We start from the raw sequence: 72,089 nt of genomic DNA on the forward strand, positions 1-72,089 counted from the left end.
TTATCTCAATCAGATTCTCAAATTGGCTTGCAAATTTGGTTCTGGTTAGAAAGAAGAGTGGAAAAATCCGAATTTGTATTGATTTCAGAAATTTGAATAAGGCTTCACTAAAGGAAAACTATCCTCTTCCCAAGATGGATTCAATTATGCAAAATATTGTTGGTTCACAAAGAATGTCTATGCTTGATGGCTTCTCAGGTTACAATCAGATTCTTGTGCATCTGGATGATCAGGAGAAAACATCCTTCACAACACCATTGGGCACATTCATGTATGCCAAGATGTGTTTTGGTCTCATGAATGCGGGAGCTACTTTTCAAAGAGCAATGGACATTGCTTTTTTTGAAGAAAAGGACAAGACGGTGGTTGTTTATCTTGATGACATAATAGTCTTTTCAAAGAAAGAAGAAGATCACCTGAAACACCTAGAAAAAATTTACTGAAATTTGAAAGTTTGGTATCTCTCTTAATCCTACTAAAAGCATCTTTTCTTTAACTACAGGCAAATTACTTGGTCATATTATTTCTAAAGATGGAATTAGGATTGATCCTAGCAGAGTTAATGCCATTAAAAAGGTATATTTGCTAAGAAGTAGGAAAGAAATTCAATCTTTTCTTGGGAAAGTGAACTTTGTTAGGTGCTTCATTCCTAACTTTGCTGAGATTGTCAAAGATATAACAAGAATTTTAAAGTAAGGAGTTGATATTAAATGGACAGCTGAGGCAAAAAATTCTTTTGAGCAAATTAAGAAGGCACTCACACAAGCACCGGTACTCATCAGTCCAGATTTCTGAACAACCTATCTCTTTCTTTAGTAGAACATTAGATAATGCCGAGATGAAGTATAATATACTAGAAAAATAGGCCTATGCTTTGGTGAAAGCTATTAAAGATTTCAAAATTTACATTCTGCATTCTCACATTGTGGCATATGTTCCAAGTACTGTAGTAAAAGACATTCTAACTCAGGCAGATCCTGATGGTAAGAGGGGAAAATGGATTGCAAAATTGTTGGAATATGATATAGACATCAAACCAACCAAATTAGTGAAAGGACAAGGATTGGCAAAGTTAATGACTCAGTCAAACCTGGATTGTCTTGACATAAATCTGAATGCAGAAATATCAGAAATTTCTGATGATGAAGAAGAATTGGTCCCAATTGATGAGAAATATCTTGTTTCAGATTGGTATAAGGATGTGGTATTTGTGTTACAACATCACAAAGCTCCCGCTGATCTAACAAAATCCAAAGCAAGGTTTGTTAAGCTGAAATCTTTGAGATATTTTATATTTGACAGAAATCTGTTTTGGAAAGATACAGGAGGAATTTTGCTGAATTGTTTACTTGAAGAAGAGGCTGAAAAGGTCATGGAAGAATTCCATAAAGGTGATTGCGAAGGACACCATTATTGGAAGGTTACAGCAAATAAGATTCTAAGAGTGGGATATTTTTGGCCAACAATGATTAAAGACATTTACAAAATAGTTTTTGCATGTCATGAATGCAAAATTTTTGAAGGAAGTACAAAACTTGTACCTCTACCTTTGGTTCCTATCTATGTGGAAGCACCCTTCCAGCAGTCGGGGTTAGAATTTATTGGAGAAATACATCCATCATCATCAGAACAACATCGCTGGATTCTCACAGGAACAAATTTCTTCACCAAATGGATAGAGGCGATCCCAACAAGGCAAGCTAATGATTCTGTAATTATTTCTTTTCTAGAGAATAATATATTGTCTTGATTTGGCTGCCCCATGAAGATTATAACAGATAATGTTCAAGCTCTCAAGTCTAAGAAAATGATTAATTTCTGTCATCAATGTCACATCACTCTTGGACACTCTACAATATACTATCCACAAGGGAATGGTTTCGCTGAATCATCAAATAAGAGTATTGTAAGAATCATCAAAAAGGTATTGCAAGAGAACAAGAAAGTTTGGCACTTAAAGCTGAAGTACACCTTATGGGCTGATAGGATATGTACAGAGAGATCAATTGGAATTCACCGTATGAATTAGTTTATGGCACTGAAGCTATTTTTCTGACATCACTGGGGGTACCAGTCATGAAACTAATTCAAGGACTTGAAGAAGAACCAAATGGCATACAAAGGAGGATAAACTAGTTGATAGCTTTGCAGGAAAAGAGGAATGAACTCTATGACAACCATCAGCATGCTCAAAACAGAATTAAAAATACATTTGATAGGAAGATTAAAGAAGATATTTTCCAAATACAGGACAAAGTGCTGAAATGGGAGGTGAAAATTGAGGAAAAGGGCAAGCATGGTAAGTTTGAGAATTTATGGAAGGATCATTTTTTAAGATTGTTGGTTTTCATGGGAACAACGCTTATATATTGCAGGAAATTGATGGAGGATCATATGCTGGAGGGCCTGTCAATGGTAGGTTCCTAAAGCATTATACTTGCTAAAGTTTCATCAACCACTCATGACATTGTATATATTCCATTTTTGTCAGTTTTTATTGCTAATAATGATAAGCTGAAACAAAGAGCTTAAGCTCGGGTTGTAGGCCCAACAGTTTGAAGAAGATGCTTGTCAAATAAAATAAAAGTATTTTTGTTTTATTTAAAAAAATTGGATAGCATTGGATCTACGAGTTCTTAGTGTGCCATAGGGGTACACTATCCCAAGTGGAGCCACTGTTATCACCAAATAGGGGTTTACATTGTTCCTAGTCATGGTCTTAGATAAGTGTCAAGTCACCCTATGTTTTAATGGGTTGGTGATAGGTTAGGAGTCTCAAAGGTTTCATTTTTCATATCCAAATAAAGTCTATCCTCCTTTTTCCATGTTTCATGAGTCTTACATTCTTTTTAGAAACTCTTAGCTTAAGCCATTTTGAAAATTTTTGGAATTAACCCTAAAAACACGTTTTTGTAGTGCAGATAGTGTAAAATGTCTATTTTTCACTACAAAAATGCTACTCTTTTTGTAGCGCTTTTCCTTGTGTGCTTCGAAATCCCGGATTCATAGAACAGTCTTTTCAAACATCAATCCGTTAATATTCCATTAAAATTTTCATTATTAAGTGTTATCTAGGAGTCAGTCCTTAAGCATGCCACCATCCAAACTCATCATTTCGAATTTAGGGCTCATTATGAAAGATAATTTCAAATTCAAAAAGGTTGGCTAAGTATCATCATTTTAGTTTGCATGCAAATCCTCAAACAAATTGTTTTTGAACAGTAAGATTTGGTAATTTTTCACCAAGGTTTTCCTCATCCAAAATTCAGGCGAGGCCGACCATCATTGGCAAGCGAGGCTGATCAACTGAATTTCGAGAAAGGCCGGTTTTGTTACAAGAATTCAGAAGGAAAGATGACAAAGGAGAAGAAACATCACAAGTCTGGTCATTGTTTAAGAACAAAGCCTAAAAGCACTGAGGTCCTAGTCAGAGATAAATCAGTTGTAGAAGCTTTCAAGAAAGTAGGATGTTGGAAGTTTTGTAAGAAATTGCAGGGAGGACATACTCATGTGAAAAAGGAGTTTGCACTACATTTCACTGGCTCAAGCACAAAGGTCGGAATGCTGAACTTGCAAATTTCTCTAGAGGTCATAGCTTTGGTGACAGAGATTCCTAGGGAGCAAGATACATGGTTCAAAAACTTTAGATTCGACATGGAACCATGTAAGGTGTTTCTAAAGCCAGAGTTTGTAGAAACAGACTTAACCAAGGCAGTTCCCAGAGACTACATCAAGGACAACTATGCCAACTTGCTCTTCAACATTCAACATTATTTTACCTATGAAGGCAGATATCAAAAGGTTTATTCATATCATTTTAAACTCCTGTTACATTTTACTGGTATGATTTCTTTAGATTTGCCTTACTTCTTATATCGAAGTATAGCTATGATGAAAGACAAAGTACAGTTGAAATCTCAAGGATGTGAAACTTCCTTGTTTCATCATGGTCTAATTAAATTGATAGTTCTACATGAACTCAAAAGGATCAATAAATATTGGTCTTCGTTTTTGTTTTTATGTGACTTTGGAGCAAAAAATCAAGGTGTAGACATTAACCCTCGGGTTAAGGGAACTCCATTAGTAGAAACCAGCAAGTTTGTAATGTCCAGGGCAAAAACGTTATGTTAAGTTGAAACCTAGGAAACAGGTGAAAGACTAAGTAAGCAAAACACCAATAGTCATTCTTGAAACTCCTAAATCTACAAAAGAAAAGATATCTAAGGTTAAAGGAATGACACAAGAACAATCAACCAACAAACCAATTCAAAAGAGATTGACTAGAAGTCAAATTGTAAAGGAGAAAGGTAAAATAGTGATCTCGAGAGAAGGTTCAAGCTTCAAGGGTGATTTAAATGATATTTTAAAAGCCATTGATATTGCAGAATCCCCTTTGGTATAGGAAGATGTGATAAAATTTGATCAAGGAAAGTCGAAGAAAATGAAACCCTCCAAGAAATTGGAATTTGAGGATGATGTTACAACATTTGTTTTCAAACCTAGAAAACCCTTAACCAGGCAATCCAAGAAGATGCAAGAGTCCAATATTGAGTTGGGAAGAACAGAAGAAGCCTCCACTGTTCAAGAAGAGTTGATAGACTTTCCATCTCCAAGACCTGAAGGTGAAAAAAACACAGTTCCTGCCACTCAAACAGAAAAAGCCAGTTACGAGGTAATGGAAGAAAGGTTAAAAGTTGCTAACAATGAAATTGCTAGACTAAGAGTGAGAGCAAGAGGGCATGCTGTTGAAAGGACAAATTTCAAAAGGATGAAGGATCTCTGGGAAGCTGAAAAAGTTTCCAAACTAGAAATAATCAATAGTGAAACTCATTATTTTACTTGGACTGTTCCTGCAATCAAAGAAGCTAGATTTGTAAGGAGGATTAATGCTCAGCTGAGAGCTACTAATAAGAGATTGAAGAAACAAATTGAAGACCTAGAAATATAGTTAACCAAATCTGAAAAAGGGTCTACAACAATAATGAAACAAGGTGATGGAAAAGGGTAGTGAAGGATATATCTTAAAATAGTTTTAGCACATATAAAGAGTTTTGGCATATAAAAGGAAGGACAACTGTGAAGAAGAAAATCTTGTAAGGGTAAGTGGTTTTGATTTTTGGTTGATCATATCAGTCTTCATGGAATTTTGAGAAAACTCCCAAACTATAGATTTTTGAAGGCTGTGTTGAAAAAAAGCATACACAACAGTTTCGTAGTGCGCTACGAAACTGCTGAAGATGATCATTTAGCACTTATGGATGCTTTCCGGAGGTAAGGTCTGATTAGTTCCAAATTTTGAAGTTTTTGGTAGACATGGTATCATATATGAAGTTTCAGATGGCAGTGGTGTAGAAATCAAACTTCCAAGAATTATTTCATAAGTAATGTAAAGGCTGTGCTACAAAAACAGAGTATTTTTGCAGCATAGTCATGTTTCATCCTTTCCTCCATATTTTCTAGTTTCATTTTCGCACAGGTGGAAAATGAAGTTTTTATGGATTATTAATGCATGCCACATGTACACCAACAAAACTGTTTGAAGATAAGCATTAAGGATTAAGGGCCTTAAAAGGAGGAACTCTGTCTCCTAGGTTTTAGAACAGTTAGGTCATGACTCATCAAGTTTTGTAACAACACTGTGGACATCATCAAGCTCAAAGACATGGGTTGGAAGCTGAGTAAAGACTGTATTGAAGTCATAGGTAAGGTTGTTGAAAGCATGTTTTAGGAGTTTCATTCCTATTTGTATTAGGACTCTTAAAGACAACTAGCTGTCAAGTTGTAATTAAGTAGATTGTTTTATGAATAGATAGGTGTCAAAGTTAGGAATTTGAATTCCCCTAAAGATGGATCATAGTATCCAAGAGTGTAAAACTCTATATAAAGCTTGAGAATCAAATTCCTTAGGGTTGGTAATTTCATTAGCAAAAAAAAAGTTGTGTTATTGTAAGAAACTGTGGTTTTTCAAACCTAATATAGAGATCAGTTTGACTACTCAAGATTCACAAGGAGTTTATGTGTTTGATGTTATTATGGCCTTTTTCAATTACTTATTTGTAGTGGTATGAGCTTGTGATACTTAGAATTCATTGGAAAATGCTCTAACTTCCTTCACATGCTTGTAAATTGTGCTGATTCACTGTGTTACTGTTTTATTTATAAACCTAAACTCTAAGTGGCTTGACTTCCATGTTTTGCTGATCATGTTGTTTTGTTGAAGACTATCTTGACTCCATAGCCCAATAGATGTTTGCTAATCCTTGATTCACCCAATGAACTAGTTATACATTTGTCCATTTTGTTCTTAGAGTTAGCCATCTAATCATTAATAAAAAATCTTACACCTTAGCCATCTAATCATTAATAAAAAATCTTACACCTTAGCCATCTAATCATTAATAAAAAATCTTACACCTATTGAGAGAGCCCTCTCAGGTTGAGGAGGCTAAGCCTCAACCAAAAGATTGGTTTGAAAGAGTTACTTAGAGTCTACTTGATCAACAGCCTATCACGGTCAAGTTTTGTGATAACACCCTTGATATTCTCAAAGAAAGCCATCGATTTGTGGCTTATGAAGATGTCTCTGAGAGGAGGATGTTGGTGGTTTTTTTTGAGTATGTGGACTCCCTTCTATTGAAACCCCCTCCCATGTTTTCTACTTTTTCTTCTTCAAGTTTTTCCAAAAATATTTCTATCAATTGTTGATTTTTTAGTATCCTAGGGTTTCAAGATAGAGGTGAGAGGGATGGTCTTCTTCTTCTGACCAGAGGGAGGAATATTACATGCCAAATTGAAAGAAAATTAATTCTGCTACTACCTTGCTTTCCTCACATGGAAAAATTATGTTTTTGGGAAAAGACTCAATTTTAAGGGTTTGCTACAAGATGTCTGTATAGACATAAATTGACCAAATTATCTAACTCTTTGTACATGGGAGGTGAGGAACATGCACTAATTATACCCCCCATAGGAGAATCCTTCATGGATTTGGGGGTTTGAAGGGAAATTTGCATGAAAGAAAACCCTTTTCCACCTCTCAAACCAATCCTATAGCAATTTTATGCAATATTGTAGCAACTCTTTTTCATCCAATAGCAACTATTTTGGATCTTGTAACACTTGATATTTGACCCTGTATCTCCTGTTTAGTAGCCTAGGGGATCCCTGGTAGTATCTATCTCAACTCTCGATGTCATAATGTGCCTCTCTTACCGTTTTAATAATGAACGTCTTGTTACAAATGAGATTGAGGCCCATCTTTTTATTCCTCTTACGATAGTGGACTTAGTGCACTCGGCTAGCTAGCCCCAACCTACCACCTACAAATTATCCTTATAGGTGCATTAGCCCACTCCTCATAATTATCACCCCCCCTTTTTTTCATTTTCCTCATTTTCTTCAATGAGGGAGTTAGTTGAATGAGCAATCGATTTTTTGATTGACAACAAAACGACTCTGTGTGGTTCTGCAACTCGACACTAGGGTTTCAGAATTCACCTGCGACGGCAGGTCCTCCGGTCAGAGCTTGCCAGGAACAGTACGCGGTAGTATAGCAGGTCACAACCCACTAGTTTTGGCCGGCGGGAACAATGAGCCCCCCTCAGGGGGAAGGAGGGGCACCTCCTCCAATAAACGACAACCAGCAAGGGAATATCGAGGGATTAGACAGGGAAAAGGAGTACAATGATGAAAGCGCAGGCAAAAGTCAGCAGACGCAAACTGAACAAGCACAGAAGGACAAGCCGAAGGTCAACTCTTCCACATGCAAACCAGTAGCTACGCATAGGCCAAAAGTAGAGCTACCAAGCCATCGCATCAATGCCAGGATTCAGTATATGAGAGATCATGCTCTCATCGGAAAATTTATTGGAATATGGCCAAACGAGAAAGCGTTGAGAGCATGGATAAATGTTAAATGGCATCCAAAAGGACACATAACCTTGCATCTAGGGCCTAAGGGGTTTTTCACTGCGGTCTTCAACTGTTTGGAAGACAGAAACAGAGTTTTAGATGGAGGGCCTTATTTCTTTAACTCCGCTGGGCTATTTCTCAAAGAATGGATCGAAAGATTCAACCTTGATAAAGAAGACCTAAGTTGTGCACCGGTGTGGATCAGGCTGTATTCTCTGCCACTGCCGTACTAGGAAGAGGAGTCTCTCAAAGCGATCAGCAATGTTCTGGTCGACTTCGTCAAGATAGCAGAAGAAACAAAGACGCATAGATACACCTCATATGCACGGATCTGCGTCTACATGGACCTTAAACAAGCTTTGCCTGATACGGTAAGTCTTTTTCATGAAGATGTGGAATGGATACAGTTAATTGATTATGAGCATGTACCCTTTAGATGCAGAAAATGTCATGACCTAGGACACCTCTACAGAGATTGCCCATTAAACAACAAACCCTCAGTTCAAACTACCTAGGAAAACCCAACGCCGGATGGCTTCACTAAGGTGCTAAATCGCCGAAGAGGAAATAAAAAATCAGTAATCTCTACAAAGACTCCTCCAGTAGATCAATCAAAACCCTCTACTAGCAATAGCTTTGAAGCCCTAGCCAATGAAGACATGCAGGATCCAGACAATAGGCCCCTCAATCAAAAAGGATCTAGCCAGGAGAAGATTGAAGGATCCGAAACGAAAACAGGGGAACAAAATGTAGAACAAAGGGGCAATAAGCTTAAAACTGCATCAAACACCTGGAGCTTCCCTGAAATGGATATAGATGGTACAGATCCCAATACAGAAAACGAGAAGGAAAGCGATGGATACCATCAAGAACCTCAAATCATGGAGGAGGACACGGAATCAATAGATATTGGTGAGCTAGATATCTTGGGCCTAGAACAAGCTTGTAAAACAGGAAACTTCGACAAAATACCTGATAGACAAGTGGACAACCTCGTGGCAGTCCTTAATAAAGCTAAAAAAAAATACTCATTAGGGGTCCAAATTGGTAGCCAATGGGATGGGAAGTTTATCACCAAAGATAGCAAAAAACGAGGAAGGAAAACTACTCTGGAGAGAACCATCAAGATTGGAGAAGTATTAGTAGAATCAGGCAGATATGCTAAGCTAACCAAGTATTTCAATACCAACCCCAAGCCTTCCCAATGAAGTTGATCTCATGGAATATTAGAGGGCTCAATAGCCCAAGGAAAGGAAGATTATTAAAAAACATGTTAATGGAGGAAAAACCCACAATTCTCTTTTTGCAAGAAACAAAGTGTAATTCGACAGTCTTGGAAAAAATAGCAGCAAAGGCCTGGCCAGGAGGGTTAGTTACAGCTGTTGATGCTCAGGGAGCGTCAGGAGGACTTGCAGTGCTCTGGGATGCAAGAATAATTCAATTAGTTAACATACATGCAAACAAAAATTTCATTCAAGCCATCTTTCATATCATTGGTACCAATATCTATGGTCATATAACAAATGTGTATTTTCCTCAAGAAACCCAGCACAAGATTGAAATTTTGGATGCTTTGAAGCAGCTTAATACAGAGAGGAAATACCCGTTATGGATCTCTGGAGGAGACTACAACATGATCGCAACAATGGAGGAAAAAAAGGGAGGGTGTTGCAGAATAAACAGGGATGGCTCTATATTAAAAGACTTCATTCAGAATAATTGGCTGGTAGATATTCCTTCAAATAATGGCCTCTATACTTGGAACAATAAAAGGCCAGAACCAATGCAAATAGCTTCGCGTCTTGATCGATTTCTGATCTCTGATAATGCAGTTCATCTAGGGGGAGAATTCACAGCATCTGTCCTTCCTTTTTCAAGCTCTGATCACTGGCCAATCGCTCTCCACTGGAATCGGCCTGGTAGCAATATAAGGCGACCTTTTCGGTTTGAGGCTTTTTGGCTAACTCATCCGGACTTCTATGAATTTGTCAGAACAACTTGGCTAAAATTCAATCCAACGGATGGAACAAAAATGTCCATATTCCAAAGGAAGCTGAAGTACCTCAAAGGGGAAATGAAACGCTGGAATCAATCCATCTTCGACAACATTTTCAAAGCTAAGGAAATCCTCCATCAAGAAATGAAAGATATTCAGCAAAGAATGATCTCTGAAGGACACTCTGAAGAGCTGGCCCAAAAAGAGCAGTCTATAGAAAATAAAATCCTCAAAAGAGACCTACAGGAGGAAACTCTCTGGAGGCAAAAATCAAGAGTTAGATGGATGAAGGAGGGTGAAAAGAATACGAAATTCTTTCACAAAACCACAGTGCAAAAAAGAATGATTAATCAAATCTCTTATGTCAACAATGAGCAAGGAACCAAAATTGAAACCCACGAAGGAATCGAACAGGAGTTCCTCAATTACTTCAAGAAGATGAATCAAGAACCTAACATAAACAGAACAGAGGCTATTGATAAAATTATCAGACATATACCCAGATTAATTACTGAAGATCACAATATTCTTCTTCTCAAGCCCATAAGTCTTCAGGAGGTTGAGACTGCGGTGAATCAACTAAAAGCAGGGAAAGCGCCAGGACCAGACGGATTTACTTCAAACTTTTTTCAGCATTTCTGGGATCTGGTCAAATGGGAAGTTTGGCAGGTCGTGGAAGAATCACGCACTCTAAGATGGATGTATCCAGGTCTGAACGCAACATTCATTGCATTAATCCCCAAAGCAGAGGAATCCAACACTCCGGACAAATACAGACCAATTGCTTTGTGCAACATTATATACAAGATTGTCTCCAAGGTTATAGCTTCCAGACTGAAGCCCATGCTTCCCCTTATCATATCTCCAGAACAATCTGGTTATGTAGAAGGAAGGCAGATCACAGATGGGATCATTTTAACCCATGAAATAATCCACTCTCTCAAGCATTCAAAAAAACCAGGTATGATGCTCAAAATTGATTTGTTTAAGGCTTTTGATAGTATCAGTTGGGAATACATGCAAAAAATCCTCAAAGCCTTTGGTTTCGCCCCCTCCTGAATCCCGTCGCCCACCTTCCGTCCTTCTAGGGGGATCAGACAAGGGGATCCTCTCTCGCCCTTTCTGTTTGTCATCTTAGCTGAAGGTTTAGGCCGTAGCATTAAATCGGCTATCCATTCTCACAACCTTAAGGGTCTAGCTTTCCACCAGGCCCCTGCCTTTTCGCACCAGCAATTCGTAGATGATAACATGTTATTTGGTCATCCCTCTGTTCAAGAAGCTCGATCTTTTAAATCAATTCTTGAAAACTTCTCGGATGCCTCAGGAGCTCTCATCAACAAAGTCAAATCTCAGATATTCTTTTTCAATACGCCTCCCACCACCCAAAGAGCTATAGCCCGTATCCTAGGCTTCACCATCGCTTCCCTTCCTTCTAAATATTTGGGAGCTCCTTTAATTGCCTCGGCTCTCAAGCATTCCTCTTGGAATAGCCTTTTAGAAAAACTGGAAGCCAGATTGTTCCTTTGGACTCATAGAGCTCTTAATATGGCTAGTAGGATAGTGCTAATTAAAGCTGTTCTACAGTCAATGCCTCTTTACCTCTTCTCTATATTGGCGGCACCTAAGTGGGTGCTCAAAGCTATCAAACAGCTTCAGCGTAATTTCTTATGGGGAAGTTCGGGGCCAAATCGAAAGTGGGCACTTGTCAAATGGGAGAAAGCTTGTCTACCTAAAAAAGCAGGAGGCATTGGGCTAAGAGACCCAGAACATAGCAACATGGTAATGGGGGCAAAAATCTGGTGGAAATGGCTCTCAAATCCCAGCACACCTTGGGCTTCCCTATGGACAGCGAAATATGCAAGAAACTCACCCTTAGAGGAGAGAATTAGAATGTTAGAAGTCAGTAAAGGTTCGGTTATTTGGAACTCAGCCATTCAACATCGAGATATAATTCAAAAGCACAGTTTTTGGGATGTGAAGGATGGCCACACAACAAGGTTTTGGGAAGACTCATGGCAGCAGCTTCCAAACCTCAGAGATATCATTCAGGGAATCTCAGATCAAGATATAAATCAGTATGATAAGGTGAGTCACTTTTGGAACTCACACACTGACCAAGAACATAGAGAGTGGAAAGAAGCTAGTCATATATTACCTCACAGCCCGGAGCAAACTCAACTTTCTCTCTCCTCAGAACTTCAAAAACGAAAAATTCTAAAGTCGGCAGGCATGGATATTCTCAGATGGGGATATGAGGAAAAGGGTACCTTCACAACCAAAGAAGCCTACAAAATCATAATAAAAAACAGAGTAATCAGAGACAATTTATGGGATAAGATATGGAGCCCCTCCATATGGCCGAAGGTTTCTACTTTTCTGTGGCTTCTATCACACAATAGAATTCTCACATGGGACAACCTCAGGAAAAGGAACTTCTCTGGGCCATCCATTTGTCTCAACTGCAAACAGGAAGAGGAATCAGCATTACATCTTATGCAAACCTGTCCGCTTGGAAGGAAATTGTGGGAAAAGGTTACATTCCGCTGTCAGAAGGATGGCAGAGTGACTGGGGACATTAAAGGCACCCTTCGCACCTGGAGCCAAGAGCCATATCAGAGCAAACTTTTAAACACACTATGGCAACTCATACCAGGATTACTGATGTGGAATATCTGGAAGGAGAGAAATAGAAGGATTTTTAAAGATCAATCACTGACGATTGAGCAGATATGGACCGGGTTGCACCATAACATCAAAGAAACTTTATCTATCAAAGGCTGGTCCAAAGAGGATTTCCCATCACTACCGCAGGAACAAGCTATATGGGACAACTGGCAGATACAATTATAGAATCCAAATTCTTCTAACGACAACTACTCAAGGTATCAAGAGTCCAGAGCAAGCTGGACTCCACCGCCAATCAATGTGTTTCAACTCAACTTTGATGGTGCGTCGAAAGGGAATCCTGGGAGAATGGGATTTGGTGGAGCCATTAGAAATTACCAGGGTAATCCCCTTATCACTTTTTTTGGCTCAATTGGCTAGAATACTAATAATGCAGCGGAATTGGAAGGATTATGGAGAGGGCTTAATCTGGCACAAGAACGAGGGCTCCTTCCTCTTATAGTGGAAGGGGACTCCCAAATCATCATCAATATGGCCTCAAAACTTTTGCAGGGATCCCCGGTTCACAAGGTCAGTAGCAGCTGGAGAATGGCTACTCGACTTGAGCTACTACAACAATGGCTTATTCATAATCAAGATATTTCCTTTAAACATATCAGAAGGGAAGGGAACAAATTGGCATACTTTCTTGCTAATTTAGGAGTGGACAGTGGAAGGGAATTCTATGAAGGCTCTATATCTTGCATAGCTTCTGAGAACCAACTTTCTACCTTCCATACTATAGTAACAAGTGATATGCAGTCGAAGGAAGACTCACACCCAGATGCGGGTGTCTTTAATAGGTGTTAATGCTGGAGCATGTGGAGCCGGCAACTGGCAAGCAATTAAGCAGGGTAAGGCGGTTCGAGGCAGGTAATTAATCAGCATTAATGAAGGCCCGAGCTCGAGGTACGCAGATGGAAGTTATCAGGATGGCGCGCACTCTCCATGGTTCATTTGTTCTGGTCTTTTCAGGCATCAATGTAGTGTTTCCGGTTTCTTCTAGCAGAGGTCTCCTCTGGTGGTCATGGTCTCAGAGTCTTAGTGCAACCCAGAGAATTTGGAAGCCTCCTTGGTCTCATAACTTCTCCCATTTGGTCAGCTTCAGGTATATAGTTCTGCCTCTTTCCGAAGGCGTTGGGTGCACTAAGTTAGTTTTCTCCATTTGCGTCTGGTGTCTTAAGTCAGTCTTCTGGTTCATCTCTGTAAGGGATTTGGTTTTTGTCCTTGTTGAAGGTGTCTGGGTTGGGTATTGGGCTTATTCAGTCGCTGTTGGGTATTTTCTTGACGCCGAGTCTATCTTATGTGTGCTCGGCTACTGGGTCTTACATTCAAAGGTCTGGTTTTCAATTTGGTTACACTTAGTCTGCGAGTTGCTTCTCCCTCACCCTCAGTCCTTTAGCATCTTCATTCCGTTGTTATATTCTGTTATGGCCCGTCGTCGTGGTATTCCCAGGCGTGGGAGCAACTCGGGGTCCCGTGGAGGGTCTGGGGGGCGTGGTAGCTCTGCGCCTCGTCTTATATCCCCGTTAGCTACTGCTTCGCCTTCCTCTCCGCCCTCAGACTATTCTGGATCCTCCCTAAATAGTTCCCTTCATACATCCAGGTTTAAGTTCAAAAGCAGGCTTAACAGACCGCTCATCTCAGCTATAATTACTTTTATCTTCTCAGAGGAAGAAGATGAGCTCACAAGCTCAGATGAAACTTTCAAGGAATAGTCGCTCTCTCAGAATTCCAATGATTCTCAGAGCAGCTTGGCTGGTGCTGTCCTCAATGTTTCTGCTGCAGTGCACGAAGAGGGTCAATAGGAAGCTTCTCGCCCTCAGCTAGACTCTCCTCAAGAGCAAATCATAGTTTGTGAGCCGGCGTGCCTCTCTGGCAGTGTACTGCACCTTGTGCCTCCTACAGAAGGCAACTTGATGGAAGTTGAAGATGAGCTGATGGTAACCTGGGCAAGTTCCCCCAACCAGGTTAATGAAAATGCTACGGATGCGCCACTGCAGGTTTAATTACCTTTGGCTTCAGCTACAGGATAGCAAGTCAGTTTTTGTTTTTTGGATCTCGTGTGTTATTTTCAGTGTGCATGGCTTCTGATACCATCAGCATGAAATTGTTCATTCTCCAGGATATAATTTTGGCTTTCCTTTTTTGTAATTGTGGTAAAGGACAGTTTTTTGTAATAGGGTAGCTCACTCTGCAGTGTTTAGCTCTGTTTAGTCTTGGGTCCATATAGTTCTGTTCAGTTTTGAGGCTATGATTATCATTTTTGTAAACAGAAGGAAAAAAGATGCCTGCAACGGTTCTTTGACAGAGGGCAGGCTACGGCCCCCTCAGAGGTTCAAACCTCTTTGTAAATATTTTTTCTCTTTTTAATCTTAATAGAATAGTCTTTATACAGAAAAAAAAAAATGAGGGAGTTAGTTGCATTTAACTGTTTCAGGGTGGCTGAGACTACTAGTGACCTCTAGCCTACAAAAACCTCGTTCTTCATACATCTAAAACATTTTCAAACTACAATGCACTTAAAGGAAGAGGTTAAGAATGTCATACATGTGCCTACTTGATGGTATCTATCTTCTTTGATGACTGCATGTTGCTTCATGATTGTGGTTGATCTGCTAGTATTTGGAGTTTCCATATTCCATGCTGTTTGCTTCGTGATCTGGCTCTTCTCTTGAAAAAAATATTTTTGTAGGTATTTTTTGATAGGTGTTTGATTGAGCGAAGTTTGTTAATGTAGATCTTTCTAATGGTGAATCGATCTGCTATTGTTGGAGAAAAACAATGACCTTGAAGCATCTTCTCAAGAGTTGTGTGGCTTCCAAAGTTCATAAAGATGATTCCTCAATGCTTTAGTATGGCTAAATCTTCATTCTGGTGCTTCCAACCATGGTCCTCTAGGGTTTGTGCAGGATGTTACAAGATTGGATTTCTTCCTGTAGAGGTCACATAAACCTCTCCATGACCACAATAACCTTCATGCAATGCATTAAAAATCTATGATAATTCACGGTGAGCTCATGGAAAAGGATTATACACTTTGGTGGTAGTGAAAACAGTGGAAGAAGGGGTGAAAACGGTTTTGTTTCATGGAAAAAGATGGATTTTTGGATGGAAAAGTGGCCAAATGTCGTGGAGGATAAATTCTAGTGGTGTGGTGGAATTCTCTTTTCATTCCCCCATGGAAAGCATAAAATATGAACCATTTCTATACGTCAATCACAACCTTGTAGCAATTTTGGAAAATCATGTAGCAGTTCAGGACAATCTTATAACACTTCATGATTGAGGCAAAATTGAGTGAGGTAGGTTTCCTGATGATGGAGGAACTTGGGGAGGTTGTTGGAATGATGAAGGGCATGCATATAACTAGCTTTCTAGGTGGAAAAGTGGAGCGTGAGAGTCGCTTACTTTGGTTGTCGTCCCTTTTGACTGTGACTAGAACTCTCCAAAAACCTATTAGCAGAACTAAGGTAAGGGTTCCCTTATTTCTCCTTTTTTTATCCTTTTTCATTTTTCCTTCTTTTTTCAATTTTTATCTTGTTTTTTTGAGACTTGCATGTTCATCAGAAGAGGTTTTCAACATACAAGCCTGCCTTGGTGACTCAAAGGAGGTTTTCACCCAAGGATATTTTCACTTATTATTATTATTATTTTGGCTCTTGGGCTGCCTCATAGAGATTTTCAGCCATAAAGTTGGCCTCAGTTGCATCATGGAGGTTTTCACATAGGCTCTTTTATTTCTCCTTTTGTTCTTTTTTTTTTGTTCTTCCACTAATCAGAGGCTACTCAATGAGAGTTGTGAGACCCCCAATTACATTCAATTCCTTTCTTATTGAGCTAGTAAATTATTCCTTTGATAGAGGCTTCTTGTACAACTCAAATTGGTAACCATTAACAAGCAACGAGATTCATTCCTTCATCAAATTTTATTATTTGGTCATACCCATTCTAAAAAAAAAATCTACCAGATAAGGACCAAGCCACATTGTCATCAATTTTCCTTCAAAATCCTTGAACCTAAAATAATACAATAGGGCCCAATCACCCTCTTGGAAGGTCCTTTCCCTGATGTCTTTATCATGAAAAATCTTCCTTTGTATTTGGACCACCTCAATGTACATGAGAGCCTACAATTTTAACTCATACAGATCATTGAGTTGGAGAATCCTTTCTTGTCGAGTTGCAGTGATGTCTAAATCCAACTATGCTTCCATTCTCAAGGCGTTGTATTCAAACTCAATAGAGAACATGGCCTCCTTTCCATAAACCAACTCAAAGGGTGTTAATTTAGTGGTGGTTTTCCAAGTGGTATTATAGGCCCAAGTGGCCTCTACAAGTTTGGCTGCCTATTCTCTTCTAATGCTACTAACAACTTTAACCAAAATGTTCTCCAAATCTTTGTTTATGACCTCCATTGGCCCATTTTCTTGAGGAGGAAAGGTAGTGTATTTTCTATGTTTGATAAGATGCTGGTCCATGATGCCCTCAATCATATTAGAAGTAAACTAAGCTCCTTGTTCAGTGACCAAATCCCTTGGAAATCTAAACTTGTAGAAGATATTTTATCTTCGAAATTCTACCACTTTTTGCTGAGTTGCTACCTTTATTTATTTTGCTTCAACCCAGTTTGTCAAGTAATTAGTGCACACAATGATGTATCTATTTTTTCTAGATGGGTGTTGTTGGGAAAAGTATCCAATACGGAATGCCCCTATCCCACTCTAAGAGGTGATAGTGCCTTAGCAACAAACAAGGAAAGCTATCTGAGTATTCTTCTTTATGAGATGCAAATAGAGAAAGAAGGATGTAACTAACCGATGTCTTCCGCTAGTTTGTCAATCCAATCGCTCTCTCTCTTTCGTTCCCTTCCCACTGCTTGCTCTTTCACTGGTCCAGCTTCACACGGTTCCTGCAAGATCACAAGAGCAGAAGACTACACGAAAGATATAGATTCACATTCATAACTAGTTTAGGATCAGATATAAACTAAATATGAAAATATCACAAAACATCATTGAAATACAAGCATATAGGAGAAACTCAAGTAGCTTTATTGATATGATAAACAAGGTTCAAGAGGAGATACAACCAAGTGAGTCCCGATCCAGCATCTACCTCCCAGCAAAAGAATCCCTTCCTCTCCTCCAACAAAGCATAAATCACCCAATGTACTAATCTCAATCTCAAACCAACAACAATTCTCTACAAATACAAAATTCCAGCCTCCTGAACCTCTGGGTGAGAGATCCATATATAGATGTGAGTAGAGAGGATGAGTCAGCTCATGTTTTGACTTGTGGCTTCTCTCTGTCAGTTCTTGCTTCCACTTGGAGGTTGAGAACCTCTTACTCATCACTAGTCGAATTCACTGAGGCAAGTGTCATTGAGGAAGATTCTGGAAGCTTCCAGGGTCTTGACACCTCGTTGAATGAACTTGCCATTTGTCAATTCCCACTCAGCGCACCCTGGTAGTGCTTCTACCTGTGTTGCAGTGCAGGTAGCCAGTGCAGACTTTGCATTTCAGCGCAGACAGCTAGTGGAGCTCTTGAATTGATCCTGATTTGACCATTTCTGAGTATTTTTGGTGGAGAACTTCTGGGAGAAGCTGTCATTGGTTGACCTTGTTCCTTTAGGGGTAGGAAAAACTCATTTAGGGACTTTGGATCCCTTGGATTATTGACATTTCATGCTTGATGCTGTAAGGCACAAAAATGTCTATAACAGTTGCCCCCTAAAGTATGAGGCCGCTTATCGGGTGAAATGCTTTATTAGGAGGATCCGAAGTTCTTCTGATGCTGGGAGGAGACCTGTAATAAGATACAATACAATACATTATTTTTCATACTGCTTTCATGATCTAGCTAAGGCGGGCATTCCCATGCTCAGCTTTATAAATTCATTTTTCTGTACATAGAACAGACAATCGTCTGATGGTAGACTGATGATTTTGATGAAATCATCATCTTTTTTGGTAGGATGATTATCTGCTGCAATGATGTACATGTCGATGTCTTTATTCTTCCTGAATATATATCGCAGCCTGGATGGATGAAACTAGATCCGGGGTCTTCAATCTCGTTCGATCTTCACTCTAAGTACAAGTCGATCCATGTGAGAAATGTTCTGAAGTCAAACATGGAAAGACATCGCTTGATTACCAGTCAATGATGTAAACTGTTAACAAGCATGAGAGGAATCACCGATAATGATAATGACCCTCAAGGTACTGCAGTACAATTCACGTGGTGTGAATAAAGGACTTGGCATCGAACACCACGCAAAATCTTTCGGTCGAAGGTCATTGATGTATACATGTTGCCGGAAGTGAGAAACTTGCCATTGAGGCATGCAAGCTTCAAAGTACTGAAGGGGTTGTTCCTAGATCAACTTCTTGGATAATGAGCTGATGTCGACAAGAAGCGATCCGTCAAAGGAGGGCCTTGATGTATCCCACATCAGTGACATGGAATGGAGCAAATGATTTTGATGGAGGTGAAAACGATCTGATGATATATGGTTCAGGGTGGCGGTCATGAAAGGATGAAGGATAATGTATGGTAGTGGATGGGACACAGTTGACTCTTCTGAATGACTTCTCTTGAACATATCGGCGACACTTGTGTGATGGATCGGTAGCATTTACCCCAATGACGGATGGTATGGCGAGACCATGGCGATGTGACCAGTGAATGAAACAACCCAACCCGACTCAGGCACAGAGTGGAAGTGTCATGTTCAAGAGCGACTTGCTACCAATAAAAGTTCTTTGAGTTTCTCCCAATTTTTCCCTAGTCATTTCTGACCAGTACCCCTTTATTTTTGTCAAGCTTGAGGAGGATAACATATGCTTGTTCTATAATTTTCCCTTCAGGCAAACCCATCGCTATGTTTTAACGAGCCTAGCGATAGTGAAACTCGTTCTCGTCTAAAGACAAGTTTGTCGCTATTAATGCTTTTTAACGAGTTTAACGACAAAGATAACTCAGTCCCTTTTCATTTTTAGAGAGTCTGAAAAGGTACGTAAAGATAACTCCAAAGTTCCTTTTTCGTCATCTAATCCCTTAAGTCCGAAAAAGTATAAAACAATACAGAAGGGATGAATTTTCGATAGTTTTAACGAGCCGAACAAAACAAGCGCTCGATCTTTTTGTGCAATAATCCCTCAGGTCCAAAAAGATTAAAATCTAGAGGAGGGATAGCACTTCCGGTCGCTTTAACGAGCTGAAAGGCCAAAACTCGGCAATCTTTTCATATTTTACGAGTCAGATGAAAAGAGCTTAAAGAAGACTCGTCTTTTGAGGAACGAGTGATAAACGGGTAGCAACTGATTCCAGGTAAGGTTTGGAATTTTCCAATCACGGCAGTGTCACAAGGATGGCTAGTGAAATCACTCTTCGCAGCTGTTCCTCAAAATGGGTAAACAATCAAATGGAGGTGAATGATCGGCCAATGGAGAAGTGGATGTGACGGTGCAAACACGACCAAGGCTATAATGGCTGATAACTCTACATTCGCAGTGGTTATTTACCGGGTAGTTCATTTTTTAACGAGCATGAACTATGTGCTAAAACTGCTCAAAAACATGGTCTAATTTTGATTTTTTACCATAACTAGCTTTGCCCTTTTCAAAGATAGTATTGTACCCTCAATTGCTGCACCAAACTAGTTAGAAATGAATAACATTTGTTTGAAAATGAGATTAAAACCCTAATATTTCGCTTTGAACTATGTAAAAAGCAATTAAAAGTGTTTTTACCTCTCATTTTACCATTTCATTTGAACTTGGTTTGTTGGAGCTTTGGATGTGCCTCTTCGCCCTTGATTTTCACCAGCTGATTCCGGGAGATTCTGTGGACGATTTTCGGTGCCGTCTGGACCAGCTAGGAGCTAAACTTGAGCTCTTTCATTTCATGGTTTCCTTTCTGCATTCTGTGCTTGTTTTCCTGTTTTCCTGAGCCCTTGGGGTTTGATTGGGTCGCTCTGCCATCAGCACACCTGGTTCACTCGAAACCTGCGCTGAATGTAGGCAGTTTGACCTTCAACACAGGTGGAACACTGGCTAGTTGCGCTGGGCATAGAAAAATAGTTTTGTTGCACAGTTTTTAATGAAAATTTTGCCAGTTTCTCATCAAATCCAGGATCTAACTCATCTCATGTTTCTTTTTCAGAGATTATTGGAGCAAAATGACCCTTACATGGCGAGAACGAGAACATGAAGAAGAGGACATGATTGCCCTACATGATCCTGTCACGGTGAACACGCTGCGGAACTGTGGTCTGCTGAAGTTCTTCCGTATCTCTAGCATGAGACAGCAGATCTCCCTACTGCAGTATATGCTCGATGCTTGGGATCCTATCAACCACGTATTCCAGATTAGGGGCAAATCTATCCCCTTGACCACAGTAGACATTTACTTCTTGACCAGGTTGTCAAGGCGGGGTGCCCCCATTTCTTTGTCAGGTTCGGCCCGAGGGAGCGACTCCGTGAGAGATTATGTCCGCCAGTATTGCAGGGAAGGATCTCAGCCGAGCAAAGGCGGTAAGATCGTTATCCGTGAGGTTGCTGACAGGTCTCTCAGGTCCATTCTGTATACTATTGGTAGGATGGCTGGCAGTGCATCTCTTCACGTCGCCAACAGATCCTATGTGCAGCATGCCTTGGAGTGCCTCCAACCGAAAATATTCAACTGGTGTGATGCAGTACTTCTTCAAATGAAAAGTCAGTTGACCAAGGTAAAGGATGGGAAGTTGAAGAACTTTGGATTTGGTTCTATTTTGACCGCCTTTGCTTTGGAGAAGATACCACTGATGCAGCCTCAGTACATTGCACTCGACTTGCCTTCTCCTACTGAACCACGCATGTAGAGATGGGTTGATCACATGTCTAGGCATGCCGGTCAATCTCAGATTTCTTTCACTGATACCTTCTTCAGGTGGTTCGAGCGTCAGGAGATGGTCTTTTCCGAGTATCCATATGTTGGCATGGACTTCCGGGGTGATCCGAATTTAGTACTGCCGGAAGGCGAGCAGTGGGGCGCTGTTGGTAAAATCTTCGACCATATCACTGTTTACTGTTTTTATTCATAATGTCCTTGTGCTTTATTCTATCAAGACTTTTAATCAAACTCATGTGTGCATGCAGATGTTGGTCCTGTTCGTCCAGCAGTTCGCCCGAGAGCGCCAGCCACTGCCCCAGCAGGGGAGACTGCTGGGAGGGTTATTCTTCGCGACCTTGATGTGGCCGAGACCCTCACAGCTGTGCAGGAGCAGGTTGAGAGCCTTACTCTTGGCATTCCGGATGTGAGGATCGACGAGTTACCTCTACAGTTGCAGCGGCATACTACTGGTGTGCCTAGACGATGGACTCGTCTCTTACGCATGATTGCACAGGCCGTGACGTGCTATCATGAGCATCACTAGGCTAGGGTGCCCCCTAGCATTTTTGAGTTTTTGGGTCATGCGACCGATTTTGTCTTGGTTACAGAACATTATATGTAAACCATAAACGGCTTATATATATATTTTGATTTTCGGGGTTTTATTCTGGTTGAGTTATATGGTCCACATGTACAACATTGATGATGTGTTTCTTTTTATAAATGTCGCAAATGTCTATCTAACACATAGTTTGCTAATGAGTCAGTTAATGTGTTTAAGTTTCTGGAAACATGTTGGTATTGAATTAAATCAAATTGTCTTTCCAAAATCTTAACCCTTAGGAACATGCGATAAATAGCTGGGTTGCGGACGGAATATATACCGTTGAGTTGCAGTATTACGAGTTGTGAGTCTAGCTTGACGATTAGTCGGCGTATACCATGGGTGATGGCATCAGAGAGCAGTTCTATCAACGTGCTATATTCAGCGATGTTATTCGTTGATTGACCAATACATACACCTCTGAAACTTACTAACTCGCCGCTTGGATCAAAAATGGCCCAGGCTGCGGAGGACAGGTTCCGCGAACTACGACTCGCTCCGTCGGCATATCCAACACATGTCTCCAAAAGGTTCGACATCTGCAATAAATGTAAAAAGGTGGATTACTCGACCAAAACAACCACTTTAGCGAAAACAAAATACAACAAAAGCACATTGGTTACTATTTAAGCATAGTAACACTTAAGGTACAACCCATTGCGAGGTCGCGCCAGTGGAATTCCGTCATAATCCATTAACTCGTAGGCTCCTTTTGCTAACACTCGTTTAACAATATAGGGGCCCATCCACAAAGAATTAAATTTACCTGCTCCCAATTTATCGGATTCTTGGTCGTAAAGCAAGACCAAGTCACCTTCTGAGAAGACACGGGGTTTGACATTTTTGTCGAACTGCACCTTGACTCGTTTCTTATGGGCTTCGTTAGCCAAAGCGGCATCACGACGGGTTTCATCCAATTCGATTAATTCCAAGAAACGGGCCTCTTCTTCTGAAGTTCCGGGGAGGAGATCAATTGCGAGTTTAAGAGACGAAATTTCGCACTGGACTGGTAAGATTGCTTCCAGGCCATATACCAGTTGGAAAGGTGTGAACCCGGTCGCATTTCTTACTGATGTTCGGTAAGCCCACAAGGCTGAGTACAAGATTAGGTGCCACCTTCTTTTGTGAACTTCGATCATCCTTTGCAACATACGCTTCAGGACCTTGTTGATTGCTTCAACTTGTCTGTTGGCTTACGAATAATACGGGGTAGAGCTGTCGTGAGATAGCCCTAGCTTGGCAGCTAATTCAACCATCATGTGATTGCGAAAATGCGATCCATGATCTGTAACTATGGCCTGCGGTACACCGAACCTGGCGACTACATGATTGAAAAAGAAAAGGGCAGATGTTTCACCAGTGTTATCTAATGTAGGCATCGCCTCGGCCCATTTGGTAAAATAGTCAACGGCGACTATAATATACCCATGCCCCCGGGTCGAGGTGGGGTTACATGTCATGAAATCGATGCCCCATTTGGCGAAAGGCCCAACAGCAACTATCGGCTGAAGAGGTGCAGGTGGTTTTCTGGTTTTGCTATCAAAAATTTGACAAGCATGGCAACTTCTGACTACGGTTATGCAATCTTTGAACATGGTTGGCTAGAAGTATCCTGCTCGTAAGATTTTTTGCGCTGTTGCATATCCAGATTGATGCCCCCCACACGCGCCTGAATGACACTCATTCAGGGCTTTTTCGACCTCCTCATGGGTGAGGCACCTCCTCAGAACTGTATCGATACCACGACGGTAAAGCGTATCACTGACGATCATGTAGTCTTTTGCTTGGTATCGTATACGTTTTTGTTCGGAGTGAGAGGTGTTAGGCCTGAAATTTTGTGTTTGGAGATAAATTATTATATCTCCACACCACTCATTGCTTGTAGATATGAGAAACAAATTCTCGTCCACGATTGATTCTTCGGATGTTTCATCGTTGGACGACGATGGGAGATCGCACAGTAATTCTGCGAAAACTAGAGCTTTCTTTGATTTGGATTTTACAAATTCCAGATCAAACTCTTGAAGGATCGCTATCCATTTTGAATATTTGCCCCCCAGCAACTGTCGCGACAATATATAAGTCATGGGGTTGCAATCTGATAGAATGGTAGTTTTTCGAAAGAGGACATAATGTCGAAACCTTTGAATCGCTTGAACAGCTGCAAGCGCTAGTTTTTCAACATAAGAATATTTGCTTTTTGTATCATTTAAGTTTCTACTTAAATAATATATAGGGTGTTCAATTCCGTCGACCTCTTGAACTAAAACCATTGCGATGGTCGTATCCGCTGCAGCCAGATACAGGTTAAAATCTCTTTGATAATCGGGGGCGTACATTAATGATGCTTTTATTATGGAATCCTTTAAGGCATCAAAGGAAGCTTGCGCAACCTGATCCCAAACGAAGGGTACCTCCTTTTCCAAGAGACGTGTATAACCTTTAGCGAGTTTTGCATAATTCGGAATGAACCTCCTCAGAAAGTTTGCTTTCCCTTGGAGTTTCTGAATCTGAAGCAAATTTGAAGCTGGAGGCAAATTGATGATTGCCTGAACCTTGCAAGGGTCGAGACGAATCCCATCCTTGGAGACTACAAAGCCAAGTAAACAACCAGAACTGACGCAAAATACACATTTTTGCGGATTGAGTCGTATCTTGTAGTGTCGGCAACGTAGAAATATCACTCTTAAATGCTGCGGATGATCAGTCCGCTTTCGCGAATGAGCCGGTAGATCGTCGAGGTATGGTTGAATGATGTTCTTGATGTCATGGAAGGCATAATTCATTACCCTCTGAAACGTCGCCCCCGCGTTCTTTAAACCAAAGGGTAATTTTCGATATGCGAATGTGCCCCACGGACAAATGAATGCAATCTTTGATTGGTCCTGTGGGCGGATATTTATTTGATTATACCCAGAAAATCCATCCATGAATGAAAAGATTTCACATCCGGCGCATTCATCAATTATCTGGTCGATGAAGGGTGTAGGGTAGTTGTCTTTTGGACAAGCTTGGTTTACATCCCTATAATCGACACACACTCTAATTGTCCCTTGTTTCTTCATAACAGGGACAATATTCGATACCCAATCGGTTAGAGGAACTGGGTAGATAAAACCAGCATGGAGAAGCTTTTCAACTTCTGCCTTAATGGCAGCGGCTTTCTTGGGGTGCACCTGCCTGAGCCGTTGTCTTACTGGTTTGACATCTGGATATATCTTAATTTCGTGTTCAACGATACTCGAGTCAATGCCTGGCATTTCATCATATGACCAAGCAAAGACATCTCTGAACTCGCGAAAAAGAGCGTTATATATTTCCAGTTCTGAAGGAGAACAACCTTTGCCGACATAAATATTCTCTACAACATTTGTTTTAGTCGAGATATTTATGGCTATAGTCTCTTCAATATTGGATAAGTTTCGCTCGGAATCCACCGTATTTACAGTATTTGATAGGAATTCAAAAACTGAAGGGTGATAAAGGTCATGTTGAGTATCTTCTTCATAATCTGGAAGAAGGGAACGATGGTGGCAATCATTCCATGGTGCCCCCTCAATCAACATTGATTGCAGAATTCCTTCGTCGGTTCCATGGACTTTCGACCAAGGATCTAAAGGGGTACCATATTCTCTAGACCTATCTACCCAAACGCTTGATGAGCGTTGATTTGGGTTTGCCTCCCATGCCCGAAACATTGATTGCTACAATATTTCTATTGGGCTTGGGGGCAAAACCATTGCATGATCCATGTTGATATCATCTTCTGAGATCTTCGTGGAAGATATCATATTGCAGGTACCTATCGACGCTACTTCCGCCAAGTCAATTGGAGGTGGAAGAGCGAAAATTCCCATTAATATAGGATCTTTCAGTAGGCCTACTCCAATATTCTGAAGCGAATGGGGGCTTCCATGGATCATGGGAATGCTTCCTGTAACTTGTGAACCATTGGGGAGGAAATTTTGTTGGTCGACAATCGTAATCCCCCCTTGAAAAGGGAATGCGATCTTTCTAAAATAGGTCGACACAACAGCCGCCATGGCATATATCCATGGTCTTCCAAGTAGGATGTTGTAATCAAGATTCCCATCAATGACTTCAACATCTATTTCTACTGTTTTTCCCCCTAGTTCAACCTTCAAGTTATTTAGGATACCGTACGGGGTATATGTCCTTCCGTCGAATGCCTTTAATGTCGTCGAAGATCGCGACAAGGTTGGAGATCCTAAAGTTTTCCAGCAACTCATCGACATAATACATGTAGATGCCCCCTCATCAATGATTGTTCTGTGAACAGTTTTGTTGAGGGCTTTCACTTGAATAAGGAAAGCTAGTTGAGCTGGTAACTGAGGATCGTATCCTTTGTGGTCGAAGGATACAAGATTGGAATCCTTAGGATCAACCCCACCAATGGCTGATAACAAAGCCTGCCTTTGGGATGGAAAATTTTGCAGTACTTCAAGAGTCGACATAGCGGATGGCGATTGGGCCAAATCTTCCACTATGTTATAATGCTGCGCTACTCTGGCGCAAGGATTAAATGTCGACTTGTGTACTACTCCCTTTGGCAATTTTATTGTTAATTCAGGAATGATGGGTGGTACAACTTCTGTCGAAGTTGTTGTCGAACTACTTGGTTGATCTTTACCTTTTTCGTTCGACAGCTGCGGATTCCCGTAATCTTTGTTCCTTGTCGAAATCAAAGCATCATTTTGTTGCTTGGAAATCGACAACATTAGCACTTGTGACGGGGAAGCATTTCCACTATCAACCAGATTTGTACCTGGATTTGGGAACGGATCAGTCAACACAGCTGAGGTTTTTGAACTTTTAAAGAACTTTTTAAGCTCAGCTCTGTATGGACAATCGGCTGTCCAATGATCCTCGTCACATATAAAACATGGACTTTTTGGTTTCCCTTTCCCAGGAGGGTTTGAAGAAGTTTTTTCGGGAGATGACTCACCCTGTTTCTTCTTCTTCCCTTTGTTTTGCTTCTTCTTGCTTCTTGGTTGTTTGGTTTCTTTGCCTTTATCTGCTGATACGACATTTACTTCCGAAGCAAGAATTTCGTCTTTTGCATTTTGATCTGAAATCTTACGGGCTTTCTTGGACGAAGCCTTTGTCGATTTCGCGTTTGTCGTGCCAATCACGCCATCGCCGGCATGAGAGTCATTATTTGATTTAGGAGGAGGAGGAATTGAGAATTCCGGTCTAGGGGCGTCAGGTATTTTGTCGTAGAGCGTGCCAGACTGAGTATAGACCAAGTCTAGATATTGCGCATGAGCAATAACTTGCTCCTCCGTTACGACTCCTCCCTTCGCCACATCTTCCGTTATGGCAGGAAGTAACGACTTGATAAACCATTCAGCTAATAGCTGATCGGGAACGTACGTTTTTACCATCCTACGACGACGTCGCCACTCATGTATATGATCAGATATGTGAGTGGCCGTTGTCTGTTTGAAGTTGGTTAAGATTTCGGTTCCCGTTTCATACCTTATCGGTAATTGAAAATGGGTTAAGAAAGTCGTGGCTAAGGTGCTGAAATTGTCGAACGTGGCTATAGGTAATTCAATATACCATTTTGCCGCTGGACCCGTTAACGTCCTCTGGAAAAGGCGAAGCCTTATCGAATCATCGTTTAGGGTGTTTGATGAACACCACAGATGAAATGTCATCACGTGATTCGATGGGTCTTCACCTGGATTTCCATTAAATTTAGGAATGTCCGATGGAAGTTTGTGAGGAATCGTCGGCCACCAAGGGGCATAAGCAATTGGATCGTTTGTTAACCGGTGTAAATCGGGTAACTCTAAAGTTGCCACGAATGGTAACTGTTGATTCAGGTTAGGTGAAGCATACCCAGGGTACGATGGAATTGCCTGAAAAGTTGGCCTTTGCATACCAGCATAATGTAATTGATGCTGGTATGACTGATACGGTTGGTGGACTTGACCACTGTAAAGCAGTTGATTTTGACCGTTTTGAATATACGTTTGTCCACTGTTCGCAAAGATCTGCTGCTCAGAACCTTGGTACACTTGTTGGAATTGTGGTTGTTGGTATTGCACCAGCCACAGTTGTGAAGCCATGTTTTGTTGTGCTATACTAACCGTCGGACCAAGATGTGGGGTAATCGTACCCGTTTGGACCTGTGTCGCCCCACCAGTTGGCGATTGTGGTTGAGTCACAGGGTAAAGGGGCTGTTGCATTACAACCTGAGAAATCTGAGGTTGACATACAATAGGCATCGATTGAACTTGTGACACTGTTACAATAGCTGGTGTTGTCGGGATATTCGACATAGGTACACATTGTTGCATAGAATACACAACTCTTGGTTGTTGGGGTAGTATAGGTACCCAACCACTTGTCGTAACTCCAGTATAACTTGAATACTATTGAGAACTCCCGTATGGATATCCCCCCGGAGGGGGTAATGAAAGGGCATACTGGCCCCCATACGATGGTAATCCGGAACTCAAGGGGATTGTTTGCCCTTGGGGACTGGATGGCCAAAATTGGCCTCCAAATGGATCAATTTGTCGAGTCTCAACATAAGAGTTGCCTGATATTATTCCAGAAGAACAAACAGGAACAGACCATACTGTCGAAAGTCCTAGATGTTGACGGTTGTTCAGACATTTTGAGTCTATCCAATAGATTGCCTAGCAATTCTACAGGAACTTCCACTGGTGACAGACTAACTTCTGATGTCGAAGGAAATAGAGTGACCTCGACTCCAAAATGTGTTGGAGTACTTTCTTGCGGATCTTCTACAATTTCCTCTATCGCAATCAAACCAGGTGGAAGGGGAAGACCGTCAGGTCCGTAAAATATTTCTGGTGCCGAAGAAGGGGTTGAATCGACAGCGACAGATGGTTGAGGAGCAAGACTCTCTGAACCGGTTGCAGATGGAACTGGTTCAGTAACACAAGTATTTGCTCTCAGACTAGGATCAGTATCACTGTCCCTCTGTGGCTGTAGAACTTCTTCTATAGAGGCAGGGTTTCCAGAAATGTTTGGAGTAACCAGAATCTCAGATGTTGTTGGAACACTTGTTCTAACTTTGATAGGAGATTTTGAACCGGTTAAACGAGTTCGCTTTGTCCGTACTGTTTTCGATTCTGGAGACAAAGACGGTTGACTCGTAAGCCTCCGCGAACGATGGGGTTTCAATTGACTTTCTTCCACGATTGCGGATTACTCGATCAACCAAAATACAAAACGGGAAAATGTTTCCGAATTAAATGAATTTTTTAGACGCTTTAGACACAACTTGCTTTTTCACTTTTAAAGAGTCGAGAAAAAGCTAAAGATGACTCTAGTCTCCTTCGATGTTTTAACGAGCCCAAAGTGACAAATGCTCGGATGGAATTTTTCCGTTATAGAGTCTGAAAAAGGCCAAAAGGAACTTCTCTGGAGTTCTAGGCAGAGGGTGTGCCAAACTTTTCGCAAAACCGCAGAATACTTTTTAGGGTACGGGCGGTCAATCTTCCTGAATGCTGTGATCAGTGCATTGCGATCAGTAGGGCAGCCGGCACGGCTTCCTATGGATAAAGGTTATATTCCTATAGGGGTCTCCCAATATATACGCGACGGTACGTGGGAGCACAATCCGTACTGGTACTAATCGTCCCTCAGGAGGAATCACCCAACCATTAGTGAGGTGACCAGTAACCAGGTTTTACGACGCCGGAACACGTCTCTAGCCTAGACCTCTATGTTGTGCGTTATGTTGCAAAGCGTTGTTAAGTTCATTCAATTTATTTTAGGTTGATATTTTTAGAAGTTTGCCTTTTTGGATCACCACGAGATGTATGATACAATTCCTAAATGTAGTCTAAAGATGATAAGCAAGCTTTATATCTTTTCAACAATGAAAATCCTAGCTACAAGGGGAAAAGAAAGACACCATCTTTTCTCAGAGAGCATAGAGCACACAGTAATGCACTTTTTCCTAAATCAACATACAAACTGTCAAATGCAAATGCACATATGCATGTATTTGTTTTCGCTTTCTTAATATTGATGCCTAAAAAGAAAGTTGTTATATAAATTTGAATTCGATTTCAAGTGAAAACACAAACAAGTTCCTTTTTCAAAATCAAAAAGACGATTACGACACTTTATGATTTACTTGTTTCGACACTTTGAAATGCATAAATTCAAACCAAAAGACAAAAGTAAAAGCTAAATCAACTGTGAACAGCAAACAAAGTCACTCCTAGGATCAAAACGACACTTACGACAGGTCTAGACCTAGGGGCGACAGTATGACTAGTTTACTCTTGTAATGGGAAACTGCAAATGATGTAACAAATACACAAAGAACAAATACAGTTTCTTTATATAACCGAGGTGGAATTGAGACAAAGAAAAGCGGTTTCAGATAGGTACACTGACTGATAACAGGCTGCAAAAACAGAGATAAAAACTGAGCAAAAGGAAGCAGGGAACCACAGCTGCACAGGGCAAAGACTGATCAGCGCACCCTCAACATAGAGGTTTTGACATTCAGCGCAGGTAGCCTTCACGGGACCTGCATTGAAATGTAGAACCCCTTCACAGGGTCTGCGCTGAAGCAGAAACGAGAGTAGTTTCTGGGTTTTGGGTTACGGTTTGCAAGTTTTTCTACAGTTTTTGGCCGGATAAAAGCTATCAATTAGGTACAATTAGGAGGATGATTTATATGAGGACTAAGATCTATCACAAAGGGTTGTTAGAGCACTTGTGGATCAGCTTCTCAAATCATAAACAGGCCCAGTGAGAGGATTAGAGTAGCTGATCTCTACTTTGCATTTGTAAGAAAATGCAGTTCGATTCGGCACTCTTGAGTTTATGAAATGAATAGCAATAGAAACACAAGTAAACTAACAAGATACTCTCCCCAGTGGAGTCGCCAATTTGTTGTTGGGAAAAGTATCCAATACGAAATGCCCCTATCCCACTCTAAGAGGTGATAGTGCCTTAGCAACAAACAAGGAAAGCTATCTGAGTATTCTTCTTTATGAGATGCAAATAGAGAAAGAAGGATGTAACTAACCGATGTCTTCTGCTAGTTTGTCAATCCAATCGCTCTCTCTCTTTCGTTCCCTTCCCACTGCTTGCTCTTTCACTGGTCCAACTTCACACGGTTCCTGCAAGATCACAAGAGCAGAAGACTACACGAAAGATATAGATTCACATTCATAACTAGTTTAGGATCAGATATAAACTAAATATGCAAATATCACAAAACATCATTGAAATACAAGCATATAGGAGAAACTCAAGTAGCTTTATTGATATGATAAACAAGGTTCAAGAGGAGATACAACCAAGTGAGTCCGGATCCAGCATCTACCTCCCAGCAAAAGAATCCCTTCCTCTCCTCCAACAAAGCATAAATCACCCAATGTACTAATCTCAATCTCAAACCAACAACAATTCTCTGCAAATACAAAATTCCAGCCTCCTGAACCTCTGGGTGAGAGATCCATATATAGATGTGAGCAGAGAGGATGAGTCAGCTCATGTTTTGACTTGTGGCTTCTCTCTGTCAGTTCTTGCTTCCACTTGGAGGTTGAGAACCTCTTACTCATCACTAGTCGAATTCACTGAGGCAAGTGTCATTGAGGAAGATTCTGGAAGCTTCCAGGGTCTTGACACCTCGTTGAATGAACTTTCCATTTGTCAATTCCCACTCAGCGCAACCTGGTAGTGCTTCTACCTGCGTTGCAGTGCAGGTAGCCAGTGCAGACTTTGCATTTTAGCGCAGACAGCTAGTGGAGATCTTGAATTGATCCTGATTTGACCATTTCTGAGTGATTTTTGGTGGAGAACTTCTGGGAGAAGCTGTCATTGGCTGACCTTTTTCCTTTAGGGGTAGGAACAACTCATTTAGGGACTTTGGATCCCTTGGATTATTGACATTTCATGCTCGATGCTGTAAGGCACAAAAATGTCTATAACAATGGGGGATCAATCAACCCAATGAAATCCATGCTCCATTTATCAAATGGCTCCAGAGTCACTTGAGTTTGCAGGGGAATTTCATCCTTGGGTGTAGGCTTTCCCATCCTTTGGCACTCATCACATCTAGCAGTGTACCTTTCTGTATCTTGGTGTAAAGTAGGCAAATATTAGCCAGTTTGTAGAAATTTGAAGGTTGTCATCTTAGAAAAAAGATGGCCTCCATAAGGCCCATCATGGCATGTTGAGAGGATTTCAAAGACCTAATCCTCCATCACACATCTTCTCAAGATCCGATTTGGTCCAAATTTGAAGAGAATTCCCCCAATCCAAGTGAAGGGGGCACTTTTTCTAACAATTTTTCTCTTCTCCTTAAAGGATGGATTAGGAGGGAACCTTCCAATAACCAAGTAGTTTGCTTGTTGGGATGGGGTCCCCTGGGTCAGTTTTGGGGTTAAAATAACCCAAGTTTTGATGTATATTTTGTAACTAATGTAAAGTCTCCACGGTTTGTGGATGCAGAGCGAATAGATTTTTAGGAGTCAAAGGGGTTTTAGCCCCTTGTTTATGTAAAGTTTCAATCAGCTTTGAGACCCACCCATGGTCCGCAGTCCATGGGGATTATATGTAAAATCTAAGTCACCTGACACGGGGATTTAGGATTCGTGGTGTCGGATTCGGACATGTTGAACCCCCGGAACAGGACACGTAGGATTCGTTATATATATATATATATATAGATATATTAAAAATTAGATATTTCTTACACAAATTTTAATTAATGATACAAATTTATTAATTTCAAATATAGATCTTCATCTATAGCTATTAGCATGCATAGTACATACAAAATTCAAATACACGTCAATCTATTATCTATTTCTTATGCTTGGCCCTCTTGCCACCACGAGAAATGTCTAATTTTTTAGTCTTGTTGGAAAATCAGGATCTTTGTCATTAATATCACCCTTTAAGCATTAACATAAGATAGAACAAGCATAACATGTCAAGTCAAGATTTTGTTTGAGTGATGCGTACATTTTTAGGAGGGTCATGATACAGGAGTTCGACAACCAATGTCACTAACATCAAAGTACATAGAGGGATTGGTGCTCTTGATTAAATACGAGTTCCATACCCTAATACATGACAAAATTCAATGGAAACATTGCAATCCTGCAATCCTAAAATCTTGAAAAACAGATAAGTTTGTTGGATTTTGAATGAAATCTAAAATTCTACTTTCTCCATATGAAATCCAATGAGGCCAGAACCACTCTCAAACATCCTGAGTCATTTCATGGTAATGTTAAAAATTTAAGTAAAAGGATGAAAATGAAGATTAAGGAGAATGTCACCTTTACTTTAAGAATTTAACATTACCATGAATAGCATATCAATACTAGGGCCTAGACTTGATCATTAAGCTGCCAAAACGCTTGCCAAATGAAAATATGTGTGGCTGTAATGGCCAAATGCAGCCTTTTCATACCCGTTCAGGTCACTTTTGCCGCCTAACGAGTCCTAGAAAATAGGACACACTGCCAAAATCGTGACATGCAGTCGGATTCAACATGTCAAAATAGGACACGGCGTGTCATGGTTTTTGGACACGAATCTCGAGAGAATCGTGTCAAACACGATGGATTCGGGAATCGTGGGGCCTATAGGAAGAATCCGGTTATCTAGTGTAAAAGGCTATAAATAGGTGTGTCTTGGAGATTCTAAGGCATAATATAGGATGTAATGGGCCAGTAAGAGAAAACTGATAGCACAGGGAGTGGGTCAGATAAGAGAGAAACGCTCTGCAGCTAAGTGTGAAGAGCCCTAGGTAGAGTCCACAGCTAAGTGCACGGACCCTTGTAGCTGAGTGCGCAGGGTAGTTTTGAGTCTATAAAGTTGAACTGAAGATCAATAAAGAAATTTTACTCTGTATATCTATTTATTTCTATTTACCTCTGTTTACGATATATGTTGTGGATAAATAATGCGTGTATGGAATATTAATCTAATGGTGTGCGATTCTATTGGATAACTGTTAGATAATGTACACAAACATGTTTGTGTATTTTTGCGAAGACTTTGATGAATTAGCTAATGTTTATTAATAACACAAGATTATTTATGTGACCCCTAATCTAGAATTGTTCTCTAATGCACAGAAGTGGATAAACCAACCGATAAAGGTTTGCAAAAGCCAATCGTAGACCTTCGTGAAGGTCAAAACACTGTTTGACTAGGGTTGCAGTATCGAGCCCAAGGGGCTTATCGATCTGCACAGAGGCAGATCTGAGGAACTAAAAGACATAAAACTCGTCTATCGATGCATAAAATTGGTTCTTGCATCCCCCTATACTACTTCGGGTGAGACTGAAGCCTATGCTACACGTGTTGTTGCCGAAAGGGCCAGTAGTGTAGGGATTTGTTGGTTGGTGCAACTAACTTTGAACCTGGGTCAGGACCCTAAGCCAACAAATGGTTCCCTTGCTGGGATTGGGATCTGCTTGAAGGAGATGTGTGATGTCGCATCACTGGAACCCGATGAAGAAATAAATGGAAAAATGGATAGATAGAAAAATTCACGCATTCGCGGCACAGGAAAACAAGAATACGTGCTTATCAAAGGAGAATTGGTTGGATAGGTATTTGTATATGGAGATACAAAATTTTTTCTTCTGCACCTTCCTGATCAAATTATAGGATTGGTTAGCTAAGTTGGCAGATGGTCAAGGGAGGTGGAAGCTTGATGGACCAATAGTGTGGACTCTAGAATTGGTACGAAAATTAAAAGCCTCTGAAGACAAGATTGCATGGGCTATTGATCACTGGCTCAATCGAATTATAGGAGGATTTTTTATAGAGTTCGTGGTTGATACCTCGGTCAGCCACAACAAAGTGAAGCAAAGGTTTTTGAAAGGATCGTGAGGTAAGTATTTAAGATATTTGAATACTTGGATTAAAATGGTGTTATATGAAAAATAGGTTATGCCATTGCATTGATGTTCAAATCTACGTGAAGTGGAAGACGCTTTAGAAATCGTGAAGGATCGGGACTGGAGTATAGTCCATTTATTGGACCTCTGTTGCGTGATGATGAAGAGGCAAGAAGAACTCCGTTGCGAAGTGTTGTTCAACTGATAACACATGGCTTTCCATGAACACATTAGCCATCCACTCTACCTCCACCTCCACCCCCACTGCATACACCTTCACCCACACCTCCACCTCCACCACCACCATCCACCATGGTGAATAGGATGAAGCTGGCGATCTTCAAAAGTAATGGGTATGCAGAGACTGGAAGTTCTAGTTTGTTGCAAATGTTGTGTGGACAATGCAACAAATTACTGATGAAAATATAAAGAACACACAGTTGGTTACCGCTCTACAGGATCATGCACTGACTTGGTACATTAAGTACTCTTATGATAATCCTCTAGCATCGCTAGTAGACACTCGTCCCCCAGAGTAGAGCGCTGGAGGAGTGCGCAGAGGTTATCAGGGAAGAGGATGAGGTCGTGGAGGAGGAGGACTTGGTAGAGGTCACAGACAGGTTACCTGCCACAAATGCGGGACACCAAGGCACTATGTGTGGGAGTGTAAAAGTCAGACCCGCTTGCCATGTCAATATTGCAGCTAGTTTGACCATACTATGGAAGAATGCCCAGTGCTAATAGCTAAGATGCAGGAAAATAAGGTGCAACCTCAGCAGCCGATGCAAAACTTACATATGATGAGAGATGAGCCCCACGAAGAGGATCAGATCATGAATATATTGATGAGGAATGGAATAATGACTGGTGATGATAAGGGTAAATAGTCTGAAGAGGACGGATGGGTCCACAAGGCCCCAGAAAAGGAAGTTGGTTTTCATCTGGAGTGTGCTAAGGAAACTTTTATTCAAGCTAGGAAGAGCTTCGCTAAGGCCACCACATAAGGAAGCCAGAATAAAGTGCAAGAAACCAACGTGGCTATAGAGGTTGATCCCTCTGTCCTTACCACATTCTTCAAGGCCTACATGAAACTCCCGCTCAGTAGAAAAGATATGAAGGGCCTGCAGGATTTAATAAAAAAATGTTCCAACAAAGAGAAAGTCCTTGATGGACATTGCGTAGTTAGAAAAAATGGCAAAAGTAAGGTGCGAACAGGGCGAGAGATGAGGCTCACCATGCAGATAGGAGACTATGAAATGGATCATGTCATTTTGGATCTGGGATCTGATGTGAACGTGTTGCCAAAAAAAACATGGGAAAGAATGGGGAGAGCTGCACTGTAGTGGTCTCCAATTCAGCTCAAAATGGAAAACCAACAAAAGATCATCCTTATGGGATGACTATATCGAGTAACTATTGATATCAAGGGTGCAAGCACGATGGCTGACTTTGAAGTGATAGAGATCATTGGTGACAATATTCCATACCCTACGCTCCTGGGAATTGTCTGGGCCATTGACATGAATGGGGTTATCAACTTGAAGAAAAGGAAAATGTCGTTTGAAAGGAAATTGCTTTGGGTTTTAGTACTGTTGGACCCTGAAGAAGGGTTGCACTACACTGAACCAATCTGCGACTATGAAGAAAGTGAGGATGAACTAGACCAGATCTATAAAATTACAGTGCTAGACTAGGACTGGATCAATCCAACGATAGATGGATGGATTACATGGGACTGGGAAAGTTCATGTACGTCTGATTTAGATGAAGAGTTCAAACACTGGTGGAATCATTTGGACAAAGTATCTACACTGCGCTGCAATATGATGATGAAATCGCTATGATGTGTTTCTTCGGAGGTAAGGAATTTACCCTATTATAATGGTTTAACTGACATAGATAAGTTTTTGGATGCATTTGAGTGTGAAGTACTTGAAGATCATCGCTTCCAAGCATTAGATTTGGCACTGCATGCTATGCTTGCATGATGGTGGGGTATGCACAAGGATAGCTTTGATGGATGGCGGGATTACAATAAAATGATGAGGTTATGGTTTGGGTGGCCTAACACTAGATTGGGTGAGAAATATAGTGGGAAGGATGATCCACGCAACCACCTAGTCAAATGGACTAAAGCTTATGGAATGGAGTCGTATCCAGAGTGGGTGCACTTATTTTGTCATAGCTTGGACACAATTCCCATGAACTAGTATCTAGAAACAGAGCTTTGCCATGGCACCGTGGAGTGGGATATATTAAGGGAAGGATTCTTACTGACCTTCAATTTTGAAGATGGCTTCATGAGAATTGATGAAGCTCTACAGGAAATTAAGGCAGTTATCTTCAGAACGCTGCAAGAACCATTGGAGTGTGTCTAGCCATATTGGAGCACTCAGCTGCACCATGCGCTCAAATGTTATAATGTGACTGCTGAAGAGGAGTATGATGATCCAAGGAATCTTAATATCCCAGAAGCAGAAGGGTATCACAATGTCAAAGGTATGCAAATAGAAAACCAAAACATCACCGCATCGTTTAAAACAAAGCAGGTAAACATTGGTACTGAAGAAGAACCGAAGTTTGCAAATAATGGGGATTATTGGGACGATGTCACTATGGATAAACTTGTTGAGCTACTCCACAAGTACCACGATATTTTTCCTACCAAGTTTTCAGACCTAAAGGGCATAATAGGCAACTTGGGCATCATAAAAATTATGGTGAAGCCAGATGCGAAGCCTATTAAGTAGAGGTCGTATTGTCTTGACCCCAAATACAAGGAAAAGGTTTGTAAGGAGTTGGATAAGATGCTGGAGGCGGGGATCATAGAACCTATGGAGGAATTTGATTGGGTGAGCTCGATGGTGGTTCAGGAGAAGAAAAAGAAGGGTGAAATAAGGATTTTCGTAGATTTGAGGAAGCTTAATGATGCCTGTGTCCATGATCCATTCCTGATGCCATTTACCGATGAAGTACTAGACAATGTTGGAGGGCAGGAGGCCTACTCATTCACTGGCGAGTTTTCAGGTTATCATCAGATCAAGATCGTGCTAGAGGATAGGAGCAAAAAAACCTTCGCAATAGAATGGGTTTGTTTCCAGTATATGTGATGCCGTTTGGACTCAAGAATATGCATGCGATATTCTCTCACGTAGTTATAGAAGCTTTTAAAGAGTTCATGCATAAGTTCTTGGAAGTATACTTTGATGATTGGACAATGCTTAGACTAGTGAAGTGCTATGTAACCAGTCTGCGCCTTATGTTGGATATGTGTCGCAGATACCTGATTGCACTAAATTTGAAGAAATGCTTCTTCTATGTTCCCTTTGAAATCCTGCTGGATCATGTGGTGTGCAAGCAAGGGTTGATGGTGGACCCTGCCAATATTGCAGTGATAGTGAATATGGAGGCCCCAAGGAACATAAAACAACTACATGCCATGTTGGGACATATGGGATTTTATAGAAAATTTATCAAATCATATGCTCAAATTACCATGCCTATGGAGAAGTTGCTGAAGAAGGACGCAAAATTCTATCAGGATGAAGAATGCCAGTTCAACTTAGATGTTTGAAAGAAAATATGGCCTCCATGTCGATCTTGGTATTCCTAGATTGGAAGAAGGAATTTCATGTACACGTTGATGCCTCTTGCATTGAATTGGGTGCAGTGTTAACGCAAGCCGATGAAGGGGAAATGGACCACCCTATAGCCTTCATGAGTAGGAAATTATCGAGGGCCGAGAAAAATTACTCAACAACGGAGCACGAAGGATTGGACATGGTGTATGCACTGTAGATGTTCAAGCACTATCTGTTAGGATGGAATTTCAAGATGTACACGGATCATTTTGCCTTGAAATACTTGGTCAATTAGCTTGTGTTGGGGGGGAATATCTGTCGATGGCTACTGCTATTCTAGGAGTATGACTTTGAGGTCATTGTGAAGCCAGGGAGGTTGGACACAAGACCTAACCATTTGTCACGGATTGAAATAGGAGAGGAGCCTAATAATTTGGAGGAAGGGTTTCGAGATGCGTAGCTCTTCGCGGTAAGCATATCGAATAACCATTTTGTAGATATTATTCACTTTTTGGCTATGGGGATGGCACCATAAAGGTATACAAGTAAGCGAAAGAAGGAGCTAGTAGTGCACGCGGTAGAATTTTCAGTAATTGCGGGACATATGTATAAGATGGGTGCAAATGAGGTATTGCAAAGATATGTGCCAGATTTTGAGAGAAACAACATTCTTGCTGAAGCTCATGGAGGGGTTGCAGGAAGACACTATGTAGGAAAAGCGACTACGCATAAGGTTTTGCACACAGGTCTGTGGTGGCCAATGCTGCATAGGGATTCCAAAGTGTATTGTAAGGCATGTGATGTGTGTTAGAGAATGGGTAGACCATCGAAAAGGGGTGAATTTCTATTACAGCCTCAAGTATCGTTGCAACCATTTGAAAAATGGGTGATTGATTTTGTTGGGCCAATTCAGGCCCTAGAGAAGAAAACTAGTGCACGCTACATCATCGTTTCAATGGAATATCTAACCAAATGGGCAGAGTCACAACCAGTTAAGGATTGTATAGGGGCTACAACAGTGAAGTTTTTATTTGAGTATGTCTTAACTAGATTTGGCTGTCCAAAAGTGTTGATGAGAAACAGAGGTATGCACTTTCTGAATGAATCGATTAGCATGTTAACTGAAGAATTTTAGGTCTACCATCAGAAGAGCACACCATATCACCCATAGGCCAATGGAACTATTGAGGCCTTCAATAAGATTTTGGATAACGCGCTGATGAAGATCTACAACGCGCATCGAAATGACTGGTATGTGCGCGTACCTTCAATACTATGGGCGTATAGGACTACTTGCAAGAAGAAGACAGGACAAACGTTGTTCAGATTGGTATATGGTGTCAAAGTTGTAATTTCGATGGAGTATATTGTGCCTAGTTTGTGCATAGCAACTTTCAAAGGTATGGCGGATCGCGAAGCCTTGGAAGAATGGCTCGCGCAGCTGATGGAGCTTGAAGAGGACCGATTCTTGGTTGGATTCCATCAGTAAGTACAAAAGAAATGTGAAAAAGCATGGCACGATTGCCACATCAAGATTCACATGTTCAAGGTAAATGATCTAGTCTTGTTATATGATAGTAATTTCACTAAATTTCTGGGTAAATTTCAGATGCATTGGCCGGGGCCATATATTATCAAAGAAATTATAGATGGAGGCGCAGTTCAGCTCACGAAGCTGAATGGAGAACCTTTTCCGGGAAGAGTGAATGAAAGTCGATTGAAGCTATATACAAGGGATCCTGCACAATGACTATATGGTGGCAGGACATTCTTAGTGCTTCAGGTGGTTGCAAGGGAGCGCATGACTATAAAATACACTACTAGGGTTGGACGACTGTGTTGCAGGTGGGTTGTGTAGAAGATGATGAATATGAAATCCCGGGAGTTGCAAGTAGAAAGCTATGCCATGGAGAAAGGTGTTGTGCAGTGTAGCAAAAAAGTGTCCATTGAAGTCACTGGTCATGGCTTTACAGCTAGGAAATGGTTAAGGGGAGTGGGTTGGCAGCATTTAAGGCAAAAATCTTTGGAGATCTACCGCCAAAACAACATTAATTGTGAAAATTTGGGGGGAATGATCAAATTTGAATTAAAAACCCCCTATAAATTTCGCATGCTGGCCCAATAGAGAACACTTTGTGCCCTTAGAGTTTTTGTTGAAATTTTCTATCTGTCTTTCATGAGTTGAGCATTTTGGGAGGAATTCTTCGCACACACAAACATTTCTCTAGAATCCTGTGAGCTGTTTATGAGAGGATAACCACCACCAACCCTGGTGAAGATTTGAGTTTGGAAGCCACTGTATCTCATGCCCCTGGACCTGAAGTATCCATTATTGACGCCATGCCTATGGTGCAAATGGCATTGAGGTCACCAAGGCCAAAACACTCCATGGAAAAAGATAAACAACCCGCTGTGAGAGAAAAACAACCTACAACAAAGGAAAAGCAGAAAAGCTGGTACATGTGCGCGCTTCCCCAAGGAAGCGTACTGTGAAACCAACCCAGAAGAAAGATAAGAAACTAGCAAAGGATAAGCAGAAGGTTGTAGACATGGAGGCATAAGAAGGCTAAGGAACGGAGGATATTGATGTTGAAGGCACAGAACCTATAATGAAGCACCCTAGGTATATCCCTCCGAGAAAGGGAAAATCAAAGATCACTAAATACCCAGACTTAGAGAGATTCACCATCTCCAGGTGCCTGCTGCTTGAGCAGGTTCCTTTTGAAGGTCTGCAGCTTGTGCAGGTAACATTATTGAAGATGGAGGATTGGGACCTCACGGATCATGTTAAGTTCCTAAAATGAAGAGAGTTTACTATGAAGAAACAGGTATGACAGCATTGGAAATGGAGGAATGGGTCCGCAGTGTTGAGAAATCAAGATTTATCAACTTGCTATGGGTGCCACATACCACAACACCCCCAATTAACACAATTTGCATACAACAGTTGCCCACTTTGGTGCATGATGGGTGTTTATGGCTAGGAGGGCCTATACCCATCACAGATATGCTCATCCACAGGATTATGCAATTGCTGCATGAAGTTCTGAACTTGGCCAAGGAGTTCGATAGAAAGATGGGGGAGAAGGAGCTTGCTAAGTGAATGAAGAAATATTATGAACTTGTAAAGAAGTCGCGTGGGTACTAAATTTTGTCTATCTCAAACCTCACAGTTTATTTGGCCATGTAGATATTGGCAGGAAAGGTGATGAGGAAGTGTCACGCAGATGAAGTTGCGGTACCCGTAGTGTCCCTAGCTACTCAGTGTGCGAAGGGCATCCTATTCAACCGGTCTAGGTACCTGTGCCAGCAATTCCTCGTGAAATACCATGAGGCCCACGATGAAACCAAGTCGTTTCATTATGCTTGGTTATTGCTATCAAATGTATTGGTTGCATGGGAACTGCCAAAGGATAGCCAGTTTCCTCTGCTAGAAGAAGGATTACCAGAGGCAACATAGTTCACCAGCTTATGGGCTACCAAGGACCCCACACCGATCACATAGACAAAAATCTTTTGGGCCCTGATGGAAGCGAGTCTCTGCATGGCCATTAACCAACATCCAAGGTTGTCCCCAACCTTGTCTACACATCTGTCAGCCTATGTAACATTCAAGGATGACTTTCACACGGTGTATATCCAGGTGCAGGAGAATCCAACACAACAGTGGCATGACTTTCCATATTTGGTGATGAAGGTCGATGTGCAGGAGGTAGTGGCATGCTTGCCAACCGAGTGGCATGCCCCTTCAAATCTAGCCGCTAGGCCAAGCACAAGTATGGAGAGTGCTACCGTGAAGAAAAGGAAGGAGGCAGCTAAGCAGGTTATGTAGAAGAAGAAGGATGCTATAGAGAAGGCTCGGGTTGAGAAAGAATGCACTGCCAAGGAGGAGGCAGAACATGAGCAACGCTAGACCCAGAAAAGTGAAAAGCCACCTTCGCTAGAACCAGAAACATAAGAGATTATAGGGTAATTCGGTGGAGGCAAGGAGGGGCAGCGCACCCCCTTAATTCTGAAAAGACATGAGTTGGAATAGCAAGGTGGATCGCAAAAGAAGCAGAAAGCTTAGAAAACACAGGTTGATCCCATGGTGCTCACAGAAAGTGATCTAGATGAGATCGGTGATAAAGTCAGGGACATCACAACATAAGTACTACAATAGTTGGAACAATAATACATACAAACATTAAGAGGAGTCTAGAAGGATCTTTGAGATTTGCAGCTCCAAGAAACCAAGATCTAAGAAGATATCAGGAAAGTGAGCAGTGAAGCAGGCATTTTGGCACGAGGTCAAAGTACAAGCGTGGAGATGATTCTATGGCTGTAGGATGTGTGAGTCTTTTCCCCTTGCCTGCAGGTTCAGTCTGCGCCAACATTGAGGAACATCGCACCCTCCTCGACAAAATCCCAAATATGGGACTGAACCTTGCCATGATGCAATTGGAGTAATTGCATGCTTTATTATAGGGAGTCGTGGAAGAGCTTCGCATCAACAAACAACGAGCTGTCAATGCTGTCAGTGAGATAAAAGTTAATAATCAGTAGCTCTTCACTGAAAAGACACAGGTTTTGTAGGAGAAGGAAGTGGTCCAGGTGCATAGTTCATGACTAGAGTCAGTAGTTGCGGAGGCATGCAAAATAATGCCTGAGCTTCATATTCCTGAAGATGCACAGCGAGAAGCGAAGATCAAGAAGTTAGCCACTGGTGTGCACGAAGCAAAGGTAGAGGTTGGTCTAGTTTAATTCAAACTCAATATGGAAATAACTGAGTTGCAGTTAAAAATGTAGCCCACAACTCTGCTTGAGGTCAGGGAGTAGCATGGAGCCGCCACTAGAGAAGGAATGGCCACCCTAGATGCCACAATCACTGACTGTTCGACATTATTTGAGAAAGAAATGGAGTTGGTGACAACTCTGCAGGAAGACCCCAACCTACAAACACTGAATATAGAGGTCAGGGAGCTGCAAAGGTAGTATGACGAAGTCAGGGCAACGACGCACTCCATTGTACTAGTGCAGCGCCTAGCCAAATTGTAGGAGGGGAAGCAACTCCTTGAGCAGGTAGAGGTGGCATAGGAAAAGGAGGCCTTGCTTAAGGCTAGGCTACAACCTTGGTTAGAGGAGGCTTACCAAGTCACAAACAATATTAAAGAAAAGCTAACGGGCTTGCAGCAGACGCAGTGGACAATGAGGCTGGCCGCAGAAGGACCAGCTACAAAGAAGCTAGTTGAGGAGGTGAAGCAAGTAGCCACTCAGAGCGCTACCAAAGTTTCTGTCATTCAAGTGGAGCTGGGGGATCTTCGCAGGAAGATCGCAATGCCAACTGAGTGACTTGAGGGTGAGTCATGATCTTTGTGTTGGGGGCCTACTGGGATGGGGTCCCCTCGGTTAGTTTTGGGGTTAAAATAACCCAAGTTTTGATGTATATTTTGTAACTAATGTAAAGTCTCCGCGATTTGTGGATGTAGAGTGCGTAGATGGTTAGGAGTTAAAGGGGTTTTAGCCCCTTGTTTATGTAAAGTTTGAGTCAGCTTTGAGAGCTGCCCATGGTTCACGGACCATGGGATTGTATGTAAAAGGCTATAAATAGGTGTGTCTTAGAGAATCTAAGGCATAATCTAGGATTTAATGGGTTAGTACGAGAAAAGTGATAGCACAAAGAGTGGGTCAGATAGGAGATAAAGGCTCTACAGTTGAGTGTGCAGAGGCCTAGGTAGAGTCTGTAGCTAAGTGTGCGGACCCCTGTAGTTGAGTGTGTAGGGTAGTTTTGAGTCTGTAAAGTTGAACTGAAGATCAATAAAGAAGATTTATTGTGTATATTTGTTTATTTCTGTTTACTTATGTTTATGATATATGTTGTGGATAAATAATATGTGTATGGAATATTCGTCTAATGTAGCGCGATTCTATTAAATAACTGTTAGATAAAGTATGCAAGCATGTTTATGTATTTTCGCAAAGACTTTGATGAATTAGCTAATGTTTATTAATAACACAAGCTTATCCATGCGAGCCATAATCTAGAATTGTTCTTTGATGCATGGAAGTGGATAAATCAACTGATAAAGGTCCACAAAAGCCGATCGTAGACCTCTCCAAAGGTCTAACGACTATTTGACTAGAGTTATAGTACCGAGTCCAAGGGGCTTATCGATCTGCATAAAGGTAGATATCAGGGACTAAAAGACATCACACTCGTCTATGGATGTACAAACTTGGTTCTTGCATCCCCCCATACTACTTCGGGTGAGACTTCAGCCTGCACTACGTGGGTTGTTGCCGAAAGGGCCAGTAGTGGAGGGATTTGTTGGTTGGCACAACTAACTCTGAACTTGGGTCAGGACTGCCTAAGACAACATTTCTATATCGAAAAACCAAGGAGACAACATTGAAATAACAAAAAGGTGTTCATCTAAAATTTAATCATCTATCACCTCCTCATTTCTTGCACGCAATGTTAGTCTAGATAAAAAATTTGCAACCACATTTTCTTTCCCTAGCTTTTTAGCAATGGTTAGATCAAATTTCTACAATAATAACAAACATTTAATGATTCTAGCATTAACACCAAGTTTGATCACTATGTATTTAATGGTTGCATGATCAATATGGACAAGGACTTGGTACCTAGTGATATAATTCCTAAACTTATTCAAATAATGTAGAACAACTAAGATTTATTTTTTTAGTAACTGTATAATTAAGTTCAACTTTAAAGAGGTTCTTACTGATGAAATATATGGCATAGGGAATTTTATCTTCCACTTGTCCCAAAGCTACTCCTGCAACTATGTCGGATGCATCTATGTGGATGTGGAAAGGAAATGCTCAATTAGGAAGTCTAAGAATTGGGGTAGTAGTAAAATTATCTTTTAGTTCTTCAAATGCCTCTTTGCATCTACTTTTCCAACAAAATTTTGAATCTTTAGCCAACAATCCGAATAAATGTGAAGCCAAATTTCTAAATTCCTGAATGAATCTTCTGTAATAAATATCTAACCCAATAAAACTTCTAAAATCCTTTTCCTTTTGAGGGATAGGGACCCTTTTGATAATTACAATCCTGTTAATGTCAATTTCGATCCCTTCCTTAGAAAGAAAGTGACCTAGGAAAATACGTGAATTCATAAAAAATTCAAACTTTTCAGGATTGAGTGAAAGATTCATTTCATTGCATTTTAATACTTTACATATATTGGAAAGAGCTTCCTGGAATCATTTCCATAAGGGATGTATTCATCCATGTATATTTCATCAGTGTCATGCATGAGATCAACAAAAATACTCAAGATTTCCCTTTGGAAGGTAGCATGGGCATTACACAAACCAAGTGGGAGGACTCTATAGGAAAAGGTTCCCCATTGGCATGTAAAGGTGGTCTTGTCTTGATACTCAATATTGATGTGGATTTGATTGTATCCACTAAATCCATCCTGGAACGAAAACAACTTTTTCCCTGCAAGGTCATCGAGGACTTTATCAATGAAAGGAAAAGGAAAATGGTCCTTCTTTGTATCTTTGTTGAGTTCCATATAGTCAACACAGATCGTCCAATTCCTATTTATATTGGGTACTATAACAAGAGGGGACACCCTCTCATGATCTGAAATGGGGTAAATAAACCTTGCATAGGTTTTCAAACATAAATGATGCAGATATGATGAGTACAAACTGAGGGATACACCCCTTTAACTTCGTTATAGTCCATAGAAAAGGCATCAAGATGCTGCCTCAACACAGTGCATGGTTGCTCTTCTTGTTCCACTTAGATGGAAGGGTTGATTTTTAGAGTTTTGGATGGGTTGATTTCAAAAACCTTGGCATGATCTAGCTCAGAATCAACAGAGCACAATTCAACCCATGTATTTTTCTCAAGTTTCTCTAAGGATTCTTCGACTAGCTCATCAATTGGCATGGTAGTATGATCCGAAAATCACTTTGAGTGATCTCAGTTAATTAATTAATGAAGGTATTACAGACTCATGTGTTGGTGTGTGTCTATGTTATCTTAGGCAATGGATCGATAAGATTGCAAAATACACAGACACTAGAAAACAGTAAAAGAAACACAACAAGCAAAATGAAAAACACAACAATTTAATAAGGAGTTCACCCTATCCTCCAGGGCCACGTCTCCGGTCCAGCTTTCAATGGTGGCCTTCTCTTATTGTGTCTTTAAGTAGAGTTTTGCAATGAGGAACTCAAATTTGAGTCTCCTGGAATAGATGATTCTTAGTAGAGTGGTTCTTGGATTCCCCAAGCCACTAGAGTGCACAAAATCCCACTTACTAAGTCTCAACCTCAACTGGTCTTAATGGGATGAGTCCAATTTGGTACTCAATTCCCAACAAATATCCTCATAGGGATTGCTTGAACCTCTCAAGCCTGGTTCTGCCTGTCCATTGCTGCCTTAGGTCTGTAGGTCAGCTCAGCTCTCTGTTCTCTGCTTCACTTTCTGTTTTCTCTATCTCGCTGTTTTTTTCTTCCCTTTTTTTTTCCATCCTCTATTCTTTGTCTGTTCATGGCTTAAAGCTAATCCATCCCTTGATTGTTCACTTCTTCTTCCATCCCTTCAGTTTTCCTGCCTCTTTCCACTTGGAATTCCCTATTATGAGTCACGAAAATTAAATGAGCATGAGACAAATATGTCACTCATGACTTAGAGTTAAATGAGCATGTGGTGGCACTATCAACTACAGAGGCAGAATACATGGCAGCCACTTATCTAAGCAAGGAAGTAGTTTGGTTGCAGAGATGGTGTTCAAGTATGGGGTTAGTACAGGGAGCTATAAGGATAGACTGTGACAGCCAAAGTGCAATTTCCTTGGCAAAGAACCCCGCATATCATTCAAAGACAAAGCACATTGATGTTCAATATCACTTTGTGAGGGGTATGATAGAAGACAAAAAGGTGTTGCTGGTAAAGGTGGACACTTTGAAGAATATTGCAGATGCATTGACAAAATTTGTGAGCTCTGAGAAGTTCTCTTGGTGTAGAGAGACAATGGGCATTTCAGGGCTAGAAAAATGACTAAGCTCTCTTGTGGCCCCCTCTGGAAAGGAAACAACAAGTGGGAGAATGTTGGGTTGTGTTATATTCTTTCCACGACTAGCCCACATAGTTAACCGAGGGTTATAGGGGGAGGGTCACATGGGGTTTGAGGTGTACCCGTAACCACACTTTATGGGGTTTGGGGCAACACCCCAGAAAATTTTGGTTTTAGACCCTATGTTAGGATGGGCGGACCCACCTATGGTTTTGTGCATGATTTTCACACATGTTTTTGGACGTGATGGTTTTCAGTCCATGGTATTGGATGCTTCGACATGTATAAATATTTATTATAACATTGAAAGGAATATAATGAAAAATCAAGTTGGTAGTCTTGGTTTTGGGATCCAGTGGGAAAATATTTGTGTATATGTGTTTCATGTGTTATGCTCTTGCATTGTTTATTTTTCTATGTTTTAGAATTTGTTTGTAGGTAATTTCTGTACGGGGTTAAAACCTACAAAAAATATGTGGTGAAGATATTGGAAAGATTCGATATGGTGGATTGCAAGCCTGTAACTACCACTATGGAGCTTGACTTTAAGAAGTTAAGCGGTAGCGCTGATGGACTTGCTTTACAAAACGCCACTCAGTATCATCAACTCATCGGAGCATTAATGCTCTTAGTGAACTGCAGTCCAGATATATGCTTAGCAATCAACACGTTGAGTCAACATATGGTTGAACCTCACCACATATATTGGATTGGTGCTAAGAATCTGTTGAGATATCTTCGTGGCACAATTACTTATGGGTTAAGATACACTGCTGAAGATGTGAGACTACTTGGGTATGCTGACGTTGATTGGGAAGGTAGTGTGGTGGACCGAAAGAGCAATTCTGGGTGATGTTTCTCTTTGGGATCTGCTTTGATATCTTGGATGAGTAGGAAGCAGAAGTCGGTGGCTTTGAGCACCATCGAGGCAGAGTATATTGCTGCTAGCATGGCCACCTGTGAGGCAATATGGTTACGAAAGCTCTTCAGTGAGATGTTTGGATTTACATTGGATACCACTGTGATCTTATGTGATAACCAGAGTGGGATTCATTTATTAGAGAATCTCATATTTCATGATTGCTCCAAGCATATCGATATTAGGTACCACTATATTCGAGATATGGTGCAGCGGGGAGCTATAAGGTTCCAACATATCGGTATAGATGAACAGGTCACCGACATTCTGACAAAGCCCCTAGGAAAGGTCAATTTTTTTACTTTCCAAGAATGACTTGGTGTCATTCAGAAACCCTCTGATGAGGGTCCTATATGATGTATGGAGCTCTTGGAGCTCTAGGGGGGCGCGGGGTACTTCTTAGAGCGACATATGACCACAGGGTAACTCACCATCCCTTGGTGGTGTATGTGTATAGGGTAAAAGAATCAAAACTTTCCCTGTGACACCCCCTGGTGACTATGTAGCAGGATGATTAGTTCTCCTGTGAGGTCTAGATGATGTGTTCTCCATGACGATTGTGTAGTAGGATGATTAGTTCTTCTGTGAGGTCTGGATGATGTGTTCTCCATGACAATTGTGTAGCATGATGATTAGTTCTCCTATGATGTCCGGATGATGTGTTCTCCATGATAATTGTGTAGCAGGATGTTTAGTTCTCCTGTGAGGTCTGGATGATGTGTTCTCCATGACGATTGTGTAGCAAGATGATTAGTTCTCTTGTGAGATCTGGATGATGTGTTCTCCATGACGATTGTGTAGCAGGATGATTAGTTCTCTTGTCAGGCCTGGATGATGTGTTCTCCATGGTGATTGTGGAATCAGATGATTCACTCTCTTGTGGGCTAGCATGATTAGTTATCTGTGGCATCCACTGGACAAGATGATTCGCTCTCCTGTGGATAGGATAATTAGTTCTCCTATCGAGGCATCCTACCTGTGCAGTCTAGGACTCATGGGAAGTACCTCTCATCTAATCAATGAGTAGGGAAATGAGGATAGGGAGCATAGTAGTACCGATGGATGCATCGCTATATCTACCATACTCCCTATGCTAGGATGAACTTCATTGATCTGGGATCAATGATACTAGTTTGGGACCAATGGTAGGAGTTGTACCCATTATGACACTAACTTCGGGTTGGTTGAGGACTATTATGGGACCAGTGGTACACACTTCGAGACTAACTTTGAGTCAGTGGAGGATGGTATGATACATCCTCGATCACTTCTTCTTCTTCTTCTTCATAGTTCGAGCAGAGTAGAACATAGCAGAGCAAAGCAAAGCATAGCAAGGCAGAGTAGAGCATAGCAAGGTAGAGTAGAGCATAGCAAGCTAGAGAAGAGCATAGCAAGTCAGAGTAGAGTAGAGCAGAGAAGGGGTCAAGTTGTACAGGGTAGTGCATTTGATGGATGAATAGTAACGATAGACAAACGAATTGTTGATGAAGTTCTCCCTAGTTGAGAGGGAGTGTTAAAATTGGCAACTAGGGCCAAACTTCATGTGGGTCACCTTATTCATGGCTGATTATATTTTTCTTGGATTCCTCTCGTCGAGAGGTGTAGGATTGATCTAAAGATCATCTGATTCCAATAAGTATTTATGGAGATATGAATTTATTTAGATTATGGAATAATTATCAAGCCGACGAGCAACTCATGTAGGCTCAGAAGCCCAACATACACATCTATTCATCATCAACATTTGTATATAAATACAGGAGGTAGTTTCCTCATTTGGACACACATATCATCACATCTCTCTCTCTCTCCTACGCAGAAAAGAGGCTCTTTTCCTACTGCGCAGAAAGGAACTCTTCTCTCACACGTGTGAAAGGAAGGACGTAGAATTTAGGGCTGTAACTGTAGATCGAAAGTTTAACCAGCATTGACCATCAAACTCTCTCGTAGAACTACGCAGTAGGTGAAGTTGACTCTCCTTGGAAATCCAATGATGTTGTTGATGCTAATGATGCTGATGCCAGTGATGCCGATGATGATGATGCCAATGATGTTGATGTCGGTGATGCCGATGATGCTGATGTCGGTGATGCCAATGATGCCAATGATGTTGATGATGCTGATGCCGGTGATGCTGATGATACTGATGCCGGTGATGCCGACGATGCTGATGCCACTGATCCGGGGTTTGCTGTTGCTAATATAAATCATACTTTTGTACTATTTCTCTCTGATGAATTATTAAAGATAAAAGAAGATTTGATCAAAGGGTTTCCCCATATTGGGGTTTGTCCCTGGCTAGCCACCACATCTTGTGTCTCTTGTCTTGGCTTGTTTTCTGTCAATCGTTTAATGTTCTATCTGCACTTTACTTACTGGTGATTGCTAATCTGTGGATAATAATAATAAAAAGAAGTAAACTACTCTAAGCATAGAACATACCGTAACTTGACAATCTCCAACACCAACCAACCCCCCATTTGATCACATGGTGCAGTAAGAGCCATATCACCATCCACTTTTGTAGGTAGAAGAAGAAGAGATGGAAAAGAATGTAGAAGAACTGGATGGAGAAGATGACAATGAGGAAGATCCTCTCAGATTTTCCATTCAAGATACTGATGGTAGTGTGCACATGAAGAACATCCCTCCATCTTTTCTTCCAAAATTTCATGGTCTAAGGTCAGAGGATCCAGAAACGTTTCTCTTTGAATTTGAAATTGTTTGTAGATCTTATGGTTACTTATTAAAGACTAAAAAATTGATATTTTTTTCGGCAACATTGAAGGATAGAGCTCTTAAATGGTTCATGAGTTTAGGGACTAATTCAATAAGATCATGGAATGATATGCAAAATATATTTCTAGAAAACTATAAAGATTATGATCTTAAGGAAGAAATATTTAGAATGAATCAAATAGAATATTAGAGCCTTGAGGGTCTAATAGAGAGGTTCATGTATAATGTTAAGAGAACAAAACAACATCATTTAGGATCCGACACACTAGAAACCCTCTTACTTAGAACAATTAGGGATGAGTGGATTGATCTCCTTGATCTCATGAGTAGAGGTGATGTATACCAATTATCATTTGAAGAAATTTGTGAAACATGCAAACACATATCAAGAGGAAGGGCAAGAGTATGTAAATCAACATCAATATTTGTGTTGTCCATGAAGAATCACATGGTGTTAAACATTATCCATCATTACCAAGGTTGAAGGAAGTTTACTGAGAGGACAATGGAGCAAGTCAATTTCGAATACAACTATGTTATGTAGCTCCAAGAGGACCATGGCAGCCTAGTCAACCTAGTATGATGCAAGAGCCTAATTCACAATTTCAAGGTTATGCATATCCACCTCAAATAATTGGAACACATCCTTTCCTTGGAAACATTGGTCATGTCAACCCCAAAACCAATCTTGGCAACAAGGTTGGCAAAGAACTTATGTGAGTCATCCACAATATCCTTATTATTTTCCTCAATATCCTCCATACCCAGCTCCATGTTATCCTTACCATTCACCTCCGCCACAACAACAACTCCAACCACATACATCTCAAATATACACTCCCACTCAACTACTTGTACCACCATTTCCAAACCCACACATTGAAGTAGCTAAGCCCACTTACAATGTTGAGGTACAACACTTCCAAACATCTCCTCTTGAGCTCAATGGTATTCACCATAGCTCAGGAATAGTATTGCAAAAAAGAGATTATCTTGATATCATTGAAGGACTACATACAAAATAAGAAGATTCAAATGAGAAGATCATAGAGTCATGGAATGCAATTCATGAAGAGCAGACACCAAAATGAGTGATCGAGAGATCTCCCTCATGGTTACCATCAAATCGTCCATGTGTTCAAGAGAAAAATCAACAAAAAGAAGAATATTTGAAAGTCATGGAAGAAGAATACATGAAGAATGATCCAGATAAGCAATAAAACCAAGGATATCAAAGTTATATTGAGGTTTGGTTCCAGAAAATCAACAATATGGAGCATTACTCTCTTCTTCAACTATGCTTGATCCTTTCAAAGTCAAATCATTTGGTCTTTGAAATCCAGGAACATGTCAAATAATACATTTCAAGCCTACACATAATTTTTTCTGTCATCTTGATGTGCACATGACTCCATTGCAAGTATTCTTATATTTGAAAGTGATTTTGTTTTTCAAGTAGGGTAGGGTAAAAAAAAATGAAAAATAAGTGAAAAAAATAAAAAAAAACTCAGGTGAAAACCTCCTTTGAGGTGCCTCATATTGGCTCATTGATTGAAAATCCCATAAGGCAATCAATGGGTTGGGAAAAAGGAAAAAAGAAAAAAGAAAATATCCTAGGTGAAAACCTTCATTAAGGCGCCTAGGTAGACCTACAAGGAACAAAAACAAGTTGCCACCAAAGAAAGAAAAAATAGGTCAAACCTAGTCAAAAGAAGTCAAATTTTGACTTTCTCCTCCTTTTCTCAAATTCTCCAACAAGGCCAAGGCCATGCCAACCATCACCCTCATCTATTTCCACCATCCACTCATCATTCTCAAGATTTTCCCATTCAGTTTGCTTTCTATCCTAAAAAACTACATGAAGGCTCTGTTTTACTACAAGAAACAAAAATACATAAAGCATAAATTTGTTTTTGTCATAAGTTGAAAACCATGCGTCCATTTGCCAAGATGTTTCAAGGAGAGATGCATATGGATGATGGTAACATGCTCAAGCAATTTCCGCAAAATTCTAGTGCACAGTTTTTGAGAAATCAACCTCCATCACCTACAACCATTTTTGCATTTTCTCGATATCTATGCATTCATTTAAAAAGTTGTTTCATGGGGAGATGCTTATGGATGATGATAACATGACCAATCAAGTTCAGTAAATTCCAGTGCATGGTATCCAAGAAATTGGCCTCGATAACCTTCACCCATTTTTATATTTTCTCGAAATTTGTGCATCCATTGACCAAATGTTTTTTATAGCCAGGTGCATAATGATGATGGAAACATGCTCAAAAAGTTTTAGTTCAATCCATTCTACCATTTTGGAGATATAGAGAAACAAGTTTGCTACAAGAGGTTGTCCTGAATTACTATAGAAGTTTCGTGTAGTACTATAGGAAGTAATGAAAATCTACAGGAAAGATAGTCCAATGGAAAGATTATGATGTAGGCCTATTTTGGGATAGAAAAAATGACATTGGCTTCACCACATCTCAGCCAACACCGATCATGACCATGTCACTCTATGGCCACACCTTCCACTCATTCCAATACCTATTTACCCTCCAACAGAGAAAGGACACAAACAATAAAAAAAATAGGTAGCTACAACAACCTATTTGGAAGTAACAACAGGCTCTAGGCCTAACCTTCAACACCATTATTAAAAGAGGACAAGAATAACTACATGCACAATGAAACTCCATCTCAGCAGCAACAGAGGAATCCATCACTTGCACATCAACAAGAAGAAAACCCATCAGCAAAATAAGATCAAGAAAAAAGAAAAAGGCAGTCAAGAAGATGTACCCGAGTCATGAGAAGCACAACTACATCAACTCAGCAGCAGCATGCATGTCTCTCCAACAACCGTCAGTTAGATACAGGTATGCAATATTCTTGACTTTTTGTCTTGAGCATATTATAGTTAGAAATTTGTTGTCAATGCATGAGAGATGAGGTTTTATAATATAAGGATGGGTCAGTAGTCTCAACTGCCTTAAATTTGTTAATTGTAGCTCACTCCTCCACTCGTGCAATGTTGAAAAGTCAAATTATGAAGGGTGATGGTTTCAAGGAATGAGGACAACAATTAAAAGAAGAATTTTTGCAAAGCCAAGTCACCATAGCGCTTCAAGCCCTTCCTCCACTTCATATTCACTATCTATCCATCATTCATCCATTTTATTTCATAATTTCAAGAACAAAACCTATCTCACCTTGAAAATTTCTTGAAAAATCAAACAGAGCATCCTCTCCATTTTCACAAACCTACATCATTTCTCATCACTCCCATATAGTTAGAAGACTCTGAAGGAAGAAGGAACGACTACTACAGGAAGGCAGAATGTTGCTACAGGAAGGAGGAAAGAAAAAATTGTGCTAAAACCAAAAATGATAGGGCCTATGAGAGACCTAATCAAAATAGAGAACTCCAAGGCCATTAGGAAACCATCTAGGCCACAAGAGAGAAGAAGAAGGCAACAAAAGGAAATGAGGCATCCAACATCAAAATAGAACTCAAACTGCAATGATGAAAAGAGACTTTCCAAGAGGTCTCTAATGTCTTTCTAGATTTTGTCCAAGGCCTAAAAGATGTTATAGAAATGAGAGAAAGGCATGGGAGTCAAGTTGAGGGTCTGTCCTAGGCTCAAACTATCATTTATGCTCAAAAATGGTTTCATGTAGTTTTAACAGGGTTTTGTGTAGTTTTGACAAGAATTACTATAGGATGTCCTAGTTCTCATCTAAAAACATTTTGAAGGTTTTAGAGGTTTCCAACTGGTGGAACAAGGTAACAGAAGGTTGATAAGGATGTGGAAGACCTTTAAAAATTGAAAACTATTCAAGAACCATCTTGAATAAGGGGAAGAAGGCAAACTAATGGTCTCAAGAAACAAGGATTTTCCTTTTCACAAACATGTTTTTGGGCTTGACCTTGCAGAAATTATAGCCAAGATTCTTAATATACAAGAGGGAGGCCACCAGGGCCATGAATGAAGCACAATGAGCTCACTAAGTTTCTTAGAGGATGAGCAACACTTTTAGCTGGGGGGTATGATGGGCCTCTAAATTAGACATAAATTAAGGCCTATGCCTCTAAATTAAACATAAATTAAGTCCTATGACCATTCTTCAGCACATTAAACCTCTCTTTTTGCATTAGATAATGTATTTTTAACTTTAATATATTCATTAGGAAATTTTATGAATAATTGCACATTTGTGCCTAATTTTATTTATTTTTGTGAAATATTATGACAATATTGAGCAAATTATGAAGATTTGGAGGATGGGATAATTTAGGTACTTGATCCCTACTACAAGAGGATCACTACTAAATAATAAATCAATAAGATATTATGGAATTATGCCACAGATTGTGGAACTCCAATGATTGAGAAAATCTAGGAATGTGTTCCTTGCCATTTAATGCAGATTCCTAGTATTGGGAACCAGGTCCACTAATCAAGGGATTTTGGTGGGGAAACCTTCATCCATTCATGGGGAATGATTCCTAATCATTTTTTATAAGTACAAAGTCGAATTTTCCTCTAGGAGGAGATTTTCATTAGTGTTCTTGTGGAGAGAACTTGTATTTCTGCAACTCCATCGTATTTTCTTGCAGGGATGTAATTGTATTGATGAAAATAATGAATATTGGTGTCATGTTTAGCTTATAAATCTTGTTATCCTCCATAGGTCTATAAATTTCCTTGGGCTTGGCCATCCTAGGAGCCTTAGAGCCCTTTTGTATCATTTTCTTTCCTTCTTTTAACTTCTTATTCACATGCATCTCTTGTTTTTATTTCTTTCTATTTTTGTATTTAGTATTAATGATTTCTTGTTGTAGGATTGGGTTAAATGGTTAATGTAAGTTATTCTGTAGGATAAAAAATATCATTTCATCCTTGGAAAATATTTGGAAGGTCATAGTAATCATTGAGATACTTGGATTAATCTTCTTATTCCCAAATCTAGATTTCTGGAACTCCTTTATGGCAACTAGCAGTAAATTTCTGTTATTTTTTAGAGCATGCTAATAAGCTTCTATCAAGTTGATTCCACTTGTAATAGATCACAAAAAACATTCTATTTCATAAAAAAAATTACCCCATTGCATTTTCACTTGATTAGGTTAGGCATTTTATAGATTTACTAGCTCACTAGTTCTCGAATTTCTAGATTTTCAACTAGTAATTTTCTGCTATTTTTTAGCATGGGTTAACAGAGGTATTTTTGAGTGATTCCACTTGTAATGGGGACCTAAGACATCCTAGTCAATAAAAAAATTTGTCCCATCCAATTTGGATTTGATTTTCTTGGTCATTCGATGAATTATAATTTCGTATAGTAAATCTGTAACATTCTGTAGTAAAACAGGGGATCCTATAGGAGAACTAGGGGATCCTGTAGGAGAACTAGGGGATCCTACAGGAGAACTAGGGGATCCTGTAGGAGAACTAGGGGATCCTGTAGGAGAACTAGTACATCTTGTAAGAAATCTTGTAGTAGCCTGTTTTGAGCCTGAATTGAGAAAAATCATCATTGAAGTTGGGATTAGGCCCCTACTTGACCTCCAAGCCATCAAAACCATTATACCCCTCTTCCTCCACACATGTCTCCCCTGCCAAAGATTAAGGAAATATTAGCATTTGCATTTATCAAGCAAAAATATTTAAAAAAATGAGTTCTTTTATATTTACATATGCACACAACAGTTAGTATTCTTTAGATTAGATTTCATGCTTAGATTAGTTATAACATCACATGTGAAAAATAGGGTTAAAATAGGGTTCTTTTGCAAGAAAAGTATGTTAATAAGTAGATAGAGGATTTCATGTTACTTTACAAACATTTTCAAATTCAGTGTTTCATTCCTGCAAATAGGAAACATTTATTTTCTCTCATGACAACAAAGGAAGGACACATTTTATGTTGCACATGTAGTGTCGATACGTCTTAAGTTTGTATGAATCCCAGGTTGATAATTAAAGTTAGTAGCCTTGGCAGTTGTAGCATTGTTTTTTCAATACCGAGGCTCATCACTTTTTGGTGCCATTTCTGAGGAGGTATCAAAGTATGCATTGTTTTATTCCCTAGTTCATTCATTTTTTTTTTTACTTTTTTCAAAAACAAAAAAAAAAAATTACATTAGGCATATTTCATTTCAAAAATAGAAAAGTGCATTTCATTAGTGTTTTCATTCAATCATAAGAACAAAAAAATCTCCAACACCAACCCACCCCCCCATTTGATCGCATGGTGCAGTAAGAGCCATATCACCATCCACTTTTGCACGTAGAAGAAGAAGAGATGGAAAAGAATGTAGAAGAGCTGGATGGAGAAGATGACAATGGGGAAGATTGTTAGGTCCCTATAATACTAGTGATTCCCCGATTACTATTCCTATTGTATCCCTTATTGTTATTTTTGTGCCCCTATTATTCCCATATTGTTATCATTGTGCCCCATAGAAGCCCACTATTTTTATTTTTATGCCCTTATATTATTATTGTTAGGTCGGCTTTGGTTATATTGTGACCCCTTAGACTCCTATATATAGAAAGGAGGTTTTGTCATTTGTATCATCCAAGAATTTTTCATTTGTGTAATGTAAAGGAGGTTTACCCTTTGAAGAAGCTGATTTCTAAGTCGTTGATCTATCTTTTCTATCTTTTTGTGAGTTGGTTTCATAACATTTGGTATCAGAGCTTTGGATTCTAGGGTTTTGCTGCTCCAAACAGGTCTTCGTGGAAGTTTCGCAATAAATTTTTTTGTGTGATGTTTTAGAAGATAAAATAACCCATTTGAGAAGAAATCATTTTGAACCTCAAGTCCGGATTTCATATTTTTCTTTGCTATATTTTCGGTGATACGGTCCAAGACATTTAGGGCTTTTGTAGGCCCCCGAATTACATCCCAAACATGTTACCTTGGAAAAATCATCATAACTCTCTCTTGGAGCATCTTATTCAAATTTCGTAAGAAGTCACCAGAAAGAAGATAGACTTAGTTTGTTGGGCATAATTTTCAGAACCTAAGGTTGAAAAAATGGCACGTGGAACATCATACACGTTCGCTCTACTGAACCAGTCTATAATTAGGTCATCGTGGGAGATTTGGCATAACGCTTCATTGGAGAATCCAATATTGATTAGACTTGTGGGGTTAGAAAGAGGACTCAGAGGGTTACCACAGGAAGAAATTTCAGACCTTTGATATCCGTAATCACAGAGATATAACAGATTCAATATCAAGCTCCTACAAAGTGAAAAAAGGTGTGTAGCTTTTTAAAATTTTTGCATAAGTTTGGTTTAAAAAATTAGTTTGAAGTAATTCAAAGGGCATAGTGAAAAGTTATTATCATTAATTGAGGCCCCGAAGAAAGAAAATGGAAACAGCTAGTAAGCATCCTAAAAGCTCTAGCATGACTCATGAAGAAGAGGAATAAATGCAACATGATATATAAAAATTACGAGGCCAAGTGCAACAAAATTCACTTGCACAAAAAGTAACAGAAGCTAAGATGGATGGTTTAAAGAAAGGCGTAGAAGCTAAGATGAATGACATGGAAGCTAAGATGGATGGCGTGGAAGCTAAGATGGATGATTTAAAGAAAGGTATGGAAGCTAAGATGGAAGATTTGAAGACAAATTTAACAAACTTACTACAATAAATGTTTACTAATGGCGAAAGGGTAGTAAAGGAAACTCATGATGAGAACAAAAGAAATGTTAGTTATTATTTCATAGACTCTAACATTGGATCGAATACCCACAATGTTCCAAAGATCGATATGAAGAAGTTTGATGGCAAGGATCCTGTAACATGGATACTACAGATGGAGCAATTTCTCGATCTCCATAATGTGAAAAACAAACAAAAGGTACGCATTTCAATTATATATTTGGAACCAAATCAGTTTGTATGGTATCGATAGATTTGCTCTCATAAATAAATTGTCACTTGGGCTATTTTTACGGATGAAATGTGATGAGCCCCAAAAATGGGTAACTTTATGGGTTCATTTTTCCTATTATTCTTGATTAATCCACCATTCTCCATAGTTTTATGCATGATTTTGAATATATTTATGTTAATTGATGAATGAGAATAGTCACTTGACCACAAAGTCTAATACGTGCTTATTGCAGATTTTTAGACATCTTTTGGACCAAGGTCAAGCATTTATGAGCAAATTGATAGCCAAATATGAAGGAACAAGGCTGAGGATTTGTAGGAAGGGTGTCTCCTACACTAAATGACCCTTCCTCGAGTTCTCCACCATCAGCTCGGAGTTCAACATCCCACCAAAGTTGATTTCAAGGGTAGCCAAGGAGGTTTTGTGAAGTGGCTGATTAACTATAGTCTTGAGCAGCCAAGCTCCTAAAGTTAAGGAGGATTATTGGGAGTCCTCATGTTGCATAAGTAGGAAGGCTTCAAGCCTTGATAGTTTAGCTATTGAACACTTCTTTTTCGCACTTGAGTGTAGCTTTGCATTTCAGCTCATTTTCGAGCTCTTGTTGTAAACAATTTTGTGACATGAGTATTATCTTTTGAGTAATGGAGATGAATTTCACTTTGCACCAGCTCTGAGCTTTCTTAGGAGGCTGTAGCTCTTGGGGTTGGGCCCAACCCAAGTGCTAGTACCTCATTTGTGTACTTTTATGAGTTTTCCTTGCATTCATAGGATGATTTTTGTTATCTAGGTTAAGATCTTGCTTTGTTAATTAGGTTGTTTTTGATGATTAAAATAGCTTTTCATGCTTCAGGTTGATTCTATAGTTTGGTAATAGAAAATACCTACAAAAAGGCCATCAAGCAATCCTTGATCTCATCTCACCCTCCTTGGGACCATGAGCTAAGACCAAGGCATACTTGCTGCCACAAAAACACTGTTCTTGCCTTTCTATGCAATTGCTAGTGTTAGATTTTTAGTTGGAAAAGTTGATACCAGTTGTACTTACATGTTTAGATCTGTCCTTACTTAGTTTCCATTGCTATCTTTCATGATTTCCTGTCTATAAAATTCTGTTCATCATGTTTCTGGTTGTTAGGTCAGATTAGGTCAAAGTAGATAGATCTCTGGTTTTTCTAGTCTTTATTCGATCAATTTTGGAAAATAGTGTGTAGAGTACCTGTAATACATTCCTACCTACCCTTCCTCCATCATCCAACCTGTTCCAGCCCCTAATCCAAGATTCCTTCCCTCCATTCGCTACACTTTCCCGATTTGCCCTAATTTCTATATTTTTGTGCAACATTGCTTTCTCCATCCTTGAGCAAATCCAACTATCTTCATCACTCTTGAGCTTCATTTACCAGGTCCCACACCTCTTAACAACCTTATCCACCCTTCATTTCCACTTCCCCACCATCTTTTCTCCATCAATCCTCTAAAATCCTCTTTCGGCCATTCCTGTAGAACTTCCTGTAGAACATCCTGTAGAACCCCTGCAGACTTCCTGTAGAAGTTCACGTGAGTAGTTTTTTGAGATCTGATCATTGTGAAATTCTCTAGAAGGGTGTTAGGGACCCCTTAGGCCCTCTTCTCACCTTCCCAACCTCCTACAAGTTCCCACTCCATTTCCTTTCACCAATCAACCTCTGCATAGTCAAAAACAGTTAAAGCACATGCATAATAAATCTGCAAAGTTACTCAAAAATACAAAAAGATGCTTTTTCCAGATTTTCCTTCAGAAGTAGCTTAGTCACATGAATTTTACATTTCCAAGAGTCAATGGCATCCATTTCAGCAACTTTCATCTCTTTTCTTGCACTAGTAGGATTAGTCAGTAAAACTAGGGTTTGATAGGGTTTGCATTTCCTTTCAGCTTTCATCTTCTTTCTGCTAGTAGACTAGCCCCCTTTGAGTTAGCTTTCATCCATCACAGTTAAAAGCTTCTTCTAAGATCTCATAGAAGTTGGCTTAAGCTCCTAGCGAACTTGTGCCAGCTGATCAAGTGACAGCCTACGACAAGAGCTAGTACTTGTGCATACAACACTGTCACTTCCAAATTTGTTACGAACTACCGGGTTCATAAAAGTAAAGAAGGGAGTCCTAGGAGTTGTAGCATCATTGTTGCAATACTGGAGCCCACCATATTTTTTGCACCATTTCCGGGGAAGCATCAGAGTATTTGTGATTGCTGCTTTTCTTCTATTTTCTACTACAATCTTTTGCTAAGTAGTTTATTTCAGCAAGAGTAGTTTAGCTGTTTCATTTCCATTTATACAATTTCATTTCAGCAAGCATAGATTAGACATTTCCTGCTTTCATAGATTAGCATTTCCCTTCTGTAATTTCAATTCTGCAAGCGTAGATTAGCATTTCCCTTCCACAATTTCAATTTTGCAAGCGTAGATTAGCATTTCATTTCTGCAATTTCAATTTTGCATGCGTAGATTAGCATTTCATTTCTGCAATTTCATTTTAGTAGTATAGATTAGTCATTTCCTGCTTTCATTTCAATGCTACAATTTTCATTCCAGCAAGGTTTATTCTAGTTAGTTGCAATTTGTTGTTCAATCAATTCAGTTTTGCAGGTACAAGCAGAAAAAAAACAAAAACGCAACCAAAAAGATTTCCTTTCATGCCTCGTAGGAACAGAGACAATTCAGGAAAATTCTTACCCAACACCCCCACTACATCACTGAGTCACCCTTCTCTCTTCTTTGGTGGTAGTGATCCAGAAGAACCTATAGGTGAACCTCCAGAGATATACGAAGATCCTATAACAGAAGAAGAGCAAGAAAACATTCCTCCTGAGACCATGGCAAAACACATAAATGGTATAGGAAATGAGGAGAGAATAGAAGGTACCTTTCCCATTCGAGAGACCAATGGGGACACAAAAATGAAAAACATAAGTCCCTCGGCCTTCCCTCACTTCCATGGATTGACCATTGAAGACCCTGATACCTTCTTGTTTGAGTTTTCTATCTTTTGTCGAACTTATGACTATGCAGAAGATGAGCAAAAGTTGAAACTCTTTCGCTCTACTCTCAAGGATGCAGCACTATGCTGGTTCATGGGGTTACCTAGAAATAGTATCACAACTTGGGCTTAGATGCAACAAGCCTTTAACAACAAATACCGGGACTACTGTAGGTTAAAGGAAACAAAGGGAGAAATCTTTCGGATGACCATGGGAAGTGATGAATCTTTAGAAGACTATGAAGAAAGATTCCAACTCAGTTATAAAAGGACTAGGTGCACACTTGACCTAGAATCTCTGAAGCTGGTTCTGGTCTGAGAAGTCCTCGAAGACCTTCTAGATACCCTCCATTTGCTGGTTGGGGGAGACATATACCAACTACCTTATGACGACATAAAGACTGTGTTTAGAAACCATTCTAGGGTAGCCCAGAAAAGAGATAGGGGGTGTCAACTTTCAGCGAGCACCACATTTTCTAAACATGAGTTTGCAAACCAGATGGAAGACCTTAAAAGTGAGGTGAGACAGACCATTTCGATGAAAATGGACACCTTCCAAATCCAACAGAAGCAAGAGGAAGCTGAGAGGGCTTTGGCCATCTTTTGTCCTAGATGTACAAGGAAGCATCCTAGGAACAAGTGCCACTGCACTCCGTAAAGATATGCTTCGTTTGTGAGGCAGATCACCCTACAAACTAGTGCCCAACCTTACCCAGACTTAAAGCTATGTACCAAGGGGCTGATGGAGCCACTGAACCACTCTACTTCCTAAACCAAAGGAGGCCTCATGGACCCAGACCATACCAGCAGGGGATGCAAGGGACATCCCAGACTTATTACAACCCCAACCAATCCACTCACCTACCTTCTTGGGGTCCCCCTACTCATCCTTCCTGGTCCGCACCCCCTCCTTGGTCATACCCATCTCAATACCATACTCAACCTGCTGCTCATTCATTCCATTCTCATGTTTAGCCACAACCTCAATGGAATGCACCTCAACAGGGGTGGAGGCCCCAGTACAACTCTCCTCCCTCTATTTTGCCTCCACCACCTACTCAAACACAAACATTACCTCCTGCTTCTCCAAGACAACCCCACATGCCTGCTCAATCGAACCCGAACCCCAATAACAGATAGGCCCAGTAGGTATATACTGGAGAGAAAACATGCCCTACCTATGCTGTGGAGGTTCAGGAGATCAACCTACGATTTGGGAAGGTCCTCCCAGATAGCTAACCTCCTCCTAAGGAGGATGAGGAAGAAAAATAGGAAAGTGAACCCAAAGCCATTCCACCTTTTCCTGAGAGACTAACTAGAACCACGCAACCAAACCCAGAAGAGACTGAGCTCCTGAGAGAATTTAAACAATTATGTGTAAAAATACCACTTCTCCAAGCCATAAAAGATGTACCAATCTACAACAAATTGATCAAAGAGAAGTGTTTCAAGCACCCAGGCAAGCGCAAGAGAGATGCCCTGACTATTAATGTGATAGGACAACTATTTGACCTAATGTTGGGACAAGTAATCTGTCCAAAATATCTGGACCCTGGGAGTCCTGTAGTCGATGTCCACATCAATGGCACCATAATCCCCCACACCTTGATCTATCTAGGGGCTACCATTAATGTGATGACCAGGGACACTATGCTCAAACTCAACCTTCAGAGTTCCCTAAGAAAGACCTCGACAGTACTACAGTTAGTAGACCGCTCCATCGTGACCCCCGAAGGGATTGTGGAAGATGTCATGGTCTTCGTTGATTCTTGGGAGTACCCTGCGGACTTCTTGGTCCTTTAGCCAAAGGCAAAACTCACTGGATACCCCCTCATTTTGGGAAGGCCTTGGTTAGCTACTGCAGATGCTTACATCAGTTGTCAAGCTGGGAGCATGACCATTAAGAATGGGCCTATGTCCAAACAACTAGTCCTATATCCTCCTACCCAAACTCTACTATAACATGACTTACCTCTCTGGTTGGAGGAGGAAGATGAGGATGAAGTATACTCTGCACCGTTGTGCACAGTGGAAGCCACCAGGGGAGGTCCTCAAACCGAGGATGACCTTATTGAAAATTTGATTCAAAATCCACCTTCCAGTGTGCTGCCATTAGAAAAGTTGGTAGGAGATGCCCAAGCCAGTGCTTTAGTGGATCTCTGTGTGACTGATTCGACCTCTCCCCGAGTTAAGAATGTGGAATTTGGCCCCGAGAGAAACTTGACAATCAACTCATCCCTATTCCCCTCTCAGGAGAAGGAGTTGTGTAGCTTATTGAACAACCATTTGGATGCTTTTGATTGGAGCTATAAGGAGATGAAAGGAGTCCATCCTTCATTCTATACCCACCACATTTATATTAAAGAGGATTGTAAACCAGTCAGGTAGCCTCAGGGGAGGATGAATCTAGCCCTCAAGGACATTGTCAAAGAAGAACTGCAAAAGTTGCTGGATGTAGGATTCATCTACCCCATCTCTGACAGCGAGTGGGTTTCTCCTTTGGTGCTTGTGCCCAAGAAGAACGGGAAGTGGAGAATTTGTGTAGATTATCGAGAACTTAACAAAGCTACCAAGAAGGACCATTTCCCTTTGCCTTTCATAAATCAAGTGTTAGATGGCCTAGCAGGGAAGAAGTTCTTTTCCTTCCTAGATGGGTTTAGCAGGTATAATCAGATCCAAATTAGCCCGGAAGACCAAGATAAGACCACTTTCACTTGTCCATGGGGTACCTTTGCCTACCGGGTCCTTCCCTTTGGGTTATGCAATGCTCCTGCCACTTTCCAGAGAGCAGTACTGAGCATCTTTGCTGAGCTGGTTCATGATTCGGTGGAAATCTACATGGATGACTTTACTCCTTATGGGTCCAACTTCCAAGAAGCATTGACTAACCTGGGAAAAGTTTTAACCAAGTGTATTGAAATGAACCTATCCCTCAGTCCTGAAAAATGTGAATTCCTAATGACTGAAGGGACCGTGCTAGGTCATACAATTTCTCAGCAAGGATTACAGGTGGATCCCAACAAGATTGCTATCATCCAAAGGGTTCCACCTCCTCAAAAGGTAAGAGATGTTCAGAGTTTTCTAGGCTTAGCAGGATATTATAGAAGATTCATTAAAGATTTCAGTAAGCTAGCCTCTCCATTGTTTGGTCTTTTGGGGAAAGATGTTGAGTTTACATGGACTGAAAATTGTCAAGAGGCTCTGGATGTGTTGAAAGGTAAGCTGGTAACTGCCCCAATCTTGAGAGGTCCAAATTGGGCCCTACCTTTCCACATTCACACAAATGCCTCGAACAAAGCCATAGGAGCAGCCTTAGGACAAGTTGAAGAAAAGCTACCATATGCCATATATTTTGTCAGTAAAAACTTGTCCAAGGCAGAGTTGAACTATACTGTAACCGAGAAAGAGCTCCTAGCTGTAGTCCATTCCCTAAATAAGTTCAGACACTACATCACTGGTTATCAAACATTCATACACACTGATCATGCTGCAATTAGGTATCTGATGAATAAACCTGATGTAAATGCTTGTATCATTAGATGGTTAATTTTATTGCAGCAATTTGATTTGACCATTGTTGATAAGCCAGGTAAGGAAATTGTTGTTGCTGATTTTCTGTGTAGACTAGATTTGCCTGCAGGTGAAGAAGGGATGGTGGATGATCAAATGCTAGATGACCACCTGTTTTCTATTTTAGTACTCTCTCCATGGTTTACTGATATATAAAATTACTTGGTTTCAGCACAGTTCCTGCCACACCTATCCTCAAAAGAGAAGAGTAATATTGTGAGGAAAAGCACCCCATTCACTTGGATTGGGGGAAACTTGTTTAAACTTGGCTCAGATCATATTTTGAGGCGTTGTGTCAGGGAGGAGGAAGTTTTCGACATCCTCCTAACCTGTCATGATGGGCCTTGTGGAGGCCACTTTGCAGCAAAAAAAACTGCCTTCAAAATTCTACAAGCAGGCTACTATTGGCCCACTCTTCATCAAGATGTCAAGAGATACATCAGCCAATGTGACCGATGTCAAAGGATGGGGAAACCAACTCCATGGGATGAGATGCCCCTCTAACCTCAAGTGACTTTCGAGCCATTTGAGAAGTGGGGCATGCATTTTGTGGTTCCTATCAACCCTCCTTCAAACCAGAGGTCTTACATCATTGTGTGCACAGATTACCTGACAAAGTGGGCAGAAACTAGGGCAATCAAAGCAGCAACAGAAGAAAAGGTAGCTGATTTTTTGAGCGAAAATATCTTTTACAAGTTTGGCTACCCAATAGAATTAGTCACAGATCAAGGAAGTTAGTTTACCTCTAATTTTATTGAAGACTTTCTCGCTCATTACAAGATTAAACACAGAACTTCCACCCCTTATCACCTGCAAGCAAATGGATAGGTGGAAGTCACTAATAGAGCTTTGGAAGAGATTTTGACTAAGGTAGTGAGTAGCAGTAGAAAAGATTGGGTAGATCGCTTGGTTGAGGCCACCTGGGCCTATAACACTACCTGGAAAACTATAACAGGTTTCACACCCTATGATCTGGTCTATGGGAAGAAGGCTTTGCTGTCCATAGAATTTGAATATAACACATCGAGGTTGGCGGCTCAACTGGACCTAGATCTCAGCCATGTACAATAGGAAAGATTACTGCAGCTTAATGGACTAGATGAACAGAGAATGAAGGCCCTTCTCCACTCAAAGGTTGTCCAAATTTAAAGAAAGATATGGCATGACCGTCACCTTAAAGAAAAGCAATTTCAGCCAGGGGATTGGGTGCTGTTATATGATTCAAGATACAAGGATTTCAAAGAAAAGTTGAAGACAAGATGGTTGGGACCATATACAGTGGAGAAATGCAACGACAATGGTTCAGTCCTTATCAGGACCATTGATGAAGAAGTCATCCCCATGTTTGTCAATGGGCATCGCTTGAAAATCTATAGGAAGCCCCTTTTTAAGCAGGAGTTCATTGAAACTCTGGATAAATCAGTGTTGGTGGTGGAGAAGGCCCCTGTCTCCACTCCACCCACACATTGAACAAAAAAAAAAAAAAAAAAAAAAACAGAAAAAAGGAAAAAGAATAAAAGATCCTTGGGTGAAAACCTCTGGGAGGTGCCTAGGGCAGATAGTGAGGGTGAAAACCTCCTGGAGGCACCCCAACCGTCTCAAACTAAGGAAAAAAGAGAAGAGAAAAAAAAGAAAAAAGAAAAAAGAAAAAGGAAAATACACCTAATCTCTGTTGGATCAATTGCAGGTTGCAGGAAGGACATTGTAGGTTAGGAGGATCACACAAGACAAAGACAAAGGTCAGAACCAAGCTGTAAGCATCCCTCACCATCCATTCCTCCATGACCACTACCATTTCCTAAGATTTGGTCTCATTTGGGCTAAGATTTCACCTTCTACAGGAAAGTTCTTTGTCTTCTATAGGAAAGTTCTGTGTCTGCTATAGGAAGATCCTGTAGAACCTACAGACTAGCCAAAATTGACCTTAGAAGAGGACCCGAAGGTTGGGAATCTGTCCATAAGGCCTGTAAACCTCCTTGCTTCCATCCATCACCATATGTCACCTTTTTCCATCTCTAAACACCTTCATTGCACTCATTTTTTTCCACCACAGTAACATATAGAAATCCTGTTTTCTTCATACTGCCAGCAAAAACTTTTTAATAACAAATCAAGCAGTAGTTTTTCACTCACCATACCTATTACCCTCCACCAAGACTCCTCATCAGCCGAGACCCTCGTCAACAGTATAGCCCTGCTTATTCTAGCTTGCATTCTAGGAGGAGAAGTAGCTACAGGACATCCTACAAAAATCCTGTAGCAGCTGATCCCTCTGAAAGATACACTCCAGAGACAGGCAAAGCAAAGAATGGCAAAAGAAACATGCATGGAGCTCTACTTGAACGTATGAACATCTGCAATAGTTGAGGCCAAGCATGCAGTGTGCATGCAGTAACAACAAAGAAAGGAATGCATTCCAAAACCTGAAATATGCATAACACGGACGTGACCATGCAGGTAAGTGCCTAAACTCGTTCTTCAATTTCATAAATTATATTTTAAAGCTGCATGACTATGGGAATGATTTGGATTGAGTGGAATTCGTGGCCAGTCAAATGGCCACCCTCGACTAGTTACACATCCTCGTGGAATCCCAACGAGCTCCATTAAATTCAAAACTACTGATTAGATGTGCAGCCAGCACGTGTGGAGTGTCCATTCAGGAAGAAATCGCTGGGAGTGGTAGTGGTGGTGGCAGATAACAGGATAAAGGAGGTCAGAAACATGCGGAAACATTATGGCTGTGACATCGGACCAACGGTCCGGTCCAGCCACCTCATCCCCTCACCACGAATCACGTCGTAGTTAAAAGACGCTTAGTTGAATCATGCACCACCCTTTGTTCATTCCGCACTCACAATGTTCTCAACTAGAGTATGCATCCACCACTTCTCGAATAGTTAACCAGTCGTCCTCCACCAATTTTTCTGCCTGTTTTCGAAAATCTCCTGCCTATCGGGCTCTATCGGAAGCACAACTTCATTCTACAGGAACCGGGAGCCTTCTACAGGAAGGTTTCTACAAGAAAGGCAGAGAACAGCTCTGCAGAAGGAAAACCCAAAATTTTCATCATATTTCAAGCTCCAAACGAGGTAGGCTCAAGAAAACTCCTCTGTGCATGATTTTTTTGAGCAAGGTGGTAAATTGAACTTGGCAGTAGATTGAAAAAAGAAAGTGGAAGTTTGCCTGTGCATTGAAAAAGTGAAAGTTTGCCTGCAAATTTCCCTGATTCTACACAGTGTCCTTTTCTCTCTGCATTTGAAATCTCCCCATTCTTTTTCAAAATTCTCCTGTAAGAAAGATACATGCAGCAATATGGGCCAGCCTGTGTGAGTGTGTGAAAAAACGACTGTGCCTATCTATCTATGTGCTGAGGAAAGAACCTGTGCCCCTACACTCTGTTCTGTAAAAAAAAAAAAAAAATCTTTTCATAAACAGACAGTCAAGTTTTGGGTGACAGTAGTCTTAAAATAGGACAATTATTGCTACTTGATATCATAAGAAACACACGAGAAATTTCTTCTTGGGTTCAGAAGAAACTGGATTCAGCTATCCTCTGTTGCAGTGAATTGACTGTTTTCCTGAACATTTTCCTTTCTGGTTAAAATGTAAAAGGAGCACTCAACACCATGCCAGGAGGATTCATAAGGAAAGAACCCTCAGACTCTAGCAAGTTGCACGAGCACCCTGAGGTGGTGGACCTTTTCACTCAGGCAAATTGGATATCCTTCTTTGACAAAATTCAGGGTTATGATGAGGAAATAACTGAAGAGTTTTTAATGTCCCTGAGACCACATTCAAAGACACATGCCATAGTTAGTTTTAGGGGTTTGACCCTAGAACTTACCTCTGATCTCATCAATAGAATTACTTGTCTACCATTGGGGCTCCCTTGGAGCAAAGAAGAGAGATCATTGGGCCAAGTTGCTAAGAAAACGTTTTTTCTGCCTGAGGAGCATCCTGTAGAAGACAAAAACGGAGTTAGAAGGACAAGCTTTCCTCCTCTCTGGAGTGAAATTAGTTATAAAATTATGAAGTATATCACATGTGAAAGGAGGTTTAGCATCATCTATGGATATCATTTCAGGTTGTTATATAAATTAAGGCATGGGATGGACTTGCCTCCATCCAAGAAACTGAGCATCCCATATTTCCTTCTTTAGTCCTTAATTGAATGTGGTACAAAGCTAAATGAAGGGATCCTTGATTAGTTGGCCCACCATTGGCTCATCAAGCTATTGGTGGAAGATGCTTTACACACCTATACTGTCCCCATAGCTTGGGAAACCTTCAGAAATATGTCAAGGGATGATAACATTAGAACTTTGGTTGAGAACATAACCCCATCCAGTAGTGAGGAGGGGGAGCAAACTGAAGAAATTCAGAAGGACAGTGATGAGGGAGCATAGGACATTCAAGCAGAGGGCAAAACAGAGGAAGAACAGAAAGAAAAAGAAGAATTTGGCAAGACTGTTGAACCCAAGAGTGTAAAGGAGAAAACAAAAAAAAACAGAGAAAAGGAGAAAGACAAAGGTTGGGAAGAAAAAGGCCAAGAGATCCCAAAGGAAGAGTGCCACAACCAAGGCAGGGACCCAGAAAGACAAGGGAGAGACATGCCCAGAGATATCAGTCATATAGACAGAAACAGTGGACACAGAGGTTTCTATAGGAAGTGAGGGAAAAGAACATCAAGAAGAGAAATCCCCTGAGACATTGGCAAGGGAGGCAGCAGCCATGCTTGTTGCATTAAGCACCCCTACAAAGCAAAAAGGAAAGAGAAAAAGGACCTCCACGTACTTCAAAGCCAGAAAAAGCACAAGGATCAAAGTAGGAAAACCACAACCACTGTCCAATGAATCGATTGTCATTAAGGACTCACCCACTAAATAGAAGGAAGAGTCTCCTTCCAAGATATCCATTACTTATGAAAGAGGAAGCCCGAAAACATCTACATGGAAAGAGAAAATTAATTCATTGGACTCAAAGGCAGCTCTACAGGAAGCTGCAACATCTCTACAAGAAACTCTAGCCAAGTTAAAAGAGACTGAGAAATTGGATGAAAAGGTAGCTAAACAATCACAAGGGGAGAGAAAAACAGAAGAAATACCTGAGCCTACCCCTCAACCTGACTTGGGCTCATATTACAATCTGTTAGAGGGTGGGAAAATCATCCCACAGAAATTTTTTGTACCGTTATTTTTCGAATTAGAGAAAGAGAGAATCAGAACACACACATGGATGAAAATTGCCAAACCTAAGGGAGTTGAGGACATAGGCAACATGGAGGAGAAATTAAAAGAGTTAAGGGGAGAATTGAGCATGGTAAGGCATGTAGAAAGCTGCAAAAGAGCCAAGCTATAGGAGGAGACTGAGCTGCTGAAAAAACAGTTGCAGCTACAGGAATTCCACAAGGAAGATAGACTGTCCATTTTGGGAGGGCAACAGCAGCAAGGAGGACCTCCAACAGATGACACAATTGAGAAATAGCAGAAAGAGGAAGAGCTACAAGATAATGTGGAAATGCTAACAAAACTACTGCAAGAACAGGAATCTTAGGAAGCAAAAGAAATACGGGGTTTGAAACAACAGTTGCAAGAGAAAGAGGCCCAATTGGCCTGCATGGTCAGTTGGGAAATAGAAGCCTTACAATGTAGGTAACCTGCCAGATCTTATGCAATATACCTTAAAGACCAATGGTTGCAATTTAAAATTAACACATTGGCCCAAAGGGGCACTACTCCATTTTAGAATTACAATCAGTTTATTTATTTGTGTGACAGTAGCTCAGCTGAAGATAAGGCCAAGATAACAAAATTCTATTTACACAACTTGATGCTTCCAAACATGAATCTATGGGACCCTAATACTGCATTGGGAGATGTGCAACTCATGGCCATGGCTTCTTGGTTAAGCCATGAGGAAAAGAGGGCAACAGAAATTCGGAAAGTTTTGACAGGGAGCTAAGTGAGCCACTCATGATTAGGGTAGAACCAGAAGATCCCTTAGCTTTAGTATATGCCCATCAACACCTTGCCAATGACCCTCAAGCTCTTCCAGACTACATCAAAAGGCAAGCTCAGGCCATTCCTCACTTTGAGGACATGGAAAGACTGTTGGGTGATAACTGCATCCATGCTTGCACAAGGAGATGGAACACCTTGTCCCACAGTCTGAAAATAAGAGAGTACCACTCCCCAACAAGGATGAGGGAGGCTTTGGCAAGAGTGCCATGTTATAAACAGTCAGTGCAAAATCTGAAGGCCAACTGGATTGGCCTAATGTTCAGTCCTCCATTGCTTTTGGGACTACTGGAAGGGGTCAAAGAAGAAGAAGAATATAGGAAATGGGAGGAAGTA

Source organism: Pinus tabuliformis, chromosome 2_1 (genome assembly GCF_031772625.1).
Source record: "Pinus tabuliformis cultivar Carrire ecotype Pingquan chromosome 2_1, CPIR1, whole genome shotgun sequence".
NCBI classification, from domain to species: Eukaryota; Viridiplantae; Streptophyta; class Pinopsida; order Pinales; family Pinaceae; genus Pinus; species Pinus tabuliformis.